Source organism: Hemitrygon akajei, chromosome 3 (assembly GCF_048418815.1).
Source record: "Hemitrygon akajei chromosome 3, sHemAka1.3, whole genome shotgun sequence".
Lineage (NCBI taxonomy): Eukaryota > Metazoa > Chordata > Chondrichthyes > Myliobatiformes > Dasyatidae > Hemitrygon > Hemitrygon akajei.
In genome coordinates this window covers 54,334,570-54,397,437 of record NC_133126.1, presented here as the reverse complement: position 1 = coordinate 54,397,437, position 62,868 = coordinate 54,334,570, and the positions used below count along the sequence as shown (strand labels likewise).

The 62,868-nt window shown below is 38.5% G+C and overlaps 1 protein-coding gene across 1 annotated transcript; it reads right to left on the bottom strand.

Moving 5' to 3' along the window:
* Positions 1-22,339: 22,339 nt before the first annotated feature.
* On the bottom strand, positions 22,340-56,467 carry psma3 (proteasome 20S subunit alpha 3). The gene is made up of 11 exons (XM_073039934.1): positions 56,344-56,467; positions 49,807-49,889; positions 49,134-49,257; positions 44,720-44,821; positions 42,508-42,581; positions 42,169-42,241; positions 39,179-39,244; positions 35,579-35,625; positions 23,224-23,291; positions 22,702-22,766; positions 22,340-22,614 (listed from the first exon to the last, which is right to left on the bottom strand). Exons 1-11 carry the CDS (start codon positions 56,362-56,364, stop codon positions 22,570-22,572), a joined length of 768 nt encoding a protein of 255 aa, XP_072896035.1. The 5' UTR covers positions 56,365-56,467; the 3' UTR covers positions 22,340-22,569.
* Positions 56,468-62,868: the final 6,401 nt, after the last annotated feature.

Here is a 62,868-nt window from a genome sequence, read left to right as displayed (position 1 = left end):
TGATTTATACTTGTGCGTCACATCTACGCCATAGGGTGACGTGCACTTCCCCAAAAAAGTAACACATGTCACGGCGACGCAGACCACAACAACTGTGATTGGTCCGCTTGGTAGCATCACATTTCCTCCTACGCATTTCCAATTGTTTCTTCTCCACCATGTCTGTACACCAACGCGGAACAGATGAACCAGATCATCAAATCTACCTGCCGACATGTGAAAATGTTTGAAATGCATTTCCTTGCCCATGTCTCTCACGAAGAAACTCAACAGTGGCATAGAAACTCCGCCGCCAACTAGCATTTTGGTGCGCACCAACGCATGCTCGCTACGGCGTAGAGCCAACACAGAAGTAAAAATCAGGGCTACGGCGTAGCCCGTACACACAAGTATAAATCAGCCTTAAGTATTGTTCCACCAGAGCTGCGGGTTTATATTCCTAAGCTTCCTGCCCAACAGCCTTAGTGGTGAAAGTATTCTGTTACAATAGTTCAGATGTTCCATGATGTTAACTATTAAATACCCTAGAGGAATTATAGATAGTCATAAACTTAGCTCTATTTTAAGTTAAATATTACCAACATAATTTAAGAAATAGGATGCAATTCTGTATTGAAGAAAGTGAAAGTTGAAGTAAATACGGAATTGTTTTATTGTGAATTTGCAGATATAAAGTGCTTACAGAATGCAAAAATAAATTGATAACTATCATTAAATACTTGAAGGTTCCTTTGATATGAACAGAAGAGACTAATGGCACCAAGATGTAGGTGAGATTTTGGTCTCGCTCAAATACAGTAGATCAATATTTATCTTGGGAAAGATCACTGAAACGTATAACCTTGTGAAATAACCTTGTTTGACGATCTAAGGTTTATTAAATTAGCATTCAAAGTTGCAAGTCAGAAACTTTTAAGGAAAAAATGGCTTTCTTCATTGGTGTATACTAAGATTAAAAGACATTTGGATAAGTTTATGTATGGGAAACCTTTTGAGGGATATCGGCCAAACGCAGGCAAATGGATCTAGGTTAGATGGGCACCTTGGCTGGCAAGGACAAGTTGGGCGAAAGTGACTGTTCTGTGCTAAATGACCAAGTATTCAAGACATCTTCAAGGAGTGGTGCCTCAGAAAGGCGGCATCCATTATTAAGGACCCCTCCTTCCCCCCCCAAATCACCCAGGACATGCCCTTTATTCATTGTTACTGTCAGGAAGGAGGTACACAGCGATTCAGGAAACAGCTTCTTTCCCTCTGCCATCTGATTTCTAAATGGACATTGAACCCATGAACACTGTCTCACTTTTTATTACTGTGTTTGCACTAGTTTTAATTTAACTATTTAATATACATATCCTTTCTGTAATTTATTTTTTCTATATTTATCATGTATTGCAATATACTACTTCTGCTGAGTTAATAAATCTCATGACATAATGCCAGTGATATTAAACCTGATTCTGTTTGAATTCTTTTATAATTCAAGTTATAATTTGAATTGTAAGAAGCAAAATTGTTGCTGCTATCCAACTATTAGTCTATTACCTTTAATTTTCTTTACTTTGAAGATGTACCCATCATGTTATGCATGACCACTGGTTTTCACAAAGATAAAGCATTTTATTGAAATTTAATAGGTTGTATTACGTAATTTGTATATATCATAGTTTTTAAATCCATTGGACGTTATGATTTTGTTTGCACAGGTATCATTGATCCTAATTACTGCCAACTTGTTTATCTTCCTAGAATATCTTCTTTGCAGGTGCCTATAGATCAGTCTTTCAACATTTTTAATGTTGGGCTGTATGGATCACTGTTACCAGATGAGTTATAGAACCAAAATCATTCTGTCTACTTCCTAAACAGTTTTTTCTGAAGGTCTGTTAACTCCTTTGTTGCTTCTAATATTGCTACTATTACCACAGATCCAGAAAGTTTACAAAGCTCTGCAGACTTTTTGTTTTAGCTTTTATTAACTTAAGGACTTTTATTTATGCTTAAGACCATTTAAAAATACACATGAAGTAGCTATCCTTCTCAATCCCATTTCAAATTATTGTCAACCTTACAATTTTTGTATTTTAAAACAATTTGTTTCTGGACCAGAGCAAGAACACTGAAATGTTTGCATTTACACATGAGCACTCGCCCAATAATGTGAAACATTCCTCCTTATGGTTAGCTCCAGGCCATGGATTAGTCATAGAGAAGTACAGCACAGAAAGATGCTGTTTGTCCCATCTATTCTGTTCCAAAACCATGCTTGTGTTTACCCTATCCATACACCTCATAATTTTGTATACCTCCAAATCTCCTCTAATCCTCTGTGTTCTAAAGATTACAGTCCTAACCTATTCAATCTTTCCTTTTTAACTCAGTTCCTCTAGACACAGCAACATCCTTGTAAATTTTCTCTACTCTTTCAACCTTGTTTACATCTTTCTTGTAGGTAGGTGACCAAAACTGCACAGAATACTTCATACACAATACTGTCTTGTATAACTTTAACATAATATTCCATCTTTACTTAATACATTGATTTAGGCAGGTCAATCTTTTTGACGCTATCTATCTGTGATGCCACTTTCAACAAATTATGTACCTGTGTTCCCAGTTCCCTTCTACCACACTCCTCAAAGTGCAAAATCACACACTTGTATACATTAAATTCCACCTGCCATTTGATGCAAGCCATGATGGCCTTTTCTCACTGTCCGGTACACCCCCAATATTTGTGCCATCCACAAATTTGCTGATCCAGTTAACCACATCATCCAGGCCTTGATATAGATGACAAACAAACATCAAAGGACCCAGCAGCAATCCGTGTGGCACTCCACTAGTCACAGGCCTCCAGTCAGAGGTGACCTTCTGCCACTCTTTCAACCTTGCCCCACAAAGCCAATGCCTAATCCAATTTAGTATCTTGTCAAATGCTTTACTAAAGACAATGTAAACAACATCCATTGCCTTGCCTTCATCCACTTTTAACTTCCTTAAACCACTCGTAAGATTGGTTAGACATGATCTAGTACACATGAAGCTATATTGGACCATCCTTAATCAGTCCATGTCTATTGAAATATTTGTGTATCTAGTCCCTTAGGAATGTCCCTTGTAGGAATATAGATTTTGAAATGAGAGTGTATTCATAAATGCAAAAAAAAATTGCAAACAAACCTATGTCTAAATTGGCAATAGACTGAGATACTTATTTATGAGCCTTGTGGGTTACAATGTCCCCTGTTAATTTGGTACCATTTAAAGTGTTGTCAATTCCTACCTCTACAATACATTCAGACAGAAATCCTGATTCTCACTGGTATAATTTTAAAAATAATGCCCTCAGCTTCCCTTGAATCCTTCAACAAATTGAAGTTAAAAATATATATCCAGGTTCAGAATCAGGTTTATTATCATTGACATATGTCAAAACATTTGTTTTGCAGCAGCAGTACAGTGCAATACATGAGCATATTACAATAAGAAATAATTTTTAAATGAATGTCTTTTCCACTAATAAATAATACTGCAAAAAGCAAATACTGAGGTAATATTTGTGGTCTGTTCAAAAATCTGATAGCTGAGAGGGAGAAACTGTTTATAAAATACGTGTGTGTCTTCTGGCTCCTGTACCTCTGTTTGCTCCGGATCATGAGGTCCTTAATGATGGATGTCTTGAGACATCGCCTATTGAAAGTGTCCTCAATGGTGGGGAGGCTAGCAGCCATGATGGAGTTGACTGAGTTTATAACCATCTGCATCTTTTTCTAATCCTGTGCATTAGAGCCTCCATACCAGATAATGGTGCAACTAGTCAGCATGCTTTCCACAATACATTTGTAGAAATTAGTGACACACAATCTTCTCAAACTCCCAATGAAGTATAGCTGTAGATGTCCCTCTGGATTGCATCAATATGTTTGGGTCAAGGTAGATCTTCAGATGCTTACAGCCAGGAACTTGAAGCTGTTCACCCTTGCCACTTGATGAGGACTGGTATGTGTACTCCTGTCTTCCTTTTCCTTAAGTCCGTAATCAGTTCCTTGGTCTTACTGACACTGAGTGCAAGGTTGTTTTGACACCACTCAACCAGCCAATCTATCTCACTCCAATACGCCTTTTCATCACCATCTGAGATTCTACCAACAGTTGTGTCATTGGCAAATTTATAGATGGTGTTTGAGCTGTACATAGCCACAGTCATGAGTGTAGAGAGAATAGAGCAGTGGACTAAGCAGGCATCCTTGAGGAGCACCTGTTTTGATTGTCAGCAAGGGAGGATATTTCTGATCTGCACTGACTGCGGCCTCACAATGAGGAAGTCAAGGGTCATGCTGCAGAGGAGATAGAGTCCCAGGTTTTGAAGTTTGTTGATTAGTACTGACAGGATGATGGTGTTGAATGCAATGAGTCTCCTCTGGGTTATTACATTTTCATGGATATAAAGTGATCGCTAGAATTCTGATTCCATTTGATTTCATCCAGTTACCCATGCCCCTTTCTAAGTGCCTTCATAAATCAATTTAAAGTGGTGCAGTTGAGAATCTGCAGGCCTTTTAATTATAATAGCACATCTGCTAGTGTCCTTAATTTTGAGTGAATGGTATTGTCTGCAATGAGATGTTTCTGTCTACTTGCAATTCTGAGGTTGGACAAGAAAAACTTTACAACATCGCATCACATTTTTGTTTTATTCAGTGTCTGTTAAAACCAAATTCTTGATGTACTAGTTTCCTTGTGTCTTGTAAACTCTACAATAAAGCAAGTCTACATTGCTAAGGGTACAGGATGAGAAATATAGCAACCTGAAGGGGAGATACATTTATTGAATGGGTAAATTAAACTAGATCAGATGTTATTTGACAGCAGTGAAAAGGTGATGAGAAAGGATGATGTGATTAATTGTAACATGGCAGTAGAATAGGAAAAGGAGAGATAAGGCACCAAGGTGCTACAGTTATTTTCTTAAATGATGTGGGATCAGAAATGGAGTTTCAAAATCTTAAGATAGTAAAGATGTACTTAAATTCTAAGGATGACTGACTTCAGAATTGGATGTCTCAAATTTCTTCATACACCCAAGTGGATATCTGGGCTGATAACATTTAAAGCTTCCTACACCACCATCACTGCGGGATAGCTGTTGACCCAGGCTCGGATGTATTAATATGGATGGGCATAACTGAAGCGGACTTCAAACATCGCAATCCTCAATCTTGTTCTCTTAGTTGTCACGCTCCAGGATTGGGTCATTCTGCTATGGAAAATACAAAGCTCGACCCAAGGGCAAGATTTGCATACTTGATGTCACCGATTTGCACCAAGAAAATATGAACTAAATGCACCTGCATATTTTCTCTTATTAATCAAATCTAAATAGGAGGCAAATATCTGCATTTATATTGTCATTCAAGATCAGGGGTGTCAAACTCATTTTAGGTCACGGGCCGGATTGAGCAAAATGCAGTCGTACGCGTTCAAACGCAGCTTTCGTTACCTCCGTTTTTTCAGCCTGCTCTCATGTGTCTCAGTCTCTGCTATAACTACAAAGTGTTTCACTTTACAAATTCCGTTTCTTATGAAGAAGACTGCCGAATAAACACTAAAAACCCTGAAAACCTGGTACCTGAATAAACTCAGCATTAGCCATATCATACGCCATAGGTCCTTCGATTACTGGGGCCAGCTTTAATAGTAATTAGATATTATCTCACGGGCCAAAGATAATTCCACCGCGGGCCTTGAGTTTGACATATATGTTCAAGATCTTCCACTTTAAGTAACAAATTTAATCATACATCTTTGGGATTGCTTCTGAAAATATGCTTTAAACAAAAGCTGCATAAAAGCCAAGGCATTCCTGGATGAATCTCACCAACAAAAAGTCCTGAGGTGCAAGAAAACATGTTGTAGAGTACTTCCCTTCTAATTACTTTGTCTTTCTTGTGAACTTTTGAGCTTCTGCTACTGCATTTTTTCCAATCAACCAAAACTTAATTGCATGCTTCTGAAGCTGCAAATTTTCCAGTCGTCTACTACATAACTTAGAATAGCACCAAAAGTACATTTTAAAAAATTACACCTTCTCAAGAGCCTTTAAATGGTAGCACTATTTTATGAAGACTTTGTATAACTTTTCTTTTTTATGCCACCTCTTTGTAACACCATATATCCTGTTTGCATTTTAACAGCCTTTCGATTTGTCCTGTTAGCTTTTAACAATTTGTATACTTGGTGTTGATTTTAAGTTTCTGCCACTTAATTTATATAGTCTTGTTCTAGCATAATAAATTACTTCAAGTTTCCTTTCATTAAATTCTGTTTCATTTTCATTTTACTTGTTTTTGTTACTATTTTTATTTATAATGTGTTCTTGGTTTTGATGTTTGAAATATAGCCCTTTAACCTACATCCAGATGTTTAACATTTGTTTAAAAAGACCAGTAATGACATCAACCCTAAGGAATCATTCTAGCAAAACAGCTATTTGCCAGTTTTCTTCACTATGCCATCACTATTTTAATTGCATAGTGCTTAATTTTACTAAAGAAATTGTATCTGATAATGTGTGGGGGGTTTTTAAAGCCCACGTGCATGACATACTAACCATTCATTACAGGGGCCTAGATAGGGTGTGGCCTTTTAATCACATCCCTGGAGAGGATATCAAAGCTAAACCCAATCTAGTGCTCAGCTAATACCCCTGAGTCGTCATGGGGGAGGGGTGGTTATTGATATATTTGGAATTGTAACAAAGATTAACCAGTGTTGCATTCTACTGAGAAAAAGGATTATGAAATCTTTAACAATTTTTCCCATTATCTTAATCCAAATCTGTAACATTCCACCTCTAAACATTGTTTTTCAAAATAATAATTCACTGCAATGTCAAACAAGTAAACGGGTTTCTTTTCACAAATACTGCCTAGTCTGCTGAGTGTTTCTAGCATTTCATTTTCATTGTCAGATTTCCAAAAGTTTTAACAATTTTTTTTCTATCTATTACAGATCTTCCTCAGCAGAGTTCATCGACAAGGTTCGGTTCCTATGATCTGTTTGTAACCTGAGGAGTTCGCAAGTCAAAAATGTGGCCACAAACCATCTTCCCACATGGAAGAAGGTGTTTGCAGCCCTGCAGCAACCAGCAAATCCATTCTGGTAGTTCCCCAAACACTTGTTCGTATGTATGGGCTGTATGTGTGTCAGATGTTTGTAAATTGGGGAGGACCTGTATCATTACTATTTTATGAAACAATTTAAAAATAGTTTAACTGTATGATCTCATTTTTAGTGGTCTGTATATATAAATATTTCTCTATCCCATTTTAAAAGTGTAGGAAATAGAGATGTTTTGATTTTGCATTAAACTTACACTTTCCTGATGGCTCTAAAGCCTCATTGTAATAAATAAATTAACATCCAATTTCAGGAAGTTTGACATTGGTGCATATTGATGTTGTCTTTTCCTAAGTCCATATAATTTAAGTGTGCAGACACTTGTGAATCAGTAATTGCCATCTATTTTCCATTCAAAGATTCAATTTTGCTTTCTGCTATTTTGTTTGACAATTATCCCTTTGCCACAGCTTCTTAAAGTTAATTCTTTATAATCTGTCAGGTATGATCACTGAATATCTGTACTGATTGGTTTCTAAATATGACCTAATTGGGGACAAAGTGCATTATTTCAGCCAGTTTTATAGATTCCAGGAAATTGAAAGCAGAAAATGGACTAGTTGCATCTTTTTCAATCAGTTTCCTTGTATGATATTCTTGAAGACTGCCTCGGGCAAAATTGTCTTAAACTGTTTTCACAGCTTGATCAGCTGATGATGCCACAAGTTAATTGCATTTCAAACACAGTCAGTAATACCTTTATTTCCTTCATTCAACTAAGATTAAAGAACTAAAAAATTCAGAAGTAGGTTTAATTGTACAGGTTGAGTACCCCCTATCCAAAATCCAATATTTTCTTGAGTGCTTGCATGATGTCCCAAATGAAAAATTCCGTAAGGCACTGGACCCAGGCAATGAACAGGTCTCTGCGCATCACAGACAATTCTGAGAAGTGACCTCGAGTATGTAATGAATATTAATATAACATTAATATATGAATATGTAATAAGTTAAGGGAAAGTTTTTGAAACACTGCATTAAGTGAAAAGTTAAGAAATTGATCGTGTATTGAAAGAATGGATTTGTCAGTGTCAGAGTGATCATATGCCGCTTAGTGGTATGCTGATCATGAAACAAGCAAAGATCTTATCACAACAAACTGAAAATTGAATGCAGTTGTGACTATTCAGCAGGTTGGTTGCAGAAATTTAAGAAATGGAGTGCCATTAAATTTTTTAAGATTTTTTTAAAAAATTAAAAATAAAGCACTTGCTGATTCTGGAGCAGCAGAGAAATGCATTGATGCGGTTGTCACTGATGAAAATCTAAAACCAGAACAAGTCTACAATGCTGAATGTTTTTTTATTCTTAACACAAAACCTAAAAAAATACATAGTGTACTTTAACCTTTTAATGAAAACAAGGTATCTAGGTGGAGATTGAAAGCCTGATATGGTTTTTGTTACCCTGCACACAATATTTTCCTTATATTAATGATATGTAATGTTTACTGTTAGTACTTAACTGTATGTGTGATGAGCAAATGCAAGACAAAGATTGCTTACCAGTAGCACATTAATTCAGTCGGAAATGGTGATCCCAAGCTACATAACAGAATAATATCTGAAATCTGAAACACTTCTGGCTCCGAGCATTTCAGATAAGGGGTACTCAACCTGTATAAGACTAAATAAAGTAATATTTGGAGAGTCAGCCAATAAGAATTACCTTTGGAATTGGTTTCCTCTTGTCAGATACCCTGAGATATGGCATAAAACTTAGTTTTGGTACCATCCATACACATTTCAAAACATAAGTACCTTGAGGTAGTACAAACGAGAAGCAGTTACAAAATGCAGAATGTATGTTAACATTTGCATATTGTGAGCTGCAGCTAAATAAGGTGTAAGGGCCATGGGGGGGGGGGGTAGAATATAAGATCATTAGTTTTCTGATATGGCATTTGCCTTTTTTATCACTGACTTAGCCTGCAAATTAACCTTTAGGGAATTCTGCAATAGGACTGCCATGTCCCTTTGCATATCTGTTTTGATTTTTCTCCTATTTAGCAAATAGCCTACATTTTTATCTTTACCAAAGTGTATAACCGTACACTTCCCTACACTATATTCTATCTGTCACTGTCCATTCTCCTAATCTGTACACGTCCATATTTCCTCAACACTGCCTATCAACCACCTGTTTTCATAATGTCCATAAACTGAGCCACAAAGTCATCCCAAATCATTGACCTATGTAAAAGGAAATGGTCCCAACATAGACTTCTGCAGAACTCCACTAGTCAGCCACAGCCACCCTGAAAAAGCACCTCCTGCCAGTTAGCCAAACTTCTATCCATGCTAGTATTTTCTTGTAATATCATGGGCTCTTGTTAAGCAGCCTCCTGTGCAGCCCCTTGTCAAAGGTCTTCTGAAAATCCAAATAAACAACATCGACTGACTCTCTTTTGTCTATCCTGTATGTTATTTACTCAGATTCCAACAGATTTGTCAGGCTAACTTTGGCCTATTTTATCATGTGCCTCTCAGTATTCCAAAACCTCATCCTTGATAGACTCCAACATTTTCCCAACCACTGAAGTCGGGCTGACTGGCCTATAATTTCCTTTGCTTGAAAAGTGAAGTAACATCTGTGATTTTTTTTTTCCAATCCTCTGGAACCATTCTAGAATCTTGGGGCGCAGTACCTCTGGCTCCGATGACTTACCTACCTTCAGACCTTTCAGCTTGCCAAGCGCCTTCTCCTCAGTAATAGCATGTACACTCACTGCTGCCCTCTGAGGTGATCTACCTTTATTGGTATGCTTAATGTCATTAATTTTATAAACAGAAGAAAACCTGTTTGTTGAATACATTTGTTCATATTTTACTAATGACAATAAATGAATCTGTCCTATCTCAGAAAAGGAAACCTTCTGGGTTTTGTACCCCAGAAGTGAGAGTTTCACTTGGCTGAACTTTTGAACAGAATTTGCCAACAACTTCAAGATTTTAACAATGTAGAGTGGATACTTAAAAGGTAGCTTGCTACAAATAACCAATAAAAATTACTGCTCCTTCAGGGACTGAACCTCTATAAAAATGTAGATAGTAAATTTTGTTTCATTTAAGCATTAACTATACACCCTGATCCATTTTAACATTCTCATATTCTGTAGTTCTTTTAATTAAGATTTGCCATCTGTCCAAGAAATGGTATATATTTTTAATCCTCTAAAGGATGCAACACTCACACCACAGTGCATTTTGGCTCATATTTTGAGACTATTTTTAACTGAAGAGCATTTGGGACATCCAGGAACCAATATTCCAAAATTAAAAAACTGGTTCACAAAATAGTATCTCCATTAGATCTTGGTCTAAGAAAATAGAATACAGCTAATAATAAAACAATACATTTTACTGTTGGTGAAATTACTAAAATTTGGAACTGGTGGAAAAAAAGCTTTTATACAAGTATGCACTCCTGTATTTTGATCAGATGGGAAGAAATTTAAGTAAACTATTGCAGTGGCCAAAAATTGAGGCCCAGTCCCTGAAAGAACAGTAATTTTGCCAAGTTGTAAAATACCAAACTAGTGTTTGCAGTCTTATTATGTATTTAATCTTTAAGCTGGTGCCATGTTCTGCATAATAGTTCAACAGTCCTCCACCTGGAAGAAGCTTCGTTTTACAGATCATGGTGTCTTTAATCCACGTGAATGACCTGTATAATGACAACAATTTGTAAAATTTTATATCTTAAAATATACCAGCACGAGACTTTCTTCAGAAAAACAATGTAGATCTAACCAGGGCCCTCTTCTTTGTACCTAATATATCCCCAGTCCAAAATTAATGTAAATTTGTGCTGTTTTAAAAGAATAAATGAATTTTAGTGCATTAAAATACTTAAATATTATAGTTTTTTAACTATTTCCATTGAAACATTCAATTAGTACTTTTATAAGAAATCTCACAGCAGGGAGCCATTTGGCACAAGTGGTCTGGAAATAGGATGATTGTATTTGCATAGACACTATGTATATGATAAAGATGTATTTATTGGAATATTATCAGTGTGGCCTGGGTGCTACCTCATGTGAAGAACCATGAAAAACAAATTGATTAATGAGGATTGAGTGGAAGGATCCAGCTAAAATATTTGCAGGAATTAGATCAGCCTTTGACTGTGCAGATGAATTAAATTTAACTAATAAACATGAATACTTATTTGCATGTTATCTCAAAGCTCAACAGCTAAATAATACTTTATTAAATAGGGTCATTGTGGAAAGGAAAAAGTATAATCTTTGTACATAAACTAATTATTAGTGTAAGTATGATCAGTGGACAAGGGAGTTTAAAATAAGCTGTATTTCTTCTTCTCTCCCCCTAAATTCTTCATTTTACTTGTCTTGCATTTGAAGGAATGGTATTTAGTAGTGGAGTTAAAAGGCTGAATTCAATGAATATCTGGGTCATGGCAGCTCTTTTCCATGACACCCATGTTATCCCTTTGTCATGATCCTTGCAATTTTCTTTTTCAACTGACCCATGCTCTTGCCACCAAACCCATTATTCATCTATAAATGAAAGGTGGAATCTGACCTACTTAACATTCCACCAGTTTCCATCCTTTTAATAGAGACAGAATACAGATGCTGTGATCTGGAGCAAAAAAAAAACTGGTGGAACTCAGCAAGTTAAGCAGCATCTGTGGAGGCCTCAGGATTGTGCAGAGGCTTGAAGCAAAGTATTGATCGTCCTTTGCCTCCACAAAATGAGAGTTTTTTTGCTATCTTGTTTTCCTTGGGTTTACTTGATTTTAAAATTAAGACCTTTATTAGAATGGCAGTGCTTCATTTTGTAGTGTTTCAGTCACCTTTCTCACATGGTAAAAAAAAATAGGTTTTTCCTTCAAGTAATTTGCCTCATTTGAAATTGAAGGAAATGATTGTTTTTGCTCTTTCTTCATCAGAACAATTTTTTCAGTTATCCTCAGTCTGGTAAAAGAAATCTTCAATATAAATGTCATTTTTCCCTCCACTTAAAATCTGATAGCTGTTTTAAACATTTTTTTTAATTGTACAAGACATAGTCTAACAGGGTTGGGAGGGACATGACTGAAATTGACATTTTTAATAGTCATCGAGTCATAGAAAAGTACAGTGCAGGATGGGCCTTTTGGCTCATCTAGTCTGTGCGGAAATCATTTTAAGTGCTACTCCCATTGACCTGCACTAGGACCATTGCCATCCATTTACCTATCCAAGTTAAAAATCGAGCTCATGTGTACCACTTGTGCTGGCAGCTCATTCCATGCTCTCAACCATCTGAGTGAAGAAGTTTCCCCTCCTGTTCCCCTTAAACTTTTCACCTTTTACCCTTAACCCATGACCTCTGGTTGTAGTCCCACCCAACCTCAGTGGAAAATGCCTGCTTTCATTTTTCTCTATCTATACCACTCATAATTTTGTATACATCAAATCTCCTCAATCTTGTACGTTCTGAGGAATAAAGTCCTAACCCATTCAATCTATCCTTATAACTCCCTTGTAGATTTTCTCTATACTCTTTCAACCTTATTTACATCTTACCTGTAGGTAGATGACCAAAACTGCACACAATACTCCAAATTAAGCCGAATCAATGTCTTGTACAACTTCAACATAGCACCCCATCTTCTATACTCAGTACATTAATTTATGAAGGCTAATGTGCCGAAAGCTTTCTTTATGGCCCTATCTACCAGTGACACCACTTTCAATGAAATATGGGCCAGTATTCCCAGCTCTACCACACTCCACAGTGCCCTGCTGTTCATTGTGTAAGAGTTGCGCTGGTTGGTCCTACCAAACTGCAGCACCTCACACTTATTTGCATTAAATTCCATCAGCCATTTTTTTCAGCTTTTTCAAATCCCTCTGCAAGCCATAATAGCCTTCTTCACTGAATACCCACACACCTTGAGTAATTGTATTTATTACAGATGCCTATTCTACACAAGCTTAATTCAATTGTTGCTCTGCTTCAGGCTGTGAAAGTCATGATCAAGCTTCATAGAGAGTAGCCTTTACCAAAATAACTTTATTAAAGGTATTAAATTTCCAATGTAAAATGTCTACTGTTAATTTCTACACTTGTTTAAATCCTAATTTTAGAAGTAATTTTTGCTAGAAAATTTTTATTGTAATGCACAAAGATCAAGTTTCTTATTAAGTCACATGTCTTAATATATAAAGTTTGTGTTGCAGTCTGTCATTAAAATGGAGTAAATATTGTTATAGGGTTAAAATGCTATAGGTATTTACTGGAATTGTGCCAAATTAATCTCCCATTGTTTTTGTCAATTAGTTTTTAATGTGTATTATATATATTAGTAAATGTAATGTTACAAATAAACCTATTCTAATGCAGACTGGAAAGCTTAATTTGTTGTAGTTTAGATGACATTTAAACTTTTATATTATGGAAAATCAATCAATATAGTTTGCAATAAGCAAAAAATTTCCTTTGCCCGGAATTTCACTGATAATGACTACTTAGAAGAAATGAAGCTTATTCACTGCCTGATTGAAAGTGCAGTACATAGGTCAAAAACCACTGAGTTGTGGACACCCATACATATGAACGAGCATCCATAGTCAGATATAAAAATCAGTAATTGTTCTTCCTTATCATTCTTGTATGCTCTTGATACCATTCATGGCAACCAGTTCAAATTCAAGCTATGGTTACTAGTAGAGTTATTTTTTTTGTGTATTTTCCAAATTCTGTATAAGATGATTATCATATGAATCTCAATATAAACAGAGCCCATTTATAAATGCTTCCACTGCCTACTCAGTATATTCCTGTTCCAGTTCATTTCAGGTTGTGCATAATAATTTTTTTGGAAATGTCTTTACATTTCTGTGTCCTCTAAATTTAAAAGGACTGGCTCTAACTGTTATGCTCTGTAATCACTACAGGTATTATTTTCTATCTATTCTAATGGTTCCCTTTTAATTTATTCAAAATTAATCTAACCCAGTCACAGCTTTACAAATTACAGGGAATGCACTTCCAGTTTGTGTAATGGAAAACAATTAAAATTGTAGATGCTGGAATTGAAGACCCTTCAGCTCTGAAACATGAACGAGTTTTCTCTTTCCACAGATGCTGCATGAATGCCTTAGTTCTTCTAGCATTTCTTTATTTGTCCCAATTCCTGTAATTGGTCGTCATAGTTTGACCCTTGGTCAGGTTCATCTCGCTAATTTGTACTGAGATAATGCCCAGAAATTATAGTATTTTCCATGATTAACGAGTTATGTAAAACTAATTCTTAACTGTAGATCTCTGGATATTAGACCCAACATACATTTAATTAGCCTTTTAGGTGTTTTTGTATCTCTCTTAAATCCATGTTGGCTGGCTGGTGGCGTAGTGGCATCAGCACTGGAGTTCGAATCCAGCCGGCTCCCTTGCATGCTTTCCATCTGTGCTGGGTTGAGCATCGAGCTAGCAACTCGACCTCGTTTTAAAAAAAAACACTGGAGAATGCTACAGAAACGCCACATGACGAGCAATCACCAAAAAGATCGGTGCAAAAATCTTGTCATGATGGCGACCCAATGACTCCACCAGGAGTTAAGGGTTTTCTTCTGAATCCATGTGCATAGATATGTGCTTAAAATTTTGCAATATTTGGAAAGTATTCAGTTCTATTATTTTGTGGAACAAACTGAAATAAAATGCCATTTGCTTGCATTGAATTGAGTTTGCAAGTTATTCATGACTGTTTATTAAAATCTTACCTTCTACAGATTTGGTTGCTTCATATGATGCTCCCTATTATATCATCAGTAAAACTTGGTTTTCATTACACAGTGTCTATTTTTCCCCTCCACTCACTGAAGGACACTATTATTCATATCATACCAATTAAAATGGCTGTCCATTATTTGGACTAGCAAATTTCCTAATCAGGGCATGGATTTCCCTTCAACTTTCAAACTTTTACTTCAGCAACAGTGTCTCTTACAAGTGACTTTATTATTTAATTGCCTTCTGGAAGTCCATATAAATGATATTTATAGACATTAACATATGAAGGGTGTCATGTACCCCGTGACCAGGTTACCAAACCAGCAGAAAGGGAATACACGGAGTCTGGTATTACTGTAACTAATAGTGTTTATTAGTAAACTAAGTAATACAGTACTATAAAATGCAAATACATGAAACAGGTTAGCAATTATATATACAAAAGTGTGGAAATATGAATCAAAACCAAGCTCTTTCAAAGTCTAGGGATAAATAGATAGTCTTACAATGGTGAAAGAGTTCAGTTCAGTTTAGGTCGAGGTAGTTGCTGGTGTACCTTTGGGGGGGGGGGGGAGAGAGAGAGAGAGCACAAGAGGTGATGCAGTTGCTGTCGAACCTTCCATTGTCTCCCTGTCCTGTTATGGTCACGGACTATGACCCTGTATGACCGTTCTTCAGTGGTGGACCTGTCACCCAGGCAAGAGTAGACACACAAACAAGTCCCCACCGGTTGCACCTTCACACACTGTGAGCCACTGATCGGTTCCCCAAATCGATCCTCCAAACCCCCACCTTCACGTGGGTGCACAACGCTCTTTGTGTCCCGTGGTGTGTCTCCTTGTGTCTTAGCAGACCTTTTTTTCTCCCCTTTCAGGGCACCGACTGTCCATCAACCTGGCCCCGCCTTGCTGTATCTGCAAGAATCTTACAAGCAGGCAAAAGTGTCCTTGGAGCAAAGGTAAACAATCAGCCAAGGAGCCATAATGTTAAATAATGTCTCCTTCTCATCTCATTTGCGCGGGATGCCTCCCCCCTCTTCATCTCTCTCTCATTAGCAGCATAGTTCATGGGGGGGGGGGGGTCAACTCTGGACCCCATCTCAGCTTGGTTTGCTGATCACAAGGGTAAGATGAGGGAACACAATCCCCAAAGAGAGATCAGAAGTGGAGCATGTGAGTAGTTTCAAGTTCCTGTTGGTCAGTATCTCTGAGGACCACACCTGGACAACATTTTGCTTCAGCTATAAAGAAGGCAAGCTATAAAGAAGCTATATTTCATTAGGAATTTGAGATTTGGTTTGCAAACTACTCAAATTAGACAAATGTATCATGTGGAGCATTCTGACTGGCTGCATCACCATCTGGTGTAGAGGGACTACTGCACAAGATCAAAATAAGTAGCAGAAACTTGTAAAATTAATCAGCTCCATCATCGGTACTAGCCTCTGTAGTATCCAAGATATCTTCAAGGAGCAGTGCCTTAGGAAGGTAGTGCCCATCATTGAGGTTCCCCTCTACTCAAAACATGCCCTCTTCATAATGGTACCATTGGGAAGAAGGTACAAAAGCCTGAAGGCACACACTTAGCAATTCAAAAACAGCTTCCTCCCCTCTGCTGTCTGATTTCTAAATAGACATTGAACCCATGAATGCTACCTCACTACCTTTTTATTTCTGTGTTTTTGCACTGCTTATTTTAACTAATAAACATCTATTATTATTTTTCCTCATAATTTATTTCATTATACTGCTGCTGTAAAATTACCAAATTCCCCAGCATTTGCTGTAGGATCAGAATCAGATTTAATATCACTGGCATAAGAATAGGCCACAATGTTGTGGCCAAAGTTCTATCCAGTAATTTTATCACCCTTCGAAGAAAGTTCAATCCATGCTGCCTTGGCAACTTTTCATGCTGTTGTATGAACTTACCCTTAATTATAGACTAAGTAATTTCTCTCTAATAAATGTTAGGTAAAATTGCGATAACATACTGGTTTCCCTTACTTGCCTCCCTTAAGTAGTGATTTTACTGAACTAAAACAATGATTCCCAATTCAGGAGAATTATGGAAGTTTATTAATGTATAGTTTCATTTAAAACTCTGGGAAGCTATTTGATCCTGGTAATTAGTTAAAGCAATTATTTTCTTTATGCTGTTGCATTTCTTGCATACCTTTATTTTTGCAAATCATCATCCTAATTCAGTATTCCTTTTAATCTAACACTGTCCTGTCTGCTTATTATAAATAGTACAATCTTATAACATGTCTCCTGAACACACTTCCCCTGCCTCATTTCCTTATTTTCACTTTCATTACAGGAAGCCCAGAGAGAATATAACCAATTGTTCCTTTAAAATTGTATTATTTTTGATAATCCTTTCAAACTTTTTGTACTCCATTTGGTATAACTTGATTTGTAATACGCCTGTTCAGCAGGTTCACTGCTATCTTTGGCAATTCAGTGTTCATTTTCCTTTTGTATTATTTAGTTGTATTTGGGGGAGGGGTACTGCTTTTAGGGAAGTAGAAGTTGTACCCACCGGTGGTATAAACTTTCTGATTTTCATTAAATTCCCTTCTGCATATCCCCATAAATCTTAATTACTTAAATATCAGCTTGCATTGTTTTGGTCGCTCCCTTTCAAATGTGACATTCATGTCATGTAATCACCTTCAGTTAAATGTAATTGCATCTTTAGGTTGTTAATTATAGAGCTCGTTTATTGGCTTATCAAATTGAACATGGCATGCTATTTTGATTCTGGAATATGTACAAAAATATCATGTACATACTTGGGGAAATTCTCTGTGCTGACAAGTCAACTTTTCACAATCTGCGTGAAAGTTAAAATTCATAAAGTTAAACTCTGCCTTTCCTAAATATTTTTGTTTCCTTGTGTCCATTCTGCCCCTCAAGTCTCAGCTGGCTCTTAAAAACCTACCATCTTGCACACATATATCTGAAACTTAATCCATTTATTTATTTTATTCTATGCACTTGTATAATAAAACTCCTTATTTCCTCATTTTCCACTTCTGAAAGTAAAGATACCTATTTTTCAATGTAGTATAAAGTAGCTCTTTCAAACACTTCTTTCTGCCTTGTTTGTCAGACTCATTTTAGCATTCTGCTACATTGAGTAATAAATGCATATAACAGTCCTGGAAGTCGTGTTTTTAAAATGTGGCCTTAGCTTAGGAAAACCTTCATCTGAGAATTAGTGCTTACTTCTTCCCATATTGATCCTAATGTTAGCCATCATGATTATGTCCACCACTTGTGTTAAGATATCCTTTTAGATCAAGACACCCCTCATAACTGTCTGGAAGTTTTTCTCTCCAACAAATTGTAAATCAATAGCCTTACCAAGGTGGGACTCTAAAAGTACATAATTCAATGCTGTTAAAATGTTTGTATTTCTGATTTTATAATCCTTACAGGCAGTGTTCCAGAACCCCTGTGCAAAAGATATTAACTCACAACTTTATTGCTTCTTTCTATTTGTTACTTTAAACCTTTATGCCTGGTTTTTGATCCTTGTCCTTAGTGTGTCACTAGGATCTCCAATCCACTTTGTATTTTAAGCTGGATGTACACTGGCAGAAATTTAAGCAAACATGGTAACTCTAGTCAGTCTTGCTATACACAGTCGTACAATACTGCAAGAACTGACAAGCAGCATTCTTGAGATAACATTGACAAATTTACAACAGGCTAAGAATTATATTTTTAAACACTAACTTGCACTAAAACATTAGACAAAATTTTAAATACTTGCTCCCTCAAACTTGCACAAACTACTAAATCTGGAGGTGAAAACTAGCACCACCACATTTCTCATGCTCAAAAGATTCTCTGCTTCTCACTGTTTACAAAATGTACTATTTAGGATATTCTGCAATCACATGAAAGGTGCAGGAGTGAGGAATTTCAACATGTGAGATTGTAAATTCTGAAGATGTGGTCTCATTTGTGGAAAGGACAACTTGTGTGGAAGAGGAGCTTGGCTAGACCAAATTCTGAACAATTTATTAGTTTTGGAGTTTGAAGACAAGTTTTTTTTAAAGTCTAAGTAAAATGTGGAAGAATTTAAAAAAGTAAGAAAAATCTTAAAATAATGGACTTACTGGCACAAGAAGTGATGTGTAGGATATTGGACACTGACCTTATTGCAAGCAATTTGAGAGCACAGGCCCTTTGAATTTCCCCCATCCTATCACATATTTTATCATTTAAAGTAATTAAAATATAACAACGTCATATAGGGGATTTTTATAAGCATCTCATTGGTTTAATTAAATGAAAGCCTCATGTCTTCTATATTTGGGTATTCTCTGGACATTAAATATCCAGAAAAAAATTGTACATACAGTACTTGTTTGAATCCAAAATAAAACCTATGTGTTTCAGTATCCAAACAATAATTCTAACCTAATTATCATACATTTTCATTTGGAATGATTGCTGCAGTTCTAACTACAATATATATACACCAGAACAATTTCTATTTCCCAGCCTGGCAGAAGTAGGGTGCAAAAGGAGTGACAAAGAGGTGCCTTCCAACACTGCTTTAAAGGGGAGGTAATGCAGAAGTATTTTAATTGGATTAATTTAATTTAAAAAATAAAATTTACACTTTACTGAAACAGATGATCAAAAATATTTTCAGATTAGGGACAAACCATAAAGAAATTGAAAAGTTCATGGCCTTTTGACATAACTGGAAAACGTTAGATATAATAGGCATATTATGTAACGACCCACTCACATTCTCAATTGCCTGTACATAAAGGCTTTTGTAACAAATGGGTTTATGCACCCATTTGTTCATCTACTGATTGATCACTCTGCCATCCATCCATGAGGCTAAATCTCTTGAGTGGAAGCTCTTAAACTTTGGAATGGGGACCCATGCTGCAAATGACCCAAGTACGTTTAAATAAACCACTTGGGAGTGTTTCCATTGGCAGGAATACTTCCAGACCCAAGCACTATGTGCCCTGGGCTCACAACTGAGATATACCAAGACTACTTGCAACAGTAACTCTATCAGACAATGTAATGTACTTTTTAAATATATAGTAAATCCACTTAAAAACTAATGGGAAACATGATAAAACAGATTACCTTAACAAGTACTTGATTTCATAATAGGTGTAATCAGAAATCAAAGTGCTATTAAAATAGAAATATTTCATACTTAAAAGAATTTTAGTAGCTAAAGGCAGCAGATCACCACCATCTTCTTAAGGACAATTAAATGTTATGAATAAAAATTGACCTTTCCAACAAATTGTAAAATCATAGAAGGCAGCCATTTTGTCCATGTCAGACAAAAATGGAACTTGGGATTACTCAAAGTAAATTTATTATCGAAGTACATATATGTCACCCTATACAACCCTGAGATTCATATTCTATAAATCCAATAATCTTAAAAGACCACACCAACTGGGTGTACAACCAGTGTGCAAAAGGCAAACTGTGTAAATATAAAATAACAATAAATAAGCAATAAATATCAAGAACATGAGATAAGTGAGTTCATAGGTTATGGGCTCACTTCAGTGTTGGGTAAGTGAAGTTGAAGTTATCCTCTCTGGTTCAAGGGTTGAGGGTTATCCTCACTGTTTCTGGTCCTGGGGTGTGAATCGAGGCTCCTGTACTTTCTTTCTAATGGCAGCAAACTTAAATATGGCATGGAGCTGTGCTTAGCCAGATAGTCCTAAGTGTAAAATGAGTAGAGCTGGGTGGGTGGGGGGGGGGGGGGGGGGAGGGGAGGCTAAGCACAGTCTTGTGGTGCACCTGTGCTGATGGAGATTGTGGAGCTTTTGTTGCCACTCCAAAATGACTGGGGTCTGTAGATGAGGAAATAGAGGATCAAATTGCACAAGGAGGTATTGAGGCCAAGGGCTTGTACCTTACTGATTGGTTTTGAGGGATGATAGTATTAAATGGTGAGCTGTAGTCGATAAAGAGCATCCTGATGTATCTATCTTTGCTGTCCAAATGTTACAGGGTTAAGTGGAGAGCCAATGAAATGGCATCTGCGGTGGACCTGTTATGCCAATAAGGAAATTCAAGTGGATCCAAGTCACCTCTCATGCAGGAATTGATATGTTTCATCACCATCCTCTCAGAACACTTCATGACTGTGGATTTAAGTGCTACTGGATGATGGTCATTGAGGCAGGTTACCAGTCTTCTTAGGCATCAGTACAAGTGAAGCCTATTTGAAGCGAGTGTGTGCCTCAGACAGCCGAAGCGAGAGGAACACTCCAACCAGTTGATCAACACAGGTCTTCAGTGCTTGGCCAGCTACCCCACTTGGGCTGGATGCTACTCATGGGTTCACCCCTGAAGGATGCTTACATGTGATGACTGAAATCACAGGATCATCGGGAGCTGTGGGAGTTTTCAGTTTTCTTTAACTGAATGGATTATAATTCATGTTCTCTTCCAGAGACATTGTAAATTAGATGTTTTATATCTGTGAAATTCCTTCAGTGAGTTCTCAACCCCCTACTGCATTTCCAATTTCAATAAAATCTTCATTTCTCTTCTGATTTATAAATGTTTGCCAAAATTGTCTTTCCTATATCTCCTATTTTCAGCTTTCAATTTTATAATCTCAGTTAAATTTCCTCTCCATATTTAGCATCTCTTGTAACCAATTCCCTTTTTCTGGGAGTATTATTTAATAATTAACTGGTGACAGAATTGTACATTGTGCACGCTATCACTATTGTTTTATAGGGTCTGAGCAATCTTTCTATTCCTTTACAGCTGAAGTGCAGAATACAGTTATTTCATATGCAACTTTAACCACTTTATGTATCTGTCAATAACTTTTGAGTCTTTGAATATTTGTTTTAAATTTATTAATTTATAACACTTTTTAGGCACCACAGCATTTGTGAAGAATATTGCAAAAGTAAGGCCATGACTGCTGAAGGCTAGGCTGCCAGTGTGTGTAATACTGCAGACGACTGAAGAAAAGCCATTGCTTGATACTCAAGAGTTCTATAGTTTTAAGAGTTCTATTGGATTAAGTCTTTTTGTAGACTGATATGTCTAACTGGTGTATCACAGTACACCAGTTAGCCTTTAACTTTGATACCTTAATGTTGAAACTAAATGCAACTTACTAGCAATTTTGTTTCAGAGCTTCAAGATGAAGCAATATTGCCATGTTAAATTTTGTAGTTAATTCTAACTTGAATTCTAAGTATTTCTGGTAACAACTGCTACAAAAGGCAGCTCCTATCCCCACAGCCACAAATTTTCTTACAAAGATGAAATATGCTTCAAGTAGAAAGATCATACTAAGCTTAGCCACACACTGAGCACATTTTGAATATATTAACTCCAAATTACCAATAAACACACTACAAACAGACCTATTAAGCAAATCCAACTCAATGGACAATTTTATTTTTGGTCAGAATCTGACCAATAATATTTTTTAAACAGCAAGAAGTTGTCTCCAGCTCCATTTCTACAGGAATTTGGTCAAGTTCAAATTTACAATCATGAGAAAACACTTTAAACTTGATACTATGATTTCAACTTTAAAAATAAAAAGTCAGGAGTCATTACAAACTGTACTGTATATTTGGAAAATAAACTAATTACATGTTGTCTTCATCAGATTCATCATCTTCCTCAAGTGATTCCTAAGGAAGAAAAAATATCCAGTGAGGAGTCATTCCAAAAAGCTACACTTGCTGAAATTTGTAAATAAGAATGATATTTGAAATTACTTTGGCATATTTTTCTGCTTCCTCCTTTATATCTTTAGGTACAAGTTCATGCCGGCCATTTGTAACTGCAAAACAAGTAAGAATAATATATTCCACAATTCAGTATATATGCAGGGGTATACTGCTGGATTAAATACTCATTGGTATAATACATTGGACTATTCATGAATCCCACCTTGCCTTTAAGCATGTAAATAAGCCAGTTCCATGTGAATTAAGTTTGTAAACGTTCTGACCTTTGAAGAGTGTATGCATTGACAAAAAACAATTCAAACTTCCCATCAATTTGAACTTGTACTACAAGGCAGCAAGTTCTTTACTCTGGTACAGTGACAAAAATTGCTCAAATGACTTCAAAATATAAATTAAGTTGTAATTACAAGATTTAAAGATTGAATAAAATTATATGCAGTCACTGTGCGTTTGGTGAACCAAACACAAAATGTGTTTAATGTTTTAAACACGAATACTCAAAATGAGTATTAATAATTTACAAAGATGGAATTAAGAAAACTACATTACTTTCTCCAACCCAGCTCAGCTCCAACTCAAAAGATTTATCCTTTACTTCATCATGGACAATGTAGATTCTGAAGATAAGATTTTAAAAAATTTAAATTAGTGCATTTGCATAAAGTTTCATCAAACAACAATTTTCCACACAACTCATTCATGCAGCTGTGGTGCCCAACAAGTTAGTCCCATCTGTTTGGATATGGCTCACAGCCCTCTAAACCTCTTCAATCCATGTATTTATCCAGATAGTTTTAAATAGGTTGGAAACTTACAGTACATATTAAAAATTAGTCCTAAAATTGATTTTTGTCCCAGACACTCTTTCAATCATCTTAACTTCATCATCAAATGTAGTTTAAAAAAAAGTCATGGTGTCAAACTTGTTGTTATAGACAGTGGTGGTGCTAATCATACATCCAAGTACTTAAGTTTCACTTATAGAAATGCACTGTGAAAACTCTAATCTCAGCCACAAGCATTCGTGGCGCCACTGACACATCTGAACAAATTAGCAAGTGCTCCATCTGCTGGATCAACTGAGATTAAACAACTGCAAGATCAAACAATTTTCTGGATTTAGCAGTTAAGTCTCAATCTAAAAAGCACTGTTTAAAATAACATTCTTCTCTTTGTAAAGCAGAAATGTTATAATTGCCACTGCCCAACTTATATTAAGATGGGTGTAAATCAGTTTTATCACAAAAATAAGTGCAGAATTCTGAACTGTTCATTAACTTTACAACCTCTCCTTCATTAGCAAGAGATTTCATTTCCTATACTGAGCAATTTTAATCTCTATGCCAGGGTTTCTCAACTAGGGTTTTGTGGAACCCTAGAGTTCTGCAAGAGATCATGATTTTAAAAAAACATTGAGTGCTAGCATTGAGCGTTGCACCATGTTCAAAATAACAGTGGTTGACAGTTACTGAGCAGCCCTGTTAGGCATCTCATTAGAGGTCTCTCAGCCCAGTATGGCAGTGTGCAGTAGGGCCCTGTTTATTTGGTTGAGTCCCAAATTATCTCCCCCAACTTCCGGACTTAAAAGAGCGAACAAACCCAACCGGTGTAATAGGAAATTGTCATTCTAAAGACAGTCCAATGTGATTTTTTAAAGAGGAGGTGTGAGATGGAAGAGGATTCTAGGCATCAGCCTATGGGCAATTCTGCTGAGGTTAATGGTAAAGAATTACAATCTTATGAGTCATTTCACTGCACTCATGCAACAATGGACACAAGAAGTCTATCTTTACAATGAATGCTATTTATCAGTGGGTTTTACATGGACTGGTGATCCAAGTTGTCCTGTTCCATTGTGCCTAGTCTGTGGCAATCAACTTACAAATGCAGCAATGGCTCCAGCAAAATTGTATATACACTGAACTACAAATCACAGACATGTGACACATAAAAGTGCTGATTATCTTAAACAGCTATTGGAATCTCTAATAGAGATTCTAATCTCTTTTATTAATAAAGTCATAGTCAGTAAAAAAAAAGCAGAAAGCAGACCTTATTACACAGAAAAGGAAAAGTCACATGGTTGGTGGGAACCTAATGCCAGCATGAAAAATTATCGTGGGTAAAATGCAAGGACAAGATTCAGTACAACAAATTGAAAGGGTTTCACTCTCAAACAGTGGGAAAAATCGACACATTAATGACGTCACATGATGCTGGAGGTTTTGTATGATAAACTGAAGAACAACAGCTTCTCTATCCAGGTTGATGCGTCAACAGATTTCATCAATAAATGTCATGTTGTAGCATTTGTAAGATGTGTAAATGATGGTGAAATACAAGAATTTTTTTTCTGTTGCAAAGAGCTGCCCAAAACACGCAAAGGCCAAGATACATTTAATGTTTTGTCTTCATATCTGGAAACAATAGGTCCGTCTTGGAGGAACTGCGTTGGCATCTGTATTGATGGTGCCCCATCAATGGTTGATGGTATTGCCCCATCATGAGAGTTTTATTTCTCCTGTAAAAAAAGAAAATTCTGATGTTGCCACAACACACAATTGTTCATGGAGAAGTGCTGACATTAAAACATCTTGGAAATGAATGAAAAAAGGTTCTGGATGATGCTACAAAATTGGTTAACTTTATTAAACAAATACCAGTTCAATCGAGAATGTTTAAAAAAAACTGAATGATGACCTGGAAAAAGAGTACACCAATCTCTTGCAACATACAGAAATCCGGTGGCTTAGCAGAGGTAGATTTCTCATCAGGGTGTTTGAGCTGAAAGTTGAATTGCAGGAGTACTTTCAAGAAAATAGTAGGCAGATTTTGCTGATTTGAAGATGAAAAATGGCTGCAGAAACTAGACTACTTAGCAGACATTATTCATCATATGAGCCAGTTGAACAAGTCTCTGCAAGGCCTGGAGAAAATGTTTTGACTTCAAGTGACAAGATTCTTGGATTTAAAAGGACACTGAATCTTCAGAAGAATCATGTTGCAAAAGGAAATCTTGAAATGTTTCCCCTCCTGTTTGGGCTTGAGAGTGAGGAAGGATATCAGAAAGTCATGAGTCTTATTGAAAGCCATGTGGAAGAACTGCACAACAAAATTCAACAGTATTTTCCCTCCCTTTCAACACAAAGTGTATGACTGGGTAAGGGACCCTTTCTCTGAATCTTCTGCTCAGCCTGAGAACTTGATTTTGAACAGGAAGAACTTTGTGAACTGCAGTCTGAATGTGCACTCCAGTTGAGATTCACTGATCTGTTCCTGGAGAAGTTCTGGATTTCTCTGAAAGAAGAGTATCCTGCCATTCACAGGAAAGCAATAAACATGTAACTGCAGTTTTCAACTTATTACATGTGAGACCAAGTTTTTTTCTTGTTTAACAAGCATAAAGAGCAAGGATATACATTGTCTAATTTCAGAAAAGGGTGGAAATCATGTGTGCTTAACTCAAGTTCGACCCAGAATTGAGTACTTGTGCAGCAAAAGACAAGCACAGGTTTCACGTGCTAGGCCTATGTTTGAGCCTGATCATGTCACTTAGTAAGAAAACGTTTTCTCAAAGCCTTGTATAAAATTAACTTAGGCTATGGTTTTATTCATACTGCTTTGGCTAATGGTTTTTACTAATTTTACTATTCAACATTGTCAATAAATTTTCATGTTGTAAATAGCATTAAAATCAATTTACAACCTTTATTTAAATTAAATCTACCGAGCCTACCTTTAGAAAAATTAAATCTCATTTTGGCTTAAGCCAGTTATTTAACAGAAATTTATTATGTTTACCTTATAAGTTTCTAAAATGTATGAAAGGGAAAGAAAGAGGTTAATTTCAAGAAAGGCAAGTTAAGAACTGTCTTTTTCAAGAAAGGTTGGCAAAAAAATTCATTCTCTACTCAAACAGCATTGACAATTATTTTTGGATTATTGTATCTCCAACTGACTGACTGATCACACTAATGTACTGTGAGCTGTAGATATAATAATTTTTATTTATTTTTTTTAAAACCGCAGGGGTTTGAAAATTATTTAAAAGGCTCCTCCAGGTCAAAATAGTTGAGAAAGGGTACTTTATGCACTCATTAGGAAATACAAAAGCAAAATACAGGTGCTGAAAATATGAAATGCTGGGATTTCATAGCATCTACTGTGTCATCCAGGTTTTCATTTACATAGCTCTGCCATTTCCAGTATTTTCTATTACCACTATCAGTAGGTATTTACTATAAACAGATAGAGGCATTACTGACGAGCTAAGCACTCGTGGCCCCAAAAATGCTCAGGTATTTTTTTTTGCTACATTGCCTTCACTGAGCATGCCCTAGTCACTTAACTGATTATGCTTCTAGTGTAGTGCAACTACAAGGATACTTGTGATGGAACCAGGTATGTAAGATTGCTATACCTACGAGTTTGAAAAATATTGCCTGTGGTGATTTTTTTGTGACCATTATACACTGATGAATATGCAGGTTGCCAAAATGAGTAACCACTGAGATACAGCATAATAAGAAACAGTAGGGACAAACTGTTCCTAACATCCAAGGTTGGTACATTATATTCCCTGAAACCAAGGCCTTTTAATACTAGATTGGATTGGTTGGCGCAGGGACGGAGAGTAAAACAATTTGTGATGGCAAAACTTTAATAGTGACAGTAGTAAACTGCAGGATGACAACTACTAAGTGTGCACAAGCAACTGTTAGATTAAATTTAATTCAATGTTAAGTGAGATTGAGTAGATTGAAAAACATACTTTCTAAAAAGTCTGCAGGACCAGAACTAAATGGAAATTGCATCCTAGTGGGAGGTTGGATGGAGGTTAATAAAATGTATGGAGGCAGGTGAAGGCAGAGTTCAAAAAAAGTCAGCATGAACCTGTGCAAACAGATACAGCTATGTAATGCATTCCATTCTGGTCACTTAAGAATATTAAAGTCTTAAAACAAAAATCAGAGGCTTTACTGGTAGGGTCTAGGGATCATCGATATCACCTACAAAGTTGGAAAATATTAACAAATCACTATAGTTGTACTTTTGAAAGTATCCTGACTGATTGCACTATGGTGTGGACGCAATTCCAAGGTGCAGGAACATAAAAGCTGCAGAGAGTAGTGGACCTGGCCCAACACCTCACTGGCACTTTCCTCCCCACCATCACTAGTATCTGCAGGACATGTTGCCACAAGGCAACATCCAAAGATCCCCACCATCAGGGCTACGTCATCTATTTTGCAGCTACCATGGGGCAAGAGGTACAGAAGTCTAAAATCTTACACCATTACATTCAAGAACAGCTTCTTTCCTTTATGCACTCAATTCTTCACCCACCTGGCAAAACCCTAATCACCATTACAAGTTACCAACACTGACAGATCTGATTTTTTTTCTTCTTTGTTAAAAACTGAATAACTTGCATTATTTTTCTGGTGAATGTTGCTTATATACTACATGCCATAACGTTGTTGCAAGTTTTTTTTATTACACCTGTGAACTGCTATACTTCTGCATTTGCCAGCTCCATTTTCTGCACTATTGGGAGTACAGGGGATTGAAAAAAAAAATACTAGACTACTGGCAATAAGATAATCACTCAAGGGAAGCACTTCTGACTGGCTAGTTCTTGAGCAAAAGGTAAGATATACTGGAATAAAAAGTAGCATCTATGAATTTACTACATGTAGTAGAGTTCCTCTAAATCAGCCCACAAGTTCACTCTGTAGCAGCGGTGCAGGAACAGGACTGTCTTCTTCATTCAAATTATAACCAGTACCTCCTGTCCCAAATTATCATGCTCCTGATTTGGTACTGTAGATAGTTATCCACCAATAAACAAGTGATTTTTTTTTAATGGGAGAGATGAACACATGTGAATCTATGCCTAGGAGAGTTATAACCTAGATTTTCTAGGGGAAAGGATAACATTACTGAGCTTTTGCTCTTTGACTTAATAATCTCTCTCTTTAATCAGGTAATTTATTCTACTTCAATCCTGAATTTAGCTTGTATTCAACTGTAGTACTGACTATACATATTTTCCAGAAAAATCACAAACTTGAATACTTGACTGAAGAGCTACAGCAAATCAAACATAATTCTAAAAATTGGGGGGGGGGGGGGGGGGGAAGAGAGGGTGAGTGATGAGGAGAAAATCAGCCAGATTCCCCAGAGCATCAGGTAAAATTGAAAACACATTGTTAAAACTGAATTCAGTCAAACAGTTGGTGCTTTTAGATTACGCAAAAGCATTTGCCATCTGAGAAGCTAGCATTAGTTTTGGGAAATGATTTTTAATGAGAGAGGAAGTGATTTAGTTTGCTGCCTTTTAATTCTGCAAGTTATAATTTTCAGCTTTTGCTCAATTTCAAAAGTCAAACTCAAGTCACTTAAATCTATTATGGACCTCAATGTCAAAAGGAAAACATCTTCAGAAGTAATATTGTCTTATGTACATAAATTGTACCTTATAATCCTTATTACTATTTTGATCTCCTACTGAACATCGGATAGAAGAAATGATTTTGCAATTTCCAGAAAAGTTGTCAAGTACAGGTAGAGAAATGGTAGATGGAGTAAAATCTCGGAAAGTGTGCAATGTTGCACTTTGAGAGTCAAATTGAAGGAGAAAGTATACTTTTAATAGTAGGCGTCTTAATAGCATTGAGGCACAGATGAATCCTGCGGTCAAGGTCCATAGTTCACTGAAAGTGGCTATGCAAGTGGGTAAGTTGGTAAAGCATATGGAATGCTTGGCTTCACTGGTAGGTAGGAATGTTGAGCATTAAAGTTTGGAAGTTATGCTCAAGCTAAATAAAATTTTAGCTAGATCATACTTCTAGTCAAGTCAAGTCAACTTTTATTGTCATTTCGACCATAACTGCTGGTACAGTGCATAGTAAAAATGAGACAACATTTTTCAGGACCATGGTTTACATGACACAGTACAAAAAACTAGACTGAACTACGTAATAAAAAAAAACAGAGAAAGCTATACTAGACTACAGACCTACACTGGACTGCATAAAGTGCACAAAAACAGTACCGGCATTACAATAAATAATAAACAGGACAGTAGGGCAAGGTGTCAGTCCAGGCTTCGGGTATTGAGGAGTCTGATAGCTTGGGGGAAGAAACTGTTATATAGTCTGGTCGTAAGAGCCCAAATGCTTTGGAGCCTTTTCCCAGAGAGCAGGAGGGAGAAGAGATTGTATGAGGGGTGCATGGGGTCCTTCATGATGCTGTTTCCTTTGCGGATGCAGCGTGCAGTGTAAATGCCCGTGATGGCGGCAAGAGAGACCCCGATGATCTTCTCAGCTGACCTCACTATCCGCTGCAGGGTCTTGCGATCTGAGATGGTACAATTTCCGAACCAGGCAGTGATGCAGCTGCTCAGGACGCTCTGAATACAACCCCTGTAGAATGTGATGAGGATGGGGGGTGGGAGATGGACTTTCCACAGCCTTTGCAAAAAGTAGAGACACCACTGGGCTTTCTTTGCTATGGAGCTGGTGTTGAGGGACCAGGTGAGATTCTCCATCAGGTGAACACCAAGAAATTTGGTGCTCTTTACAATCTCTACTCAGAGTATAGTGTGCAGTTCTGGTTGCCCCATTATAGCAAGGCAGTGGAGAGTGTGCAGAAGAGGTTTACAAGGATGCTGGCTAGATTAGAGATTATGAGCTACAAGGACAGATTGAATGAACTTGGGTTATTCCCCTTAAAACAGGGCTTTCCAACCTGGGGTCCACTGACCCCTTGCTTAATGGTGTTGATCCATGGCATAAAAAAATGTTGGGAAGCCTGCCTTAGAGTGTCATCAGCTGAGGGGATTTTTTTTTGAATTATGAGAGGCATAGACAGTTAGAAACTTTTCTGCAGGATAGTAACATCAGACACCAAAGAACACGCCTTTAAGGATTGTGGGGTTGCTGGAGCAAACTTGGGGCAGATCGAAGCGCTGGGGCCTGGGCTGAGAGCAAGAATTGAACCAATGTTTGGTCGATTTATGTGCAAGCCAGATTAAAAAGATTGACGTATCAAAGCTGAGGGCAAAGGACAAACTAGTGACAAACTAGCTCACTACTTCATGACGTTTATTAGCTTCTGTGCTGAACAGACTCTGCAGATGTGGCCTTCAACAATCAACACTTATCTCAGTAGTGAACTGGCTGTGCTGTGGACTCACTTTCTGCAGTTTATTTTCTGTATATTATTTGTTTACTTGTTTATAGTTTGCACAATTTAGTTTTGTTTCCACACATTGGGTGTTTTAACGATCTTCATTGTGTGGATTTTTTTTGTTTCTTTGTTTTATGGCTGCCTGCAAAAATATAAATCACAAGGTTGTATATAGTATACATACTTAGATAATAAATTAATTTGAACTTTGGGGGAGAAGTTTAAAGGTGATGTGAGGGGCAAGTTTTCGTTATTCCTAGAGAATGGTAAGTATCTGGAATAGGTTAGCAGGGATGGTAGTCAAATTAGGAAGTTTGGTGGAACTTAACTATACTTTAGATTGACACACAAATATGAAGAGAAAGGAGGGATATGGATGATACAAAGGAGGAGGACATATAGTATAAATCAGCATCGAGATTGACATAACATTGTGAGATGAATGGCCTATCCATTGCTGTACTTTTCTGTGTTTTGTTTTGTTTGATGTTCTAAAAAGTAATAGGTGCCTGGAGCATGTTGTGAGGGGAGTTGTAGAAGCAGATGCAATAGCAATGTTTAAGAAACTGTTTAAGTGTTTAAAAACTTAATGCCATTTCAAACACTGGCTATATACAGTATATTCAATATGCACATAGAAACATAGAAAATAGGTGCAGGAGTAGGCCATTTGGCCCTTCGAGCCTGCACCGCCATTCAGTATGATCATGGCTGATCATCCAACTCAGAACCCTGTACCTGCTTTCTCTCCATACCCCCAATCCCTTTAGCCACAAGGGCCATATCTAACTTCCTCTTAAATATAGCCAATGAACCGGCCTCAACTGTTTCCTGTGGCAGAGAATTCCACAGATTTACCACTCTCTGTGTGAAGAAGTTTCTCCTCATCTCGGTCCTAAAAGGCTTCCCCTTTATCCTTAAACAGTGACCCCTCGTTCTGGACTTCTCCAACATCGGAAACAATCTTCCTGCATCTAGCCTGTCCAATCCCTTTAGAATTTTATACGTTTCAATAAGATCCCCCCTCAATCTTCTAAATTCCAGTGAGTGTAAGCCTAGTCGATCCAGTCTTTCTTCATATGAAAGTCCTGCCATCCCAGGAATCAATCTGGTGAACCTTCTCTGTACTCCCTCTATGGCAAGAATGTCTTTCCTCAGATTAAGGGACCAAAACTGCACACAATATTCTAGGTGCGGTCTCACCAAGGCCTTGTACAACTGCAGTAGAACCTCCCTGCTACTGTACTCAAATCCTTTTGCTATGAATGCCAACATACCATTTGCCTTTTTCACCGCCTACTGTACCTGCATGCCCACTTTCAATGACTGGTGTACAATGACACCCAGGTCTCGTTGCATCTCCCCTTTTCCTAATCGGCCACCATTCAGATAATAATCTGTTTTCCTGTTCTTGCAACCAAAGTGGATAACCTCACATTTATCCACATTAAATTGCATCTGGCATGAAGTTGCCCACTCACCTAACCTATCCAAGTCACCCTGCACACCCTGCATCCTCCTCACAGCTAACACCACCGCCCAGCTTTGTGTCATCCGCAAACTTGGAGATGCTGCATTTAATTCCCTCGTCTAAATCATTAATATATATATTGTAAACAACTGGGGTCCCAGCACTGAGCCTTGCGGTACCCCACTAGTCACTGCCTGCCATTCTGAAAAGGTCCCATTTACTCCCACTCTTTGCTTCCTGTCTGCCAACCAATTCTCTATCCACATCAATACCATACCCCCAATACCGTGTGTTTTAAGTTTGCACACTAATCTCCTGTGTGGGACCTTGTTAAAAGCCTTTTTAAAATCTAAATATACCACATCCACTGGCTCTCCCCTATCCACTCTACTAGTTACATCTTCAAAAAATTCTATAAGATTCGTCAGACATGATTTTCCTTTCACAAATCAATGCTGCATTTGTCCACATATCTCCTCTTTCCAAATGTGCTGTTATTTGATAACCGACTCTAGCAATTTCCCCACCACCGATGTCAGACTAACCGGTCTATAATTCCTCGGTTTCTCTCTCCCTCCTTTTTTAAAAAATAGGGTTACATTAGCCACCCTCCAATCCTCAGGAACTAATCCAGAATCTAAGGAGTTTTGAAAAATTATCACTAATGCATCCACTATCTCTTGGGCTACTTCCTTAAGCACTCTGGGATGCAGACCATCTGGCCCTAGGGATTTATCTGCCTTTAATCCCTTCAATTTACCTAACACCACTTCCCTACTAACATGTATTTCCCTCAGTTCCTCCATCTCACTAGACCCTCGGTCCCTTACTATTTCTGGAAGATTATTTATGTCCTCCTTAGTGAAGACAGAACCAAAATAGTTATTCAATTGGTCTGCCATGTCTTTGTTCCCAATGATCAATTCACCTGTTTCTGGCTGTAAAGGACCTACATTTGTCTTGACCAATCTTTTTCTTTTCACATATCTATAAAAGCTTTTACAGTCAGTTTTGATGTTCCCTGCCAGCTTTCTCTCATAAACTTTTTTCCCTTTCCTAATTAAGCCCTTTGTCCTCCTCTGCTGGTCTCTGAATTTCTCCCAGTCCTCAGGTGTGCTGCTTTTTTTTTTTGCTAATTTATATGTTTCTTCTTTGGACTTGATACTATCCCTAATTTCCCTTGTCAGCCACGGTGCACTACCTTCCCTGGTTTATTCTTTTGCCAAACTGGGATGAACATTTGTTGTAGTTCATCCATGCGATCTTTAAATGCTTACCATTGCATATCCACCGTCAACCCTTTAAGTATCATTTGCCAGTCTATCTTAGCTAATTCACGTCTCATACCTTCAAAGTTACCCTTCTTTAAGTTCAGAACCTTTGTTTCTGAATTAACTATGTCATTCTCCATCTTAATGAAGAATTCCATCATATTATGGTCACTCTTACCCAAGGGGCCTCGCACGACAAGACTGCTAACTAACCCTTCCTGATTGCTCAATACCCAATCTAGAATGGCCTGCTCTCTAGTTGGTTCCTCGACATGTTGGTTCAGAAAACCATCCCGCATACATTCCAAGAAATCCTCTTCCTCAGCACCCTTACCAATTTGGTTCACCCAATCTATATATAGATTGAAGTCACCCATTATAACTACTGTTCCTTTATTGCACGCATTTCTAATTTCCCGTTTAATGCCATCCCCAACCTCACTACTACTGTTAGGTGGCCTGTACACAACTCCCACCAGCGTTTTCTGCCCCTTAGTGTTATGCAGCTCTACCCATATCGATTCCACATCCTCCAGGCTAATGTCCTTCCTTTCTATTGCGTTAATCTCCTCTCTAACCAGCAATGCTACCCTGCCTCCTTTTCTTTCCTGTCTATCCCTCCTGAATATTGAATATCCCTGGATGTTGAGCTCCCATCCTTAGTCACCCTGGAGCCATGTCTCTGTGATCCCAACTATATCATATTCATTAATAACTATCTGCACATTCAATTCATCCACCTTGTTACGAATGCTCCTCGCATTGACACACAAAGCCTTCAGGCTTGTTTTTACAACACTCTTAGCCCTTATACAATTATGTGGAAAAGTGGCTCTTTTTGCTTTTTGTCCTGGATTTGCCTGCCTGCCACTTTTACTTTTCACCTTACTACTTTTTGCTTCTACCCTCATTTTACACCCCTCTGTCTCTCTGCACTTATTCCCATCCCCCTGCCACATTTGTTTAAAGCCTCCTGAACAGCAGTAGCAAACGCTCCCCCTAGGACATTGGTTCCAGTCCAGCCCAGGTGCAGACCGTCCTGTTTATACTGGTCCCACCTCCCCCAGAACTGGTTCCAATGCCCCAGAAATTTGAATCCCTCCCCCTTGCACCATTTTTCAAGCCACGTATTCATCTGAAATATCCTCCTATTTCTACTCTGACTAGCATGTGGAACTGGTAGTAATCCAGAGATTATTACCTTTGTGGTCCTACTTTTTAATTTATCTCCTAACTCCCTAAATTCACCTTGTAGGACCTCATCCCGTTTTTTACCTATATCGTTGGTACCTATGTGCACCACGACCACTGGCTGTTCACCCTCCCATTCCAGAATGTCCTGCAGCAGCTCAGAGACATCCTTGACCCTTGCACCAGGGAGGCAACATACCATCCTGGAGTCTCGTTTGCGGCCGCAGAAACGCCTATCTATTCCCCTTACAATCGAATCCCCTATCACAATAGCTCTCCCACTCCTTTTCCTTCCCTCCTGTGCTGCAGAGTCACCCATGGTGCAATGAACTCGGCTGCTGCTGCCTTCCCCTGATGAGACATCTCCCCTAACAGTATCCAAAACAGTTTATCTGTTTAGGAGGGAGATGACCTCAGGGGACTCCTGCACTACCTGCCTACTGCATGGAGTGATATACCATGAAAGGCGAACAAGTTTTTATTCTGCCACAAGGGATTGCCAAAGAGAACCTGGCCTTATACCTATTATTCCCAATATACTGACATCAGCCAATAATGACCCGTTTGAGAGACAAACTTAACATTCTGCTTCACCTCTGCACAGAAATTTTGTGAGAAAGGATCAATTCATTGTTCACACGTCACACAACATAATAAGATGTACATTTGCACCAGCCAATTCTACACATGACTAGGAAAAAAAAAATCAGCTTTCTTTTGCAGGGAAATCAGAAAATGTCTATGCAGTTTCTTAAGAATGGCTGAAATACAAACTTACATTTTTGCAACTTCTTTAACCACTTCCCTGCAAGTCATATCTTTCATCTAAAATGAATTGAGAAAAGTAAATTTTATTTCTAGTGAGCAGTTGATAGTCATTGATTTTCAGTACATTCCAAATCACACCCAGATAGGGTGGCACAGCAGTGTAGTGGTTAACATAAAGCTATTACTGCACCAGGTTCAATTCTGCCGCTGTCTGGAAGGAGTTTGTACATTCTCCCTGTTACTGCATGGGTTTCCACTGGGTGCTCCAATTTCCTTCTAATATTCCAAAGATGTACAGGTTAGTAGGTTATTTGGTCACATGAGTGTCATTAGGCAGCATGTGCTCGTTGGGCCAAAAGGGCCTATTACTAGACACTAGAATACTACAGCACAGTACAGGCCCTTCGGCCCTCAATGTTGCGCCGACCCATATATTCCTTAAAGTACTAAACCCACACTACCCCGTAACACTATTTTTCTTTCATCCATGTGCCTGCCCAAGAGGCTCTTAAATACTCCTAATGTTTTAGCCTCCACCACCATCCCTGGCAAGTCATTACAGGCACCCACAATCCTCTGTGTAAAAAACTTAACCCGGATGTCTCCCCTAAACTTCCATCCCTTAACTTTGTACATATGCCCTCTGGTGTTTGCTATTCATGCCCTGGGAAACAGGTACTGACTATCCACCCTATCTATGCTCTCATAATCCTGTAGACCTCTATCAAGTCCCCTCTCATCCTTCTACACTCCAAAGAGAAAAGTCCCAGCTCTGCTAACCTTGCCTCATAAGACATGTTTTCCAATCCAGGCAACATCCTAGTAAACACAAAGAACACTGCAGATGCTGTGGTCAAATCAACAAATCCTAGTAAATCTCCTCTGCACCCTCTCCATAGTTTCCACATCCTTCCTATAATATGAGGTGACCAGAACTGAACACAATGCTCTAAGTGTGGTCTCACCAGAGATTTGTAGAGTTGCAACATGACCTCTCTACTCTTGAACTCAATCCCCCTATTAATGACACCTAACATCCCAAAGACCTTCTTAACTATCCTATCAACCTGTGCAGTGACCTTGAGGGATATATATTTGAACCCCAAGGTCCCTCTGTTCATCCACACTCTTAAGTAACCGAACATTAACCCTGTACTGAGCCTTCTGGTTTGTCCTTCCAAAATGCATCACCTCACACTTACCAGGATTGAACTCCATCTGCCACTTTTCTGCCCAACTCTGCATCCTGTCTATATCCTCTTGTAACCTTCGACAACCTATAGCTCCATCCACAACTCCTCCAATCTTTGTGTCATCCGCAAACTTACTCACCCATCCTTCCGCTTCTTCATCCAGGTCATTTACAAAACTCACAAAGAGCAGGGATCCCAGGACAGATCCTTGCAGCACTCTGCTAGTCACCGTCCTCCAGGCAGAATAATTTCCTTCCACTACTACCCTCCACTTCCTTCCTGTAAGCCAATTTTTTTTAAATGCAAACAGCCAAGGTTCCACTGATCCCATGCCTCATGACTTTCTGGATGAGTCTCTCGTGGGGATCTTGTCAAATGCCTTGATAAAATCCATGTAGACTACATCTACCACCCTACCCTCATCAATTTCTTTTGTTACCTCTTCAAAAAGCTCAATTAGGCTCGTGAGGCACGACCTTCCCTTCACAAAGCCATGTTGACTATCTTTGAGTAAACTGTACATCTCCAAATGCTCGTAGATCCTATCCTTAAGAATCCAATAGTTTGCAGACCACCGACATAAGGCTCTTCGGTTCCCAGTATTCTCCCTATTACCTTCCTCAAACAAGGGAACTACATTTGCCATTCTCCAATCCTCCGGCACCTCCCCTGCAGCCAAAGAGGATTCAAAGATCATAGCTACTCCTCCAGTGATCTCTTCTCACTTCCCACAGCAACCTGGGGAATATATATATATAAAATATAATTGCTAACCTGTTCGATATATCTGCATTTATATTACTGTATTTATATTACGTTACTAATAAATAGCATTAGCTTATAGCAATTCCAGACTCCACGGTGTTTTCTATTTATGCAGGTTCTCTAACCCGTCAAGGGGGTACGTGACACTAGTAATAAACTAGCAGCTGGCAGAAGGTATACTGACTTGACATATATAAACAATTTATTACAAATTGACAGAGTATCCTTCAAAAAAAATCAAACTAGATTTTTCCATAACATACATCCTGATAACAAAATTGTGTAATTTGATTACGGTACTCTCACAGAAGGTTTATCTGTATTTAACTTTTCAAGGATATTGAGGGAACTATCTAAAATTGTTCTTAATTAATCTTTTAACACAATTATATATAATTGATGAATGGTAAAACTTCATAGTTTTATAGTTTTGAAAATTACTTATCTAGTACTTGTTGCATGATATTTGCATAACAATGCAAAACCAAGCATTTTAGTAGCAGTATCTCTCCCAATTATATACTGCATTAAACTCGTGAATTCTGTATTTTTTTTTTTAAAAAGAGATTTCAAGAACACAACGTATTATTATTAAGGAACTAATTGTAATGGTCTGTTTCTTATGCCCGGAATCCACAGTTTGACTCTGCCCAATGAACCTGCTGGATCTGAACGGATTGACTTTGGCAGCCTTTGCATTGCAAACAGAATCCTGCCATCAACAAATGCCAATAAAGCTAGGTGTGGAGCTTTGCAAGCTGTAAAAGTTGTGAACTATTTTACTATTTTAAAATATCTCACAGTGACTTTTAAACACAACATAACTTAAAAATAATAATCGTAAATACATTTTTATCTTTTAACTATGATACAAACAATTAAAATCCTTAAAATAAAGTAGAGCGATTTTAAGCAAGTAACTTACACCCAACTTTGGAATCCAAAACTCAGTTTCAATGGGAATGGAGACCACTAGAGTCTCAAAAGCTGCATCAGGCCAACATGAGGGCTGAGCTCTGTTGACAGATTTAAATATTCCAAACCCACCATTAAGTACCAGATTTTCAGACACATGCACAGAAGTTTGAGTTTCAAAGGCTTAATGGGATAATATCAGCAAAACTGATTCAGCATTCTGATTTGTCTTTCTTTTTTTTTTATAAGAGTCAGATACAGCATAGAAACCAGTCCATCAACCCATTATGTCCACACTAACCAGAAACAACCCACTTACAATAATCCTACTTCAATCCTTTTTTATGTTCTCATTAACTCTCCACCCCCAAGAGTTTACCTCTCACCCAGATAATTTACAGTGGCCTATTAACCTACCAACCTATTCACCTTTGAGATGTGGAAGGAAATCAGAGCACCTAGGGAAACTCATAGGGTCAAAAGAGAACATACAAACTCCACACAGACAGCACCCAAGATCAGAACAGGAGTTGGAGTCTCTGGCTCCACAACATATCAGATCTAGTAGGTACAGTGTCACATGTTAAAAACATTTTAGATATTCAAGAGTATCAGTTCTTCAGTTACTTGTCACATCAGTCGCTCAACAACAAAACCATTACAAAAATTGCAAAAACATTATATGGTAGTTTGTTCCTCTGCCCTAAGATTATACTTATTTAAAAGCTCTGGCGTACCTGCAACTTCTCAATTTCTGTTTTTGCTGCTTCTTTTGCTTTTCCAATTGCGCATCCCCAGTAACCCTGTGGAAACAACAAACATTTTAGTTACAACATTTCAGTTTTCATGCACGGTACCTTTTAAAAGGAAATCACAAGGACGAAAGTGTTTATAATTTATAGCACCTTACAATATCTTGAATGTGCAGATTTTAAAGTGCTCCATCAGGTTAATAAATTGTTACACACACACACAAAATGCTGGAGGAACTCAGCAGGTCAGGCAGCATCCATGGAAATGAACAAACAGTCAATGCTTCGGGCTGAAACTCTTCTTCAGGACTGGAAATGTAGGGGAAGATGCCACAATATAAAGGTGGGAGAAGGGGAAGAAGGATAGCTATAAGGTGATCGGTGAAGCCTGGTGGACAAGGTAAAGGACTGGACAGGAAGAAATCTGACAGGAGAGAAGGAGGGGCACCAGGAAGGGATGGATAGGAGAGAAGAGGTAAGAGGCCACAGTGGGGAATAGAAGAAGAGGGGAGGGAGAGGGAATTTTTTTTAAATCCAGAAGGAGGAATCAACACTCATGCCATCAGGTTGCAAGCTACCAAGACAGAATACAACAGTTGCTCCTCCACCCTGAGGGTGGCCTCTTTGTGGCACAAGAGGAGGCCATGGACCGACATGTTGGAACGTGAAAGGAAATCAGCAAGTTCCACTTTTGGCAGATGGAGCGGAGGTGCTCGACAAAGCGGTCCCTCAATTTCCAATGGGTCTCACCAATGCAGAAGATACTACATCGGGAGCACCGGATTCAATAGACAATCCAAGCAGATTTGCAGATGAATTGTTACCTCACCTGGAAGGACTGTTGGGGGCCCTGAATCAAGGCGAGGGAGAAAGTGAGCAGGCAGGTCTAGCACTTTGGCCACTTGCAGGGATAATACATTGCTACTGCCCTATCAAACTCTGGCTGCACTATTGAACCAGACATCTGCTTGCTCTTTTTGGGCATACAATAATAAACTAGAAGGAAATAACATAGGATAAAATGCTTCATAGACATAATGATGTCCCAGAAATGTAATACAGAACAATAAGCTCAAAATGAATCCAGAGATGAATGAAATCAATATTTAAAAAGAAAGAGTAATTAATTGGAAATCGAAAAGGGTAGATACATAGTGAATACACAGATACCAATTTCCAAAACTCTACAGATTCTAGAATGGCTCCCATACTTTAGAAACAGTCAATTATTTTTTAAGAGGGCATAGAAAATATGGGACTACATGTCATGAGTTTGCATGCTCTTATAACCTTATGAACTATAGATCAACTTCCCTCAATAGTGAAAATGCTGGGAGTGATTACAGGGCATATAGGAAATAATAATAGGGTAGGGAAGAGTCAGCATGTATTTATGAAAGGGAAACATATTCAACAAACGGGTGGTATACTAGTGCTACTGCCTCAACTTCAAGAACCCAGGTTGAATCTGCGTAGAGTTGGCATATTTTCCCTATGGGTTGCACCAGGAAACACAGACTGTATTCTGTATACATATGTTGATAATGAATGTACTTTGAAGTGACAAAACAGAATCAATGGTGTTGGACGGTGTGAGAAAGAATAAGTTGTGAGGGTACCAGGAAAGAGCACAAATGGGATTGCCCTGTTGGAATCTGGCATAGATCTGATGGGTTGAATCCATATTGGTATTTGGATGAAGGAACCAAATGTAATGGATCCAAGTTTGTTGATGATACTAAGTTGGGGCTACTGTAGATTGAGAGAAGGGTGCAGAGGGGCTTTAAGGGATTTTGGACAAGCTAAGTAAAAGGGGCGAGCTCATGGCAAATGGAATTTAATGCAGTAAAGTGTGAGGTATCCATTTTGTTTGTAAAATATAAAGAGAGTTTTTAAGCAGCAAAGGATCGAAAAATGCTTGTGTAATGAGGGTCCTGGTGTCTTTATATACAAACTGCTGAAGGTTAACTTCCATGTCCTGAAAACAACTAATAAGCTCATCTGTATGAAGCCCTTTATTGCAAGAAGTTGTGTAAAGAAGTCTTGCTGCAATTATGGCAGGACTTAAAACCCTTGCTTGGTTGTGAAGAAAGAATAAGCTTGTGATAATGTAAAGAAGGTACACCAGATAGATCCCCAAGTTGGAATCTGCCTCATCAAGGAGAGATTAAGCAAACTGATCCTGATATTTTCCTTAAAAAGGCTTTCTCAAAATAAAGGTCAGTATCTCCATAGGACATGTGTCTCATATGACATTCAGCATAGAGATGAGAATCTTCCCCAGATGCCTGTGCCTCTTTGGAACTTTTTAACCAAATACACAAAACAAGTATAGTTGGTTTATCTGTTGAAATAGTGTTAAAATAACTACACCAATACCTTAAAAAACTGCACAACTAATCAGGATGCACAAGTTTAAAATCTCACCAGCTATGGGGTCCAAATTCAAATAAATATGGAACTCAAAAACCTAGTTTCGGTTACAGTAATTATCAAACTAATGGATTGTTAACAATCTACCTGGGGTTCACTTGCATCTCTCAAGGATGGAAATTTGCCATCCTTCCCTGGTCTGGCCTATTTCTGACTCCAAATCCACTGGTGTAGTTGACTCTCAACTATCTCCTCAGTTCAGAGACACTATACCCAATTTTAGGATGAATTTACACTACAAATTTGATGCTGCTTATAGTTATGCTAACAACCCCCCCCCCCCCCCCCGTATTGTGAAATGAGTAAGTTTAATTACACCTACTTTAAATGGCAAAATGCAGGCCAATACTGAACATGTTTTAAATCGAAAGGTGAAAGTTGTAGACTTAAGTTCTTAAACATGTCAATACAGGAAATTTTCAAATCTGGTTGCTCTATTGGTTGTACATTGCTATGCAAAACTACCATAATATCTGCTTTCCTAGAAATAGTTTATATATATAAAAAAGTACAACTTTCAATATGTAATTGGAGACACTTACATGGGACACCCCTGAAGGGTCAATCATGTACATCTGAGCACCATCAGCCTTGTCATAAGACCCCATAATAAAACTATAAACAGAAAAACATCTTGGAATAAATCTTGGTCAAAGATTTTCAACTTGAATAAATTTAAATGATCTAATTATAGTTGAAGTATTTTTGTACAGTTAAGTATGCACTTTCCATATTTATCAAACATCCCATATTTTAAAACAATATTACAACTGTTTGCCCACGTTCCCCACTCTCCCACACAATGATACAATCAGAGGCTTGAATCAACTATATGAACAGAAGATAAAATTACTCTTAATGGAAACATATATTAAAATTACCTGCTTCCAAACGGCCTCACTGCACTATATAACGTGTAAGCGTGGACGTACATTGCTACTCTGTCCGCCAGATGCTTTAAAGAAAGAGTAATCTTTTAATAAAATTTAAGTACAAAATTACCATACAGTGTTCCAAATCAGCCCAAGTACCTCGTTCCTGAGGGTAGACCTCTGAAACTATTTTCAAATACCCAGTACAATGCATTGGTATTCATTTTTGCTGTAAATCAGAATGATAAACTTCAAACATTCAGTCTTTATCACTGTTTCAGATTTCAATACAGTATTTATACTTCAAGATCTGGACTTTATGTCCTATTCCGTCCCAGTCTAATTTTCAGAGTATCATTTTGACGGGAGATAAGAGATCCAATCTCATTCCAATCCAAAGTCCAATCTTATTTCACAAATGACAAACAAAATTGTCTTTACAAAATATATATATTCTTCATTTCTCCTGCATTTCGAAACTGGAAAACTGTAACCATCTCTAATGGTTCAATAACCACTCAGCATTTATTTTTGTACCAAGAGTAAGCGCAAAAATTCTCCAACCTTTCCAATTACTTGGTTTTCTGCATTAATACTATGTGGTCTGATCTTCATCCAAGTCACAATCTCCCCAAACTAGTAACACACAAACAAGGAATTTTAGATCATTCCTCCATACAAAACTGTTTCAGGTCATCAATATTTTTGGGATACCTTGTATGAACATTCCTCCTCAGATATGCTACAGCACCTCAAGTCTAGACTCTGACTTGGCCATTCCAAAACACGAATTTTCTTCTTTTTAAACCATTCTGTTGTTGATTTACTCTTGTGTTTCAGATCATTGTCTCAACGCAACATCCAATTTCTATTAAGCTTCAGGTAACAGACCACTACCCTGACATTCTCCTGTAAAATGTCTTGATACAATTTTGAATTCATTGCTCCCCTCAACGACTGCAAGCTGTCCAGGTCCTGAGGCAGCAAAGCAGCCCCAAACCTTGATGCTCCTTCTGCCATGCTTCACAGTTGGGATGAAGTTTTTGTGCAGGTATGCAGTGCCCTTTTTCCTCCAAACATAGCGATATGCATTTCTGCCAAAAAGTTCAACTTTTCTCTCATCTGTCCATAGGACGTTGTCCCAGAAGCGTTGTGGATCATCCAGGTGTGGTCTTTTGCAAACTTGAGACGTAAAGCAATGCTTTTTTTCTTGGGGACCAGTGGTTTCCTCCGTGGTGTCCTTCCATGAATACCATTCCTATTCAGTGTTTTTCTTATGAAAAGAGAGTTTAGCAAGTTCGAGATTTCTGCAGGTCTTTTGCTGTTACCCTTGGGATCTTTTTCACCTCCTTCAGCATTGTACATTGTGCTCTTGGTGTGATCTTTGCAGGATGCCCACTCCTAGGGACAAAAGCAACAGTACTAAATTTCCCCCATTTGTAGACAATTTCTCTTACTGTGGACTGATGAACACTCAGGTCTTTTCCAACTTCATGCATTTCTACTATTTTTCTTCCAAGGTCCTCTGAAAGTTGTTTTGATCTAGGCATGGTGCACATAAATTGATCTTTCATGAGAAGAGCAGGCTCTATCAGTAACGTGACTGTGTCTTTTTAATAGAGACAAGTACTTCTACAACCCACACCTCTGATCTCATCTCATTGATTGGAACACTAGGCTCTATAGCATTTGTAGAAGTCATTAGCCCAGAGGTTCACATACTCTTTTTTAAACCTAGACTGTGATTGTTTAAATGGTGTACTTAGTATATTGACCAGAAGTTTGTGTGTTATTAGTTTAGGCAGATTGTGTTTTTTCTATTATTGTGACTTAGATGGAGATCAGACCACATTTTATGAGTAATTAATGCAGAAAACCAGGTAACTGTAAAGGGTTCACAACTTTTTTTTCACACAACCGTAGCTCTAACAGAGACAAGAGATTCTAGAGATGCTGTAAATTTTCAGCAACATACAAGGTAATGGGGGAACTCAGTAAACCAGGCAGCATTTATGCAGGGAAACGAACAGTTTGATATTTTGAGCCAAAACCCTTCATCAGGACTACTGGAAAGAAAAAGCACTTGCTGTGACTTAAAGCACATTTGAGAGAAAATATTGTTCATTTAATAGTTATTATACTTAAGCTTTGTGTGTTAAATTGTGCAGTTCACCTGGGAGAAATTAAGAGCCATGCTAACGTTACAAAGTAGATCTCATACCCTCAGTGGAATATCATATCCATAATTTGACCTAAAGTTGGAAGCTTCTTCTCTCGCAATATCAGTAAGAGATCGCGCATCTGCCAGAAGACCTGCTACTGCCTGTTGGATGAAGCAATTTTAATAGCATTTAGAGTCCAAGAATCATACAGTACTACAACACAGAAACTAGCCATTCGTTCCATCTAATCCACATCAAACTAATTCCACAGTTTCATCAACCCACACCTCGACCATAGCCCTCCATACACCCTCTCCATCCATTTATTATCCAAGCATCTCTTAAACATTGCTATTGAACTTGCATCCACCATTTAGACTGGCAGCTTGTTCCACACTCACACCACCTTCTGAATTAAGATGTTCCCCTTTAGCTTCTCCTTAAATATTTCACCTTTCACCCTTAAATTATGACCTCTAAATCCAGTGTCACCCAACTTCAGTAGAAAAAGCCTGCTTGCATTTACCCTATCTACAGCCATCAATTTTGTATAGCTCTATCAAATCTCCCTACATTCCGCTGTACTCCAGGGAATTAAATCCTAACCTACTCAACTTTTCCCTATAACTTAGGTCCTCAAAACTCATCAACACCCTTATGAATTTCCTTTGTACTCTTTCAATCTTATTGAGATCTTTCCTATAGAAAGGCGACTAGAACTGCACACAATACTCCAAATTTGGCCTCACCAACATCTTATCCTCCGTCGTTCCAAAGAAAAAAGGCTGAGTTTACTCAACCTATTCTCATAAGGCATGCTCCCCAATCCAGGCAACATCCTTGTAAATCTCCTCTGCACCCTTTCCACATCCTTCCTGTAGTGAGGCGACTAGAACTGAGCACAGTACTCCAAGTGGGGTCTGACCAGGGTCATATATAGCTACAACATTATCTCTCGGCTCCTAAACTCAATCCACAATTGATGAAGGCCAATGCATTGTATGCTTTCTTAACCACAGAGTCACCCTGCGCATCAGCTTTGTGTGTCCTATGGGCTCTGACCCCAAGATCCCTCTGATCCTTCACACTGCCAAGTCTTACCATTAATACTATATTCTGCCATCATATTTGACCTACCAAAATGAACCACCTCACACTTATCTGTGTTGAACTCCATATGCCACTTCTCAGCCCAGTTTTGCATCCTATTAATGTCCCACTGTTACCTCTGACAGCCATCCACACTATCCACAACACCCCCAACCTTTGTGTCATCAGCAAATTTACTAACCTATCCCTCCACTTCTCATCCACATCATTAATAAAAATCACAGAGAGAAGGGGTCCCAGAACTGATCCCTGAGGCACAGCACTGGTCACTGACCTCCATGCAGAATATGACCCGTCTACAAGCACTCTTTGCCTTCTGTGGGCAAGCCAGTTCTCGATCCACAAAGCAATGTCCCCTTGGATCCCATGCCTCCTTACTTTCTCAATAAGCCTTGCACGGAGTACCATATCAATTACCTTGCTAAAATCCATATTCACTACATCTACTGCTCTTCCTTCATCAATGTGTTTAGTCACATCCTCAAAAAATTCAATCAGGCTCGTAAAGCATGACCTGCCCTTAACAAAGCCATGCTGACTATTCCCATATTATACCTCTCCAAATGTTCATAAATCCTGCCTCTCAGGATCTTCTCCATCAACTTACCAACCACTGAAGTAAGACTCACTGGTCTATCATTTCCTGAGCTATCTCTACTCCCTTTCTTGAATAAAGGAACAACATCCACAACCCTCCAATAGTGATCACCGTCTCCAAAATGCTCTCCCACTGAGAGAGCTGACACCTAACCAGGTTTATTTCCCAATACCAGATCAAGTACAGCCTCTCCTCTTGTAGGCTTATCTACATATTGTGTCAAGAAAACCTTCCTTAAACATACCTAACAAACTCCACCCCATCTATACACCTCACTCTAGGTAGATGCCAATCAATATTTGGGAAATTAAAATCTCCCACCACGACAATCCTATTATTATTACCCTTTCCAGAATCTGTCTCCCTATCTGCTCCTTGATGTCCCTGTTACTATTGGGTGGTCTATTAAAATAAAATACACCTAGTAGAGTTATTGATCCCTTCCCGTTCCTAATTTCCACCCACAGACTCCGTAGACAATCCTTCCAGGTCTTCCTCCTATTCTGTAGCCGTGACACTATCTCTGATCAAGAGGTGACATGCCCCCATCTCTTTTGCCCCCCTTCCCGTCCTTTCTGAAACATCTGAAGCCTGGCACTTGAAGTAACCATTCCTGCCCCTGAGCCATCCAAGTCTCTGTAATGGCCACAACATCATGGCTCCAAGTACTGATCCACGCTCTAAGCTTATCCGCTTTGTTCATAATACTCCTTGTATTAAAACAGACACATCTCAAACCACTGATCTGAGCGTGTCCCTTCTCTATCACCTGCCTATCCTCCCTCTTACACTGTCTCCAAGCTTTCTCAACTTGTGAGCCAACTGCCCCTTCCTCCGTCTCTTCACTTTGGTTCCTACCACCCCCCCTCAGCAACTCAAGTTTAAACTCTCCCCATTAGCCTTAGCAAACCTCCCCGCTAGGATATTGGTTCCCCCCTGGGATTCAAGTGCAACCCATCCTTTTTGTCACTCTTACCCCAAAAGAGGTCACAATGATCCAGAAATCTGAATTCATGATCCATTTTGCCACATTACCATCCAAATCATTAAGATAGATGACAACAAAGGACACAGCACTAATACCTGTGGCACACCACTAGTATAGGCCTCCAGTCAGAGAAGCAACTCTCTGCCTTCTCCCGATAATCCAATTTACTCCTTCATCCTGAATACCAAGCAAATGAACCTTCTGGACCAATTGGAACTTTGTCAAAGGACTTCCTAAAGTCCATGTTGATAACATCCATTGTCTTTACTTCATCAATTTTCCTAGTAACTTCCTTGAAAAACTCAAGTTTGGTTCGATATGATGTACCACACACAAAGCCATGCTGATTGCCCCTAATAAGTCCCTTCTATACAAATACTTATATATATCCTATCCCTAGGAATATTTTCCAATAATTTACAAACTACTGACCAGCCTCTAATTTCCCGATTTATTCTTACAGACTTTCATGAATAACCTAATAACATTAGCTATCCTGCAGTCCTTCAGCACCTCACCTTAGCTAAGGATGCTTTAAATACCTCTGCTGGGGCCACTGCAGTTTCTGCACAAGGTCCGAAGGGATACCCTGTCAGGCCCTGGAGATGTATCCACTCTAATTTGCTTCAAGCATCTAATTTTCTGTAATCCAGATATGGTCCATGACTTCACTGCTGTTTTACTTCAAATTGTCTGTCTCCCAAGTACATACAAATGCAAAAAGGGCATTTAAGATCTCCCCCATCTCCTTTGACTCCATCCATAAATGACCACACTGATCTTCAGGTGGACCAATTCTGTCCCTTGCTATCCTTTTGGTCTTAATACATCTGTAGAAGCACTTGAGATTCTACTCAACATTCCACTTTTGAAAGCTTTCCCCACTTTCCAAGCATTGTTTTGCCAGAAAACAACTTGTCCCAATCCACACCTGCCACAACCTTTCTGATATCATCAAAATTGGCCTTTCTCCAATTTAGGATGTCAACCAGAGACCAGTCTCATCCTTCTCTATAATTATCTTGAAACGACGGAATTCGGAATTATGCTTACTAGATTCAAAGCGTTCCTCTATAGACAGAGAACAGGAGATCCAGTATCACATTCTCTCTAGTTGGCACCTCTACATTTTGATTTAAAAAAACTATCCTGAACACATTTGACAAACCCTATCCCATGTAGTCCCCTTACAACATGAGAATCCCAGTCTATGTGCAAAGTTAAAATCACCTAATATCACAATCGTATCTTTTGCAACTGTCTGCAATCTCGTCTACAAATTTGATCTTCTAAATCCCACTGACTATTGCATGGTCTACAATATAATCGCATTAACATGATCATCCCTTTCTTATTCCTCAGTTCCCCCCATACAGCTTCAGTAGACAAGGCCTCCAATCTGTCCTTTCTGGGCACCCCCATGACATTTTCCCTGACTAGTAATGCTACCCCACCTCCCCTCTATCATATCTTGCACACCATCCAGCAGTCTGTCATACATGTGCAGCTCACATTAACCTCAATAGTGTTCAACATTTTAAAATTCTGGCACTGTTAGTAAATATGCTTTTGCCTGTCACTTTAAATCTCCTCTAAAATATATATCACTCACTCTTCCTTTAATAGTCTTAAAAACCAGCCTCATTCAACAGCCATTTGCCCCATTATTTGTTTGTGACTGGTTAGCAATGTTTTGCTCAATAACATTATGAAACATTAGGATATTATTGCAACATTAAAAGTGCTATTTTTAAGGAAATTTTTTTTAAAATCTTACCATTCCTACATGACGATCAATATTAAAAATACGCTTGTTAGCGCCCTGTTCATATAGTTTAGAAAGAATCAGTTTCTCTACTCCAAAGACAACTCCATCTTTACACCTTATCCCAATGGCTGTGCTGTGCAATCAACAAAACAGGACAAAGACAGATTAAAGTATGAGATCACAAATGCGTATGTGCTCTTTCATTTTAAAAGGAAATATTACTCCTAATTTAACATCAACTCTAATCTATCAACCAAATATTTAGAAATGTAACAAGGTGAAAATCAAGACTTTGACAACTTTTATCATATGGAATGAACATAATTAAGTTCTTGTATCAAATTTAGCAGACAACAAAGTGGCTTGAAACTTTTGCAGGGATGCAGTGATATTAAACTGCCAAAAGACAGAAGTTAATTAAGTATTGAATTCATTCCAAGATTCACATTCCTGATTAAAATACAGAATTTAATATGCAGCTACAGCAACATTAGTTATGTGGCCTCTCACTTCTCCACAGTTAAACAACAGTCAGTTGTAAAAGTAATGCTTTTGGAACAATGCTCTAACAAGGCATCAACACTCAGAAATAAAACTGAGATTAGCTAACCTTTGGTAAACTTTATGAAAGTGTTGCTAAATCTTAAGAAGTTACATCCTGAAACAAGTAAGAATTCCTTACCTGCTGTTTTCAACAGCTTTCATTGCATATTCAACCTGGAAAACTCGTCCATCAGGAGAAAATGTTGATGCTGACAAATCATACTGAAAATTTAAAAAAAAATCTTGGATAGCAAACCATCAAAATGATCTTTTCAGATTCAAGTACTACAAAATGTTCACATAGAATATTAGGACAGAAATCAACCACATAGGCTATTTTGCTGATAGATGAACTGTCTCTATCAGTATTTCTAACTCCTTTATGTCTCAACTAAAGGCTGTATGCTAAGTGCCTCAATTACGTACTTAAATTAGTGGGTGCCACAATTTAACAAATGAATAAAAATTTATCTTTTTCCCTGGCTTTGGATTTTAACCTCATGGAAATCATCACATCTATTCAATTAAATATTTTAAGACTTTTCACATCATCCGTCTCTTACTGTAGGAATGAAGAAGCCCCAACATATGCAATCTTTCCCAATAGATGAATTTTCTCTCACTCACTCTTGCTGCATTTTAAGACTTTTATTATGCACATTCTTCCTTGCTTCTATGCCTTGTCTGCACCTAAAGGCATTGTTTGTTCTTCTTACCAAAATCTACCACTTCAAAGTTACTTAACTGATCAGTTCTAAACTTCTTATTTTACTAAATTAAGAAGCTCTTCCTCAGTAGCCAAGTTTGGTACTGTCTACATATTTTAATATCATTTTTCTGTAAGTTCAACAGTGGTGCCAACAAGATCATAATGTAATAGCGCTTTTTAAACCATTCCCCAACATGATTCAATTTTACTGTCCACTTTCTATTTAGGCCAAATTGCTATTCATTCAGCTATAATCCCAATTTTACATACCCTTAACTGTCAAACCAGGCTTCTTGAAACTCAACTACATGGCAAGCACTGATTTACATTTATTCTATCATTTCTCCAAATTAATTCCATTAGTTTAAGTATCTCTGTACTATTTGAAATCCATTCAGCCTCCATCATGTGTGCCATCAGCCCTTAAAAGGGTTTATCTTTTTGTTTTACTGGTTTGTCCATTTTTTCTACCTTCCTATCCCTTTTTCCAGTCCACAAAATTATCTTTTAAAAATACTAACAATTACTCCACATTTCTTTCACAAGGACTGCTAGTAGACTTTCCTTTTCTCCTTTAGTATTTCTTAATATGAGGCCATATACTCTGGTGAGATAGGGACACGGCTGACCTAGCATGCGAAGTCAGCTCCAATGGACTCGGCGGATGAGATCTACAGTGAGATCCAATGGCCAGCAAGGTGGTTCCGCAGTGCTCCATTGAGAGCAAAGGACGTGACAAGGCACAGAAGTAGCCATGGTCATCCACTGCAACCAAGGAAGACGCCAGGTCATACCACTGAACCCAGACTTTCAAGGTCAAGAGAATGGAACTATCCCAATGCAACAGCTTTTCCACTTTTCCCCGCATAGGCTCCCTGTCATCATCTGACACAATGAACAACTACCTTAGTTTTAGTTTAGTTTTTCCTTTTGTTAAACATTCATTCCTGGTAACCCAATATTTAATTTGTTATAGACTTTAGCAAAATGCATTTTACTTGGTCCATAACTATTCAGATCCCCATCATCTTCATCTCTTGTTTCTTCAAGACTTTATCCCGGTTTATCTTAAGATCTATCCAGTAGGAATAAACCCAATCTCTCCTTATGACTATAGCCTTCCATTTCAGACAAAATCCCAAAAAATCTTTTACACATAGTATGTTCTTCCTGTAGCGTAGCAACTAAAACTGCAAATACCACTAATTACATTCACTATTTGGTGAACAGATTAGTTCAGGTGAAGTGTAGAATCTTCCTTTGCCTCTCCACTCCAAACAGCATAAAATGTGCACCAAATTACTACCAATGGTATAGATCCTTTCTGGAATAGGCACATGTCCCAAGAAACAGAATCTACTATTCCTAAAATCATCGCTTTGATCAAATGCTAAAATCGCTTTCCACTTTTGCCAATTTTTATGCAAGCTTCTGGTATTAAAATCTGGGTCAGAACTAAATTTAGCAGGATCTCTTCCCTGGGTAAATGACCTGATATGGAGGTTCCAATGTGCATTACCAAAAGAGGCTGCAGAGGGTTGTAGATTCAGCCAACTTTATCATGGGCACAATACTCCTCATCATCGAAGACATCTTCAAAGGTTAATGCCTCAAAACAATGGCATTGATCATTAAGAGCCCTCACCATCTGGGTCATGCCCACTTCTCATACCACCAGAGATGAGGAATGGGATCCACACTCATCATTTTAGAAACAGCCTCTTCCCCTCAGCCATCAGATTACTAAATGGTTTATGAACACAAATTTACTATTCCTTTTTTGCACTATTTATTCTAACTTCCAGTAATTTTCATGTACTGTACTACTGCTGATAAATGACAAATTTCATGACATAAGCCAGTGATAATTAACCCGATTCTGAGATACTTAAATATATGCATATTATAATTTTCAGACTGCACCATCAATTTCTATGCTACCTACCAGTTTCCTTTCTTTTCACAGGGACTGAAGATCATTTGATTCCATTCCAGTTTTATGGGACAAGGCCTACATGGAATGTGCAGACCCTGCCAAAAATAGGGGCAAGTGTCAGTTGGAGAGGATGGATGACTGAGTCAATGGAAATTATTACATTTCTTCACCAGGTTTTCATATGTTCTTAATGAAAAGACTCAAGGTTGTCAATGTTCATTTATCATTTGTAATCACTCATGGGCCAAACATTCCTTTAAGTCAGAAAGATACTACATTTCCAAAGAGCCTACAAAAACACTCTTGAAGTGTTTTTTGTCTTCCTAGTGATGTGCTGCTGTATTGGAGTATCCAATTTGGAAGTCTAGTATCAGTCAGCAGAAGATTCAGCTCACCAATCAGAACTGGCTGAATGGAAATAGATCTTCAGTCTGTGAAACACACACAAAATGCTGGAGGAACTCAGCAGGCCAGGCAGCACCGATGGTAAAGCATATAGTCATTTCGGGCCAAGACACTTCAGTAGGTGTCCCATGAGGGAGCTGGCTGAGTTTACAATTTTCTGCTGGTTTTTCTGATCCAGTGCCATGGCCCCTCCATACCAGCCGGTGATATAATCAGTGAGAATGCTCTACCCAGTACAGCTATAGAAATGTGTGAGTGTGTATGGTTATGGACCAAGTCTCCTCAAACTCCTAATGAAATATGGCTGTTGTCATGCCTTCTCTGTTGCTGCATCAATATGTCAGACCCAGGACAGATCCTCAGAGGGTTTTTTTTATCTAAGTTAGAGCAGGGGTTCTTAACCGGGGATCTGTGGATAGATTCCAGGGGTCCATGAAATTTAATGGGGAAAAATTTTACATCTTTAAAATAAACTAACCTCTAAGGGCAGAAAATTCACATTTTCTGAAAGAAAAAGAAAACCACTCTTGGAACAGTTTGAAAAAAAAAAGGACTGTATCCATAGGTTGGCTTACCTGGCAGATATTTTTAACCATATGAATGAAATAAATCTGTCAATTCAAGGTTGTGAAGTCACCATTATCAATGCTACTGAAAGATTACAATCTTTCTTGGCCAGATGCCAATATGGAAGAAGAGAGTAGAGGCTAACACTTTGCAAATTTTCAAATGCTGGAAAAGTGCTTTACCAAGATGGAGATGAGAAAATATTCTGTCAATTTCTTTGAAGTGTGACATTTGTGAACACCTGGAAACACTTTAGATCTATTTCAGAAGTTATTTCCATCTTGATGGCATTAAATTTCAACCACGGATCCGCAACCCTTTTCTTTCTGATATAACCATATCGACAATGTTAATCTAGCCAAAAGTGATGTCATTGATTTTAGGACCAAAAAAAACTTTGTGCAGTTTAACTCAAAGAGCCTTGGAGAATTCTGGTGTTTCTTGAGAGAAGTCTATCTTCATCTTGTAAATATGACATACGAGTTTCTGTGTCAAAGATCACCCCAGTTTATTGTTCTTATTAAAGTAACAACTTCACACTAATTCTTTAAAAAATAAATTTAAATGTTAAACTTGCCTATATTTTAAATGTAATCTTGTTATTTAATGTGTAAATAAAGCATATATCTTACTATGACAAATTTATTTTTAAAAAATATTTTGTTACCGATATTACAATATAATTGGTTTTTTTTCTATCCTATGTATTCATTTGATATATTCAAATACATTACTCTGAGAAGGGGCCCATGGCTAAAAAAGGTTAAGAACCCCTGATTTTGAGATACAGCACGGAGCAGAGCCCTCCAGCTGTGCCACCCAGCAACCCTCAATTTTAACCCTAGCCTCATCAGGAGACAATTTACAATGACCAACTAACCAGTATACCTTTGGACTGTGGGAGGAAACCGGAGCCGCTGGAGTAAATCCATACATCCCACTGAGGGGATGTACAGACTTCTTACAGATGACATCAGAATTGAGCTTCAAACTCCAACACCTGGAAGTGTAATAGTGCCCCACCAACCACTACGCTACCATTGTGCCCATGTTGACACCCAGGAACTTGACACTGCTCACCCTTTCCACTGGTGATCCCTCGACTTCCTCCTCCTGAACTCCACAATCAATTCCTTGGTCTTACTGATGTTGAGTGCAAGATTTGCTTTTGACCACTCAACCAGCTGATCTAGCTTGCTCCTGTACTTCTCCCTGTCACTCTGAAATTCTACCAACAATAGTTGTGTCATTGGCAAATTTATAGATGGTGTTTGAGCTATGGCTAGCCACACAGTCGGTGTAGAAAGAGTAGAGCAGTGGGCTAAGCACACATCCTTGAGGTATGCCAGTGTTCACTGCAACGAGGAGATGTCATTTCCAATCTACACAGATTGTGGTCTCCTGGTGAGGAAGTCAAGGATCCAGTTGTAAAGGGAGGTATAAAGGTCCAGGTTTTAGAGTTTATTGATTAGAACTGAGGGTATGATTTATTAAACGCTGAGCTGTAATCAATAAACCAGCAGACTGACATAGGTATTACAATTGTCCAAGTAATCCAAGGCTGAGTGGAGAGCTAGTAAGTTTACGTCTGCTGTAAACCTACAGTGGCAAAAGCAAATTGCAGTGGGTCCAGGTCCTTGCTTAGACAGGGATTGATTGTAGTTATAACCAACCTCTCAAAGCATTTCATCATCATAGATGTAAGTGAAACTGCTTCACCAATGTCTGCCTTCACCAAGAAATAGACTTCCATGACAACACATCAGTACCTCCAATCACCAAGGTAACAATGCAAATGTTATTTTTGTAAAAAGTTATACTGTGGGAGCAGGTTGACTAAGGAGCTTTATTTTGAGATGCTTAGGGCAAGACTTCTATGGAGCAAATGAATCAACACTGGAAATCAACCTCTGCACATGTAAACATTGGATCTTAGTTCTGAATTGAAGCTCCCTTTTTCCCTCTGCACTAAATACCTTCCTTACTCAAATAGATAATGCTATTCTGTTTAGCTACTCCAATTATCAAATTGCCAGCTAAGCACATTTCTACATGCTATTGAAACAAATACCGGTACTATATATTCCAGTATGTACCATTTGTCAGTCAGACAACATCGATTTACTTTGAAACTAAAAATACAGGCAGATAAGTTTTATTTAAGAAATAAATTATAAAGTTGAAGATCAATTTAATACAAGTGTTCAGAATTTGGAATCCATCATAATTGATGTTGCAGAATTACATTCATTAAGGTATTCACAAGAAAACTGAGAACCTAGAGGAGAAAAATGCAGTTCTGTAGGGAGAGGGACCAGAGAAAATTATGCTTGCATAGAGTCCGCTGAACCTCTTCTTTCGAGATTTTTTAAAATGTAATTTTGTACACTGTTTCATGCAACAGTATTATCGACCTTCGTCGGTGCCTAACAGATGATGACGAAAATTCCATAAATGACGTCCAATACAAGTGGGGGAAAAAAACTGGTAGCATATAAAATTGGGAATGCATACATTTTAGAATACAGATGTTAGTTGTTACAAAAAAAACTGCGCTATAAAATATGAATCTATCAACATAGAATGTACATAAATGTCATCGACACTCCTGTGAATTTTTAAAAGCAAAGAGTTCGGGAAACAGAATTTTCAAAATGAAATTTACATCAGTTCGCCTTCTCCATCGTGTTCCCGATCTTAGCAATAATTTGCAGCTCAGCTTCATCACCTAAGCCGAGTCCATGTCCTCGCTTTCGCTTTCATTACAGACCTTTAAGTGACTCAGCAACTTCATTCGCAGAATCGCGACAATCAGGCCAAGTCCACAGCCAAGTTATCTGCGGTGCCCAACTCGCCGACCTGCCGGTGTCTGCCGTGTTACTACGAACAGAACCGCAGTGCAAGTCCGGGGAAGCCCGGTTGCCCAGGGCCCAGCACCGTGCAGCCATGCCCACGGCAGGCCTCAGCCCCAATTATCAACCCCCTCAACTCTCAAAACCATTTCCCTGCCAGACGGCTCAATTGCATCCTAGGTAAACCCACCGTGCCCGTCTACTCACCCCGGTTCCGATGGAGCTCATTCCGGACCAAAGAATATAACAAAATTCTAACTCAAATCGCCGCTTCCCTTTCCACCGGTCCGACCGCTCCACCAATAACGTGCATTCTGATTGGACGCGGGCCGCAAACCCCCGCGCCTATTAGCAGCACGCACACTCAGGGGCCGAACCGGATGGGAGGAAATCCGAGCTCGCGATCTTTGGATGTTTGTTGGAAATCCTCTGGAGGAAAATGTACTGATTGCATTCAGCTTCTTGTAGTTATTTTTATGAATAAGAGTGTCAGTCGGTGAGAACTAGACAACCTTACAGGTAAACACGAGGAAATCTGCAGATGCTGGAAATTCAAACAACACACACACAAAATGCTGGTGGAACACAGCAGGCCAGGCAGAAGGGTCTCGGCCCGAAACGTCGACAGCGCTTCTCCCTATAGATGCTGCCTGGCCTGCTGCGTTCCACCAGCATTTTGTGTGTGTTGTTTGAACCTTACAGGTAGGTTTCCTTGTTTCAGAAGAGATGCTGTAAATCTGGAGCAATGTGCACAAAATGCTGGAGGAACTTTGAGAATCAGGCAGCAACTATGGAGGGAAATGAATAGTCTTGATGAAGTGTCTCGGCCAGGAACGTCAACTGTTTGTTCCCCTACTGCCTGACTTGCTGGGTTCTAACTGCATTCTGTTTCAGAAGAATCTAGTTCGGATGACAAGATAGTCTTGTTACGTACCCGTGACAGTGGTACCCTTGTCACGTGACTGGGGTTGAAGTTATACTGGACATGAGGTAATGGTGGAGTGATGTCATTTTCCCGCCAGTAGAGGTCATGTGACAGGTTTTTCTACAGGGTATAAAAGGAAGACCCACCCTGTCAGGTGGGGCAGTTCGTGGCTGGATTTGCCAAGATGACTTCATATCACTGTGTGATTTAATGGGATGACGCAGTTTAGTTAAAAATGAAGTTTTATATAATGCCTAAAGTTTAAAAGGTCAGAGCCAACGGTTTGTTTGCTAATGGAGAGTGAAGTTTGGAAGACAAATCGAGAAGAATCGATTTTCGATGGATTGACTTCGACCTTGTGTGATCCTCATTCGGAAGGATTTCGTTTACTATTCTCACGATAGTCTCCGCTGGGAAAAGCGGGAGATTGAGAATATTTTGGAAGGAAGGTCAGTCACTTTAAGTTGTTATATTTAATAAAATTCGACGTGGGAGTTCGACGCTGGGAATCGAAGGACATCGACGTGGAAGAGAATTTACATCGCTTTAAAAAAGTCTCTCCTTTTAAAAGTACCGTGAGCTTTTGAACTGTCGGCATATCGCGTTTAAGGAACTGAGTTCTTTTCAATACCGCTTTGAAGACTGTTTGGGACTGCAACGCTATTAAGGACTGTTTGAGCAGCTGAGCTCGGATCATTGTTTGGGTTTGTTTACATTTGAAGGGGGTTTGTTATCAGTGTTTAATAAACGTGTTATTTGTTATAAAACCCCTTGCCTAACTCATCTATATTATTGTTGCCCGAATACGTAACAGTCTAAACTAGTTTAGACTTTATAATCTAAACGATACTTACTTCCTCCACAGAAATTGCTTGTGTTACTGCGTCTTAGTTTTTATTCTTGAACACAAGTGTTACGAACCCCATAACTGGGTCACTTACCAGCAAAGATAGAGAGGTCCGTTGAAGTCTGATGGTACTATTTTTAACAGTATTTATTAGTAAAAATACACAAAAATAATATCAATGCAAACATACAGATAATATACGTCGTCAATACTAAATCTAAAAGTGCGGTTATAATAATAATAAGAAATAAGCTCTATCGTTGTCTAGGGGATAATGTATTGTCTGATGGAAATATAAAAGTCACTCAGTTCATTCAGGCTGCAGCCTTTGGTTGGAGTCAAGAGAGAGATTTTTAGAAACTTGCCAGCTTTTCCTTTTAATGATTTCGAACCTTCGAGAGTTCCGTTGGTGTGGCCTCTCCTTTAGCCAAAGCCGTTCTTCCGTGGCGAGCCCGCCAATTCCCAGGCAAGGGAAAAGGACGCACGCGAGCCCCCACCTGCTGTCGCTATTAAACGCTGTAACGGGATTTCTAGCGTTTCTCCTGGTGCGTCTGAAGGGGTTGTTCCCCAGACCCTCTTTTATCCTTACTCACGGGGTCTCAGATGTCAGTCAGGTTGGGATGATGCAATCCCTCAACCATCCCACTCTGGTCGTCTCCTGAGGGCTTCAATGAATAGTACAGTACTCAATACACAATTCCGTCTCCAAGAGACAACAGTCGTTATCAATGGTTCCGTTTTGCTGAGGCCAGGACACATTCCAAACCCTTGTGGATTCTGCGTGTCTCTCTCTCATTTCCTGGGTCCCAGACCCGAATTAATAGCGATCTTGCGATTCTCAAAAAGGAGGGGGCTACTTTGTACCCTTCGGCCCCTCAGAGTTGTGGCACATTCGTAACACAAGAAAATAGGAGCAGCAGGACATTGGGCCCATAAAGTCTGCATCAGTATTTACTATGACAACATCTGATCTCTACTCCTGTGACAGTTCTGCAAACCTCTGTATTTCTCGACCTGTCAAATAGTTATTCACCTCCATTTTAAATATTTATAATAATCCCGGTAGTACTCTAATCGAGAAATTTTTGTGTCTCAGTTTTAAATGACACTTATAATTATAGCATCTTTAAGTTTCTTACATTAGTGAAAAACATTGAAATAACTATACTGTTGGGCCACTTTAAGATAATTTATGTTTGAATAAGCTCACCTCATTTTTCCATACTCCAAGGTATACAGGCCCAGACTGTTTAGTCTTTTTGTATCTGAGAGTCCTCTCATCCCAGGAATTAGACTAATGAGCTTCCTTAGTACATCCTCTAATATTTAAACTTTTTTTTTAGGTAAGGAGACCAAAACAATATTCTAGGTAGGGCTTCAACACCCTGTGCAATTGCAACAAAATTATCCTATTCCAAAACTTCAACCCCTTTGAAATGAAGGAAAAACACCATTTCCATTCTTCACTATTTGTTGGACCTGCCCATTAGCATTTTTGTGATTCAGATACAAGAACACCTTGATCTCTCTATATTTATCTTGCTTTATACTCTTATCACCATTTAGATACTTGCTTTTAGGTTTATCAAAGTGCATAACCTCATTTCACCACATTCCCCACATTAAACTCTGTTTGCTAATGTTTAGCCCACTCACTTAATCTATCTACACTCAGTAGCCACTTTATCAGGTACAGAGTGGAACCCTCTCTGGGTGACTGCTGCTGCTATAGCTTATCTACTTCAGGGTTCAGAGATGCTCTTCTGCACACCAGTGGTTATCTGAGTTACTACCAGTCTGACCATTTTCCTCTGACCCCTCATTAACAAGGCATTTATGCCCACAGAACTGCTGCTCACTAGATATTTTGCTTTTAGCACAATTCTCTTTAAACTCTAGAGACTGTTGTGTGGAAAAATCCCAGGAAATCACCAGCTTCTGAGATACTCAAACCACCTCATCTGCCAGCAACAATCACTCCACGCACAAGTCACTTAGATCACATTTCTTCCCATTTTATGGTTTGGTCTGAACAATAACTGACCTTCTGACTTTTAGTGGCAGTTGACAATCCAACATAAAAGTGCATTACCACCACCAACTGGACTGGAGTGTGGTGTAGAGAGTTGGTTAAAAAAAACCTTAATATTTTCTTCAAATGAAAACTAAATTACCCCAGAAAACCCTATAGATTGTAAGTAGTAAAAATGATACTGTGAATTAAAGTCATTCCCAAAACTTAACTTAAACAAAAATCCCCAAATTTTTAAATGAAAACTATCAATCCCCAAAGATTGTAATGAAGCCTGCATTTGATTTCTTTCAACCTTATATACTTCAAATTGTAATAATAATATCTTCGTTTCATAATGATGATAAAACCCAGAATGATGTTTCCCCAGCAGAGTTTCACTTACAGCTTCCCTCATAACACCAGTTATACCAAGATACATTTCCACAGCTTTTACAATAATTTTACTATTCTCAGTACGACAATATGGCTAAGCAGTACAATTCACCACATTTGTTATAAACATCACAAACTTCATTTTATCCACTAATAAAGCATCTTTATTAAAGTCAAGTCAAGTCACTTTTATTGTCATTTTGACCATAACTGCTGGTACAGTACATAGTAAAAATGAGACAACGTTTTTTCAGGACCATGGTGTTAAATGACACAGTACAAAAACTAGACTGAACTACGTAAAAAACAACACAGGAAAAAAAGCAAACACGAGGAAATCTGCAGATGCTGGAAATTCAAACAACAGCACACACAAAATGCTGGTGGAACACAGCAGGCCAGGCAGCATCTATAGGGAGAAGCGCTGTTGACGTTTCAGGCCGAGACCCTTCGTCAGGACTAACCGAAAGGAAAGATTGTAAGAGATTTGAAAGTAGTGGGGGGAGGGGGAAATGTGAAATGATAGGAGAAGACCGAAGGGGGTGGAATGAAGCTAAGAGCTGGAAAGGTGATTGGCGAAAGTGATACAGAGCAGGAGAAGGGAAAGGATCATGGGATGGGAGGCCTCAGGAGAAAGAAAGGAGGGGGGGGGGAGCACCAGAGGGAGATGGAGAACAGGCAAACAACTAAATATGTCAGGGATGGGGTAAGAAGAGGAGGAGGGGCACCTACCCAGGACTGTATAAAGTGCACAAAACAGTGCAGGCATTACAATAAATAATAAACAAGACAATAGGGCAGTAAAGTGTCAGTCCAGGCTCTGGGTATTGAGAAGTCTGATAGCTTGGGGGTAGAAACTGTTACATAGTCTGGTCGTGAGAGCCTGAATGCTTCGGTGCCTTTTCCCAGACAGCAGGAGGGAGAAGAGTTTGTATGAGGGGTGCGTGGAACTGAGATACTGACATATATCCACTGACTTCACAGTCTGTTCTCTGACTGGTAATACTTAATCAATATTCTGTTTAACTTTTTGCAAAGCCTCTACACAAGATACACTCAACTGTACTTTAACCTGTCAAACTGCAGCTGCCTTCTGAAGTGCTTCACATGCTCTATTAAGCTGTACTATGTTCTCCTCCACAATTGCAACAGTTAAACTGTACAGCTTCTCCACAATCTTCATACTTATGTTCCCCCCAGACTTACTACACCTTAGTTTCCAATGACATACTGCCACAACATGCCCAAATTGCTGACATTTATAACATTTAAAAGGAGGTGGAATATAAGGTCATACATTACAACTAAAATACCCTAAACTAACTTCATCAGAGAGCTTCACCTCAAAGTAAATAATTACAATAAACTATCCATCTGTTCCCCATTTCTAACTACTTGCAACCTCTTTAACCTTCCCTCCCAATAAATGAGATTTAACCTCCCCCAATGAAATCACCAGAACACCTATTATAACACCCCAATACCTTTATTTTCATAAGACAACATAGATTTTGAAGAAAGTCTTCAAACATAATGCCTTCTCACACTGCTTCTTATCCCTACAAATGATTAACACATTCCCTCCTCTTAAAGTACAAGCAGAATCTATATTTCCTATATTTCTCTAGTTAGCAACAGTGATGGAAGAAGGCCATTCCAGGTCAAATTTAAACAATACCTTAAAGGCTTCCTTCCTTTTTCCTCCCCAAAAACTCCCCCCCCCCCCATCACTAGAAATCATTCCAATATTATGTTTCTTTTTCCAGTCCTCGATTCAACATCATTCCACACTCTCCCAAACACCCCTTTTCCAGTTCATTTTCCAGATCCTCCCCCCACCTGAACCTACACTATTTCCCAACATCCCCACACCACTTACAGTCCAACATCACCAACCAGCACACATCAAGCCAACTCTAAACAGGGAAGACCCCTTTCAACTGACCCCCTTCTTCCTCTTCTTCTCGTGTTGTCTTTTGGCGGTTGGCAAACCACCTTTAAGGTGCATTACCGCCATCTACTAGACTGGAGTGTGGATCGTTTGATAAACAGGAGGAATGAAAAGAATTGCATTCCCTAAATTCTAAATAATAAACCAGAGTCTTTCAGATACTTCATGATATAGGTTCGTACTTCTCTTGAACTCCCACTTAAAATGTCTTCTATACCCACAGCAGGTTTTTTTTATCTTAAGCGCTCCTATCATCTTCACTCTTTCTCTTTCATACTTCTTACATTTTATCAATACATGTTTAACTGTTTCTGGTTGATTACAGTATTCACATAACCCAGTTGGATGTTTCCCTATTTTGTATAATGTGTAATTAAGACTTGTGTGACCAATTCTTAAACGACTGATGATCACTTCTATCTTTCTATGCCCACCTGATATTCTTTGGTATCTGACTTGCTTTTGTATTTTGTACAGTTGTCTCCCTGTTTCGCTCTCATCCCAGTGCTTCTGCCATGTCTCCTCAATATGGGTTTTATAATGCTTTTGACTTCCGCTTTGCTTAGAGGGATCTGGACTTAGAGGGATTATAGACGATTTGA

Bases quoted from the DNA above. Each gene is read 5' to 3' on its own strand.
- psma3 (XM_073039934.1), bottom strand. From the start codon at position 56,364: ATGAGCTCCATCGGAACCGGG. The intron at 49,258-49,806 runs GTAAGGAATTCT...TTGATTGCACAG, and splicing joins AAAGCTGTTGAAAACAGCAG to CACAGCCATTGGGATAAGGT. The intron at 42,242-42,507 runs GTAATTTTAATA...TTCTGTTTATAG, and splicing joins GTGAGGCCGTTTGGAAGCAG to TTTTATTATGGGGTCTTATG.